This window comes from Schistocerca cancellata, chromosome 2, assembly GCF_023864275.1.
Source record: "Schistocerca cancellata isolate TAMUIC-IGC-003103 chromosome 2, iqSchCanc2.1, whole genome shotgun sequence".
In the NCBI taxonomy this organism is placed as follows: domain Eukaryota; kingdom Metazoa; phylum Arthropoda; class Insecta; order Orthoptera; family Acrididae; genus Schistocerca; species Schistocerca cancellata.
In genome coordinates, this window is record NC_064627.1 from 665,551,050 (window position 1) to 665,623,138 (window position 72,089).

Below are 72,089 nucleotides of genomic sequence, written 5' to 3' on the forward strand. Positions count from 1 at the left end.
TGAATAGAATTGAGGAGAAGAGGAGTTTGTGGCACAATTTGACTAGAAGAAGGGACCGGTTGGTAGGACATGTTCTGAGGCATCAAGGGATCACAAATTTAGTATTGGAGGGCAGCGTGGAGGGTAAAAATCGTAGAGGGAGACCAAGAGATGAATACACTAAGCAGATTCAGAAGGATGTAGGTTGCAGTAAGTACTGGGAGATGAAGAAGCTTGCACAGGATAGAGTAGCATGGAGAGCTGCATCAAACCAGTCTCAGGACTGAAGACAACAATAACAACAACAACATGCCTCCTTATGAACGCTAATTTCTTGTATCTTATCTTCGTGGTTCTTTTGTGAAATGTATGCTGGCGGCAGTATATTCCTTCTGCGGTCATCTTCAAATGTCAGTTCTCAGTAGTATTCCTCGAAAAGAACATCGTCGTCCCTCCATGGATTCCCATTTGAGCTACTTGGTGAGTGTAACCCGACCGCTGGAAAAAAATTACTCAGTGTGCAAAGTGACTTAATGATCAGTTCAGTTAATTAGCCTATCAATTTGACACCAATGACGTGCCGCCGGGCGGGTGAATGCGGTTTGAGTACCAAAGATATGATTCAGGAGTTGGAGTGGTATTCAGACGTTTTTTCGTTGTAGCGAGATCTTCTCACGAAATTTCAATCTCACAGCTACACAGGAAGAGATGACCATTCTAATAGAAAGAGCTATGTCACAGAATTTATAATGTGATACGTAGTATAAACCTGATTCAACTTCTCTGTGCTGCTACCTTAAGAGACTTCATACTTGATGCAGCATTTCATTACTTCAAGAGAGTTCGAAAGTGAAGACGCGTCCTGCGACAGAGGTACAGCGTGCTCTTAGCACTCTGTCATGAGCAAAAAATGAGTTTAATATTCTGGTGCTGTGATGCAGGCTGTAACAGATATTAAGCTGACTAAATCATATTTTTTTTACCTGATGAAAGAATACTTAGAGGAAATACAGCCTATGCCATACTGTTACAGGAATTTCACAACAAGTTACGATAATTCAGCGATGTGAAAACCTGAGTACGCCCCGATTCTTTCTGTCTTCGAAAATAACTCGTACAAAAGCGAGAAATCTACATTTCTCATGAGAAGTTCGAGATGTATGGTGAACAACACCCCTGTCTCGGATTGGGTAAAGCGCATTTTTTAAACTGGGGAGAGTCTTTGTTGGAGTGGAATTGCAATTAGAACTGTACGTCCAAGCCACGCCTGCTTGTCTGCCAGTGCACCGTGGATGACAGCACGCATGGGCACAATACTCTGGTCGACTGGAAGTCATGGCTTTGTTACAAAGAATGTACTGACTTGACGGTTCTTGCCCATAGCTGTGGGGAGAAGTCCTGGCGGCGGCGTTCTCTTCATGACTGACTAGCGAAGTAACCAGTATAGTGGGTGATTGGTGATAGAAGCAGTTGTGTGTGTTCCGTGAGAAGATTGCCCTGGATGATCATTCTATCCATGTAAATTAATCAGTTGACTGCTAGGTGACAGCCTCTCCGACCTATGAGCATTAGGTAGGACTGGATGTGGATGCCAGGGATGGGCATGCAGCTGCTGGCATGGCCAATACGTGTGCATGTCTGTTCCAGCCGGCGCCCGCGCAATGATCCGATGTCTCTGCCGGTGGCGTGGTGCAGCTCCCGACAGTCTGCAGACGGTGTGCTCATCGCGATCGTGTGTGTGTGTGATCGGTAGGATTTTTTCACCAGACATCATTAGTGGAAACGTTACAGTGGAGGAGGGGGCTTGTGTTCTCAAATGTCGATACCTACAAGACCTCAGGTATATTTAGCACTACGATCTATTTGTGGTGGAAATTTAATTGCTTTACAGTAGAGTCTCGATAGCTCGAGTCTCGATAGCTCGAGTCTCGATAGTTCGAGTTTCCAATAATCCGAGCCACTTTAAAAAAAAAAAAAAAAAAAAAAAAAAAAAAAAAAAAAAAGGGTTGCAACGATCTGCTTTTTTTTATTGACATGATAAATAATGAAAACATCATTGCAAAGGATAGATAGGGAGAGTACAGCTCAGTGACAAAGCAGACAACAATACAATCAACACCGACGGTTAGCTCGCTGCCCTGTTGCACGAACATCTGTTGTCAGTATGGCACGAAATACCCCGACTGCTGCCGGCTGCAACCGATCAAAACTGGGGAGTTCATACGCTGCTGTAGTTCCCAGTACCTGTACTGCACAGTGTTGTGTGTCGTTTTGTTTGTTGACTGTGTGTTCCGTTGTACACCTTACAAAGATGAGTGCTGTAACAAAAAAGGGGAAATTTGTGCCTTTGCATCTAAAATTAGAAGCACTAAGACGAAGTTACTGTTGGTGACTAGCGAAGAAACCGACTTACATTGGAGCAGTTTTCTTCACAGAAATGCCCACACGAATCTCTCTGTCGAAGAATTATACAGAAGTCAGACTTCGAAAAAACAAGTGAGGCATTGTTCATGTGGTTTACCCAACAGAGACAGAAGGGTGCTGATTTCTGGCCCAATCTTGCAAGAAAAAGCTTTGTTTTTCAGAAACCAGCTGTAGGAAGGAGATGACAATTTCGCCGCTAGTGTGGGCTGGCCTGACAAGTGGAAGAAGAGGTACGGAGTGCGTTAACTAGACGTATGTGGAGAATAACTCTCTGGTGACGCTCAGGCCGTTTCAAAATTTATCGTCGAGTTTCAAAAAATCATAACTGACGAAAATTTGTCGAATGAACAAATATATAACTGTGACGAAACTCGGCTAAATTTTAAAATGTTACCAGCGAGAACACTTGCTTCTTGGGAAGAAAAAAGTGCTCCTGGGCACAAAAAAAGCAAAGAGCGGCTCACAGTTATGTGCAGCTTCAAATGCAACTGGAAACCACAAACTAAAACTAGTTGTGATTGGGAAGTCTGCCAAGCTAAGAGCATTCAACAATGTATCCATATCAGCTCTTCCGGTTGTCTATACACATAACAATAACGCCTGGATGAATCAGGAAATCTTCAAGAACGGGTTTTTTTAACTCATTCGTACCTGACTGCAAGAATTTTTTAAAAGGAAGGGGACTACCATGCAAAGCAATTTTGCTCATAGATAATGCGTCCTCACATCCAAGTGCAGGAGAACTGCAGTGCGACGGTATCCGCGCCTTGTTTTTCCCACCAAACGTTACCTGTCTCATTCAGCTCATGCATCAGGGCGTTCTGCAATGTCTAAAAAAAAAAGTATCGATGGCGATTGCTACAGTCAATCCTGCATTTCGAAGACAACGAAAGCATTGTAGGAGCTTTGAAGAAAGGGACTTTGAAGGACGTCGTGTACTGGATTAGCGAATCTTGGAGCGAAATAAATTCAGACACAATTTCTAAGTCATGGAGGAAAATTCTACAGGAAAGTATGCCAGACACAGAAATTGAAGATTTAGTAGATGAGGACGATCAATCATTGTGTAATTTAATCAGAAGATTGCCAGGGTGTGAAGAGGCAGAAAAAGTGGAAGTAGGCGAGTGGTTAAATTCGGACGAACAGTTGGAAGTGACAGACTCTTCTATAATTGACATGGTTAACATTGCATCGCAGTGTGAGAGTGACGAGGCAGAAGCTGCACCGATGATGAGTCACACCGATGGCTACGCTGCTCTCGAGGCCGCCATATGCTACGTGGAACAACAGCCTGAGGCGACACCAACTGACCTACTGCTCCTGAGACTGTTGCATGACAGTGCCGCGAGGAAACGTTGCAGCTTCGCCAAACAAAAGACACTTCACTGTTACTTGTCTAAATAAATAATTATTGTTATTCTGCCAATGCAAATGCATGTGTAAATACTTTTATTTTAATAAAGTTCATATTTTGACCTGTATTACTTACAATATCATAATATTTCTTTTTGCCATTCAAATTTCGATAGTCCGAGTTTTCGATAGTTCGAGGTGGTTCCGGTCCCGTTCACCTCGAACTATCGAGACTCTACTGTATTTGCAAATTATTGCATTTGTTTCTTAAACCTTGAAAATATGTTTTGTTACAAAGAAGAATCATCATAGGGACGTGGTGAGTGTTTTAAGCGATGTATATGGTTCTTGGGAATTGTTAAACAATTAATTTGACAGGGTAGTGCAAATGAACTATTTCCCTCTATTGTTGATACCGAAACTGTATCAGTTCTCCCTTTGTCCCCACCATTAGTCATAGTCATTAGGAGCAAAGTATTCTGAGGAGAGATGAAAACCTCTGTCTGTGTGTCTGAAGACGTTGGTTCACACACAAATAGGAAGTAGCCAGTTGAAAAGGGGGGGGGGGGGAGAAAGAGAGAGATCATGTGTTTCGATAGGAATTTCCCAGGTATCAATAGAGGTATTTGCCGCCACCTGATGCTTTGTCCAACAGGAAGTAGCCAGACGATTAAGGGGGAGGTGAGGAGGGGATTGGAGGAAGGACAGGGGGAGGGGTTGCCTCTTCCAGCGTCCTCTATTACTGGTGTTATGAACTAATTCAGTAGGTGCACAGGAGGACGAGCACATGGAGTATTTGATTCAACTGAACTGGTATGAAAGGTGTGTGTTTGGGAACAAATAAGGGAGTGAGTCTGGCATTAAAGGGGAGCCAACACCTGATACCTTGTTTGGGGATCAAGTAGCAGATGACCAGGGGCTGCTACAGATCAAGGCCCTGCATTCCTGCAGTCACTGCCCGAGGTTCAATGAGTAGCCAGCTGTAACTTTATCATCACCCAGTACTCTGGAGATGGCGCCGTGAGGAAGCAAGTGTACGCAATGGGAAAGCCTTTTCTTGGCCAGATATGTTTACCGCACTCTGTAACAGTGTAATTAAATGTGGTGAGTGTTTCACGTTGAAAGTATCCCTTGTGTGGACGAAAAAAAGTGATCTATTTATTCATTTAACTACTCTTTTCAAAGTGCTTTACAACACCTGCATCTTCTAAACTTAAAGAAAGAGCAGCTTTTTCAGTCAAATAAAAAGATCCAAACCCTGAAAATTGATTTTTATAAATAAACAATATATTATTAATATTTATTATTATGTCCTCTCCAATGTAATTGAATTTCCTGCCTTGGGATCCTTCCACACCATCAACTCTGTGACTTTTCCCACCAATTTTTTCTGGGAAGGTTGAGGAGGGAGGGAGTGGGGGCCAGTGGAGGGGTGGGTGGGGGGACATCCTCTGGTGGTGGCATTCTGCACTAGCTCAGTCGATTCCTGCATGTCAAGGTGAGCACACATACGAAAATTTTCCAACAAGACAACACCTCGATTCGCATCAGTGTAATTACGTAATTACGGCATGTAGTTGCTGGATAAGATAATACTTACACCTTCCAATCCAATAGCTCATCACAGACTGAGCTTTTCCCACCAATATCTATATGGTGTGTGTAGGGGGACAGGAAGGGGAGGGGAGAGTTGGAGGATTTCCCAGAGGTGTAGGGGGTGATTAATTGATCGATTTCATTAATTAGTCAACTAATTTGATATTAAAAGTGTGCTTGTATCGACGAGGGGGAGGGAGGAGGGTTTGGGATTTCCCAGAGTGTTTGGGGAGGAGGCAGGGGAGATGAATTATCCCCAGGGGTTCATAAATCAACCACCAGGGGATCATAAACCATTTAACATGACAATAGCTGAGGGTCATAAATCAATCAAATTTTCCCGTGAATGTATGCTTGCCCTTGAATGTATGCAACCTGCACCAACAAACTTTGCTCGTTCTCTCTTTTTCCTATTACTAACGCTCTGTGGCAGCATGCTGTGGAATTCCTGCTTCACAACGTTCAACTTCGCTGGCGTTAAACATCTAAGCTAAGTTTGAATTCGTGGGTCCCCGGCAGAGGTTCTAGTCCTCCCTCGGGCATGGGTTTGTGTGTTTGTCCTTAGGATAATTTAGAATTTAGGTTAAGTAGTGTGCAAGATTAGGGACTGATTACCTTAGCAGTTAAGTCCCATAAGATTTCACACACATTTGAACATTTCTTTTGAATTGGTGGGCCCAGTGTGGTCAAAATGTGATTCACTGTTGTGTGTTTGTTCTGCAGGATAGTAGGCGATTGCTGCGTGATTTCAGGAAATTCTTTTAGTTGTCTTGTATATGGCGTATTTCATGTGTCTGTACATACCATCATTGGGGTGATACAACACACCTTCCCTGGAGTTTTGTGGTCGAATCGATCAGCTGCTGGCATCGTCGTCACGTACCAAATCGAAAAGAATAAAAAATTGGTTCCTACGATAGGCTGCAATATATTAGGCACTGTGAACTGCCACTCAAATGAGGTTAAGCAACAAGTTACCTGACCGTATGTGTTAATCAAAGTCGTTAGCGACAAAAAGATGACAATCGTCGCAGCTCCTGCATGGTAAACGAGTTACAGGGTATGCTGACACTTCGGCCCCCATGTCGACTAGGTATTGTAGCTTCGTGTTGCGATCTGTGACAAAAAGTCGAAATGTACTACCAGCAGAAGTAGCTGTCGCTGCTACGGTTTCCGCTTCATGTTTCCACTTGCGCAGTGGTGTTCATTTTCACACGTCGTTGCCGAACTTCTTATGATAACAGCAGATACTTGGTGCCAATGGTGAGCAGTAGCGATTCGTGCAAACCGGCGGTACAGTAGCTGACAGGTGTGCGTTGTTTCCAATGCGGCTGCTTCCGTGTTAAGTTCCGCTAATTGCGACTAGCGATGCTAGTGTTACTGCAGGCACATTCTCTGGTCGCAGTGTCAGTGTTCATATGTTCGGTGCGGGATACATCTCGACGATCGTGTGCGCTGTGTGCGCTAGTGCGTTGAGATCACCCACGCACACTGTCAGAATTTTTTGAGTGCCCGAGTGTAATCTGGACAACCAAATATCGAGCAAAACGTCATCATCGCTCACCGTATTGCTTGCCGTGTGCGCAAACCGCGTAATAATTGAGACGGGGTCGATCGCCGAGATCCTCAGTCTGCAAAAGCTTCGCTAGTCGCTTCGCCTCTTATTGTGACGGGCGTGTCACCAGCGTGTTCTTGATTGGCGCATGCCGTTCGGTGTCCGACGGTGCGGCTGTAATATCCAGTACTTCTGCGGCTACATCCTCTGTAAGCGCTGCGATCACATAACATATCCCCTCTCACCTGCTGAGATCTGCGGAACGACGAACTGCCTTTCAAGCTAGGCGAACCCCAACACAGGATTATGTTGCCAAAACGGTGGTGGTTTAATCGTAGCCCTATTAATTGTCCTTCTTGCAGCTCGTTCTGTGGTGACTGGCGAATCGTCCACTTCAGTACGAGAATTAGCACGGCGCAGCTAGCTCACGTTGCGATGCGGCCGGGGATGTTGAAACCAGCCCGATTGTGACAGTCTTTTTTTTGGGTCAAGCAAAGTTTCATCTGGCCTGGAGTGCATTTTTCAAGCGATGCATAGCGTGTCAGAGGAACAAGGCCAGTCAGCTTGTCAAGGTCAACCGGTTGAAAATGTGCACGCCGCTATCGTAGGCCGGCTCACAGTCTCAGAAGGCTACATTTGTCGTCTCACGCTTGCGTACCCGTTCACCAGGTGGTTCAAAATGGTTCAAATGGCTCTGAGCACTATAGGACTTAACATCTGAGGTCATCAGTCCCCTAGAACTTAGAACTACTTAAACCTAACTAACCTAAGAGGTCACACACATCCATGCCCGAGGCAGGATTCGAACCTGCCACCGTAGCGGTCGCGCGGTTCCAGACTGAAGCGCCTAGAACCGCTCGGCCACAGTGGCTGGCTCACCAGGTGACCTGAAGCATTCTACATGAAAGATATCACAGCTTAAACCGTAGCGCAAACAATTTTCCATGGTTGGATCGCCCGACTCTGCATACGACTGCGAATAAGCATTGACACAGAACACTAGTTACGTTATTAGGCACGAGTTGTGTACATACCACAGCCTAACATGCTGCATCAAACGGCACAGTCGAGAGTCTGCGTCGACACCTAAAAGCAGCTGCGCGGTGGCATGCGACGCAATTGGATGGAGGCACTACGTATTGTGCTCCTCGGTCTAGGGACATCATTCAAAAGTGAGCTGAAGTATATGGTAACAGAATTATTATACGGGCAAATGTTACATCTGCCAGGGGAATTCTTGCACAGCCTGCCAGATGATACAGTCACTGCATCCGACTTTGCTGCTAAATTACGGGAGCATATTCGCCAGCTTAGACCAACAGTTCTCAGAAGTCAGTTTGGAAAACACTCGTTTGTGCTCGCAGATGTTGACAACTCCACACACGATTTCTTATGCAATGATACAGTACGCAAGCCGTTACAGTCACCATACGATGGATCGTATCTGGTGATTAGCAGAGGCAACAACGCATTCCGAATCAGAATCAGTTGTCTTCCTACCACTGTCGCTCTGGACCGAATCAAGCCTGCGTTTTTCGACGCGTTGGACACTGCAAACACCGCAAGGTCCACACAAGCAGGAAATTTTCCAGTACACTACAGTCACCACGCGACACTCCGGACGCCAGGCACCTTGACAAAGAAAACGATGTCAGAGATTGGTACCCACACGCCGTTGGAACCGCCGGTTCATGTAGCTCAACGCCAAGTTTAAAAAAGGCAATGATGACGCGTGCTAGACGACACATGAGGTTTAATCTACGATATTGTTAGCAATTGGGGTGGGGGGGGGGGAGGTGATAGTCACGTTGTGTCCCATTCTGTTTCCGCAAGCGTGACTGCACAGTGATACATAAACATTTCACGCAACTGCAGTTCCGATGTATTACCCTAGTTTCTCTTTGACTTGAGGGTTCTATAGTGCACGTCATTTACGACGGCAGCCGAGTTTAGGTTCGTTCTGCGCATCTGACGTCACAAAACACAGTCAGCAAATGAAGAGAGAACGACGTTGCCAGAGCTCTACTGCAGTGCAGAGCACTGACGAGTGTCTTCGGTTTCAGAAACGTTCAGTCATAAATAAAGTAATCGAACAAAGGCAATGTCTTAATAGCAGACTTTCTTTTATAGAAAGTTTGGAAAAAGCATTCTTTATACCAATTGCGTCATATTCTATTAATTAATTAAACCAAACAAGCAATAAGCCTCCTAATTCAGACGATAGCAAGGAAAGGCGTTTGTATTATTCTCACGAACCGCTTTTTCGCAATAAAGAACAGTGGTAATTGAAACTTTTGGCAGATTAAAACTGTGTGCTGGCCTTCCGCGGGCAAGTGCTCTAACGACTGAGCTACCCAAGCACGACTCACGCCCCGTCCTCACAGCCTTAACTCCTCCAGTACCTCGTCTCCTACCTTTCTTTATTTAAAAACAATATCAAAGACTCGTACTTCATGAATTTTATTCGTTTGAATGTAGTTTTTTGAAATTTCTAGTGCTTTGTCCCTTCATTACAATCATAATAGGTTTCGGTTTTTCTAATTTTGTCTTCCAATATTGCTTTTGAAAGCAATTAAAAACAATAAAAAGGCGCACATACAATATTCATGTTATATGTTTTGTTTGTATATCTTCTCTTGCGTAGTCGCTGTTTTACTATTCATATTGAGATATATTCTTTTGCGGCAGTATTAAAAGTATTATTTAGAGCAGAATTTCGGCTCGTATGTTGCTGAGCTACTTGATTGTCTGACACAATTCTTTGCTTCGCTGCTTTGGTAACATCATATTCAATGTTTTAGTCGACTGATCTATGTTTTGGCAAGTATTTTCTGCCCGTTGTGACAAACGCAAATTGTTTGCGCACTGCGCCTCGCTGACAATATATTTTAGTTTCTATGTTTTATTGCGTCCACAATTCAGTTTTGTGTACTTCGCCAACTTTGTTTTAATTAGAACGTTTTAGAAAACAGCGAAATGACTCTGGTATAAATAAAAGTTTTAGTACAGTCGCTAAAGGTGGAATATTTCTCAATTTATAAACACTGCTTGTGTTATAAAGGGTGTTCATTTTAACTGGGGCATTGAAATCTCTTGAAAACGACACACAGAGCCAAAATAAATCCTAATGAAAATTAGTTCCTCTCAGAAGGGGACATCCAACTATAACAAATTCGACCACAAATTCTTCGGATTTGGTATCATTAGATGTCCCCCTCGGAGACAAACAAATTTTAGTTATAAATTTGTTTGATCCGATGTGTAGATTTTCGGATAGTTCAATGTCTCCAATTACAATGAACACTCTATATAGTTGGAACCATGAACGACTGCTGTCGATTTAAGGCTCGTTCTATGCACCTGACGTCATGCATCCGCTGACAGCCAATAAGTGTTCAGCAGTTTTCTGAGCGGTCTGCTGTGAATTTCTTGGCGAGTGCGAGTGTTAAATGTGATTGTAGTTATTATTTGGTGAATTTTTATCGCATTTGTTGCAAGTTGTCATGGCTGATGATGGTGGTAAGCGACAAACTCTCCATAAACAGACAGTGACATAATTTACAGGATATATGCTTTTTTCAAGGGTGAAGCAGAAAACGGTGGACCTATCACTGACGTCGCCAGGTCTAAGGAACGCACTGCAGAAGCGACAGGCGTTAGCTTGAGAACCGTTCAGCGGATTGCCAAAGATGTCCTAAGACGAGAAGTGCTCAACATGTACATCACAGGCAAATTTCCTACTGTAAAAAAAAATCACTGTGAAAATGCGTGAAACCATAAATTTTAAAGGTAGCGTGACTTCAATGAATACACTCCTGGAAATTGAAATAAGAACACCGTGAATTCATTGTCCCAGGAAGGGGAAACTTTATTGACACATTCCTGGGGTCAGATACATCACATGATCACACTGACAGAACCACAGGCACATAGACACAGGCAACAGAGCATGCACAATGTCGGCACTAGTACAGTGTATATCCACCTTTCGCAGCAATGCAGGCTGCTATTCTCCCATGGAGATGATCGTAGAGATGCTGGATGTAGTCCTGTGGAACGGCTTGCCATGCCATTTCCACCTGGCGCCTCAGTTGGACCAGCGTTCGTGCTGGACGTGCAGACCGCGTGAGACGACGCTTCATCCAGTCCCAAACATGCTCAATGGGGGACAGATCCGGAGATCTTGCTGGCCATGGTAGTTGACTTACACCTTCTAGAGCACGTTGGGTGGCACGGGATACATGCGGACGTGCATTGTCCTGTTGGAACAGCAAGTTCCCTTGCCGGTCTAGGAATGGTAGAACGATGGGTTCGATGACGGTTTGGATGTACCGTGCACTATTCAGTGTCCCCTCGACGATCACCAGTGGTGTACGGCCAGTGTAGGAGATCGCTCCCCACACCATGATGCCGGTTGTTGGCCCTGTGTGCCTCGGTCGTATGCAGTCCTGATTGTGGCGCTCACCTGCACGGCGCCAAACACGCATACGACCATCATTGGCACCAGGGCAGAAGCGACTCTCATCTCTGAAGACGACACGTCTCCATTCGTCCCTCCATTCACGCCTGTCGCGACACCACTGGAGGCGGGCTGCACGATGTTGGGGCGTGAGCGGAAGACGGCCTAACGGTGTGCGGGACCGTAGCCCAGCTTCATGGAGACGGTTGCGAATGGTCCTCGCCGATACCCCAGGAGCAACAGTGTCTATAATTTGCTGGGAAGTGGCGGTGCGGTCCCCTACGGCACTACGTAGGATCCTACGGTCTTGGCGTGCATCCGTGCGTCGCTGCGGTCCGGTCCCAGGTCGACGGGCACGTGCACCTTCCGCCGACCACTGGCGACAACATCGATGTACTGTGGAGACCTCTCGCCCCACGTGTTGAGCAATTCGGCGGTACGTCCACCCGGCCTCCCGCATGCCCACTATACGCCCTCGCTCAAAGTCCGTCAACTGCACATACGGTTCACGTCCACGCTGTCGCGGCATGCTACCAGTGTTAAAGACTGCGATGGAGCTCCGTATGCCACGGCAAACTGGCTGACACTGGCGGCGGCGGTGCACAAATGCTGCGCAGCTAGCGCCATTCAACGGCCAACACCGCGGTTCCTGGTGTGTCCGCTGTGCCGTGCGTGTGATCATTGCTTGTACAGCCCTCTCGCAGTGTCCGGAGCAAGTATGGTGGGTCTGACACACCGGTGTCAATGTGTTCTTTTTTCCATTTCCAGGAGTGTAGAATACTTTAAAACATTGGATTCAAATATGTACATACAAATGACAGAAGAAAGTTTTTAATGGAACGTAGTGATATCGCTGCTTCAAGGGCATAGTTTTTAATACGTATTACTGAAGTAAGAAAATCCGGGAATAAGAACATTTTTTTCTTGGACGAAACATGGGTAAACCAGAATCACACAAGGAAAGCGTGTTGGTAAATGAGTGATGGTTCGGCTGGGTTTAAAGTACCACTTGGTAAAGTTGGACGAATAATTGTGCTTCACGCTGGTTCTGCTTCCGGATTAATTCCAGAAAGCAAATTAGCATTCCGGGCAAAAAAGAGCAATTTAGGGGGTTATCATTCCGAAATGAACTCAGAGACATTTAAATTGTGGTTTAGAAATCAGTTTCTCCCTTTGTTGCCTGCAAACTCGGTGATTGTAATGGACAATGCGAGTTATCACTCCATTGTTGTTGACAAGACACCCACAACAAGTACAAAAAAAGCCAATATCATGTTGTGGCTTGCAAGTAAAAATATACCACATACTGCCAACCAAACTCGTGCTGAAATGTTGAATCTTGTAGCGCTCCATAAGCCTCGCACAAAAGTTTATGAAATCGATTGTATTGCACAGGAACATGGACACATAGTTTTGCGTTTGCCACCGTATCATTGTCAATACAATCTGAGAGAGTTAATTTGGGCACAAGTGGAAGGGTATGTCGCAGAACGAAACGTGACATTTAAAATTGCCGATACAGAAAGGCTTTTGCACGGAGCACTTGACAGAATTACTCCTTCAGCATGGGTTGAATGTGTTCGGCATGCACAAAGGCTACAGGAGGAATGCGGGGAGAACGTCTCTGTAGCAGCGAAAGGGTTAATGCTAATGCGCCCGTGGTGGCTTTACTTCATAAACTGCGCGCTCCCCCATAAAAGTAAGTTTGCGAACTATACTATACTATGGCGCTGTTTCTCTTGGCGCGTGCGTCGTTTGCAACTGGCAACGCAGCAATCTCCGGCGTGTGGGCGGGCATGCGCGAGACGCCAAGATAAAAGAATCGAACTATAGATTATTCCATTCTTAACACCATCCTGACTCTTACGTTCTCATACTTGTAAGCTTCTCTATACGTGTTTTATGTGGAAATAAATGTTTAGGTCTATTTGAAGTCCATATATTAGTGAAAAAATAGCCGAATTGAGATATAAGTCTTACTATTAGACAGCATTAGTAAACAAAAGGAACCACTCTTCTTAACCACACTTCCAGAGTAAGTGCTCCTGTGCTTGTTCTGTATGAGTCCTGTTTAGAAAATATTCGTTCAGCTGGTGGTAGTATGGAGTAGGATTAGCAGTACGGCGTAGGAGTATTTTCCCCTATATCACTAGACGTCAATGAGTGCATCATAAATTGCTGTATGTTGGTCGCTCTGCTGCTGGACTTCCCAGTCGAAGGCACCAAATAACAATGATGTACTTGTTGAAGAATGCTGTTCATATCGTGATAAGGAAAATAATAAATCAGTTTGTCAGATCTCATCCTTTCTCTTTATGGACGTATGTAGGTCTACGTGAGTTCCAACATGCACATTTGCCTTTTTGTGTCACCTGGAGCCTAACTTTTTAAATTGTGGGGCTAATAACGCTTCCAGCACCATACGTTTTCCGTTTTCTACCAAAAAAATCTCCCTTGGACCTGTTGAACAAAGTTATGCTTCAACTTTCCAACTGGGTCACAAGATGCACTGCTGTGGAGACAAAAGACAATATGCCCCGCTTTAATTGATGGTATAATTTGGGGCTTGGAAACATGTGTCTCTGATGACATTTCCACTTTCAGTGGTTCAAATGGTGAGAAAAAAAGAAAGTATTCGCTGTACTATCTCTCATTCTGAAGCACTCAGCGATTCTGGGGCATTCGAGAAACAATCTACAGTAGCATCGACATACACACTCTTTATTCATATGTGCGGGTAAGCACTGCGTGTCTTGTGAACATTTAGAATCTATACCTTGATTGTGTAAATATTTTTTGAGTTACTATGGCGGCTGTTGTATTGCACAGTAGTTCATTTCACTGTAACTTGTTATTGTGTACAATAAATTTTAGAATTTCAATATAATACTATCAGCATATTACTCTGCTATCAGGTTATTGACGTGGGCTGTAGAATGTGGCGTGATATTCTAAAAAATACCAGATCATTGGCTAGCGATTGGCAATTTGGAACCACGTGATAGCTAAAACAGTGGTTACTGTAAATACCAATTAATTGTCTTCGATTGAGAAACTGATGGGAAAAGAATACTATAGTAAGTGACAGTTCGCAACGTGGACGTATCTAGAACAGCAACAATTGTGGTACTGCATCAATGGAGAACTAACGGATGTAACTAAAAGTTTACATGGCAAGAGCCAAAATTATAGTCCCCACCCATCTGTCGATATACATTCATTTGTGAGATACATCTACTGTTAAAGAAGTGTAAGACAAGATAAAGCAGTCTCTGCTGCAGTCTACTTAACTGACAGACCTCCGACTAAGGCACTAAAAAGTAAGGCTCTAGAAGAAGCTTAGACATACAAGAAGTCGGACCTGCGACATATCAAAATATTTGGAAGCAAGGCATATTTTCACACTCCGAGAACCAACCGGCGAAAATGGGACTAAAAGTATTGAATATATGTTGATAGGATACTGTGAATAATCAAAAGCATACAGTATTTTTTAACTTAATTGCCAGTGAATCCTGAAAACGAGGGACGTTATTTTCAAGAAGGTACTGCTCAACAGTACAAAGAACAAACTGAGTCACAGGAACCAAGTCTACTGTTTCTGCCACTGACAAAAAAGAAGTAAAATGAGATAATGACTGAACTAGAAGAAATTGAATCTGAACCTGAGACTATCACATCAACTAGTAGTTGAAGGAACATTAAAGTTGGAGTTATGAACGATGGTGGTCGAGTATAGGCTCGTTCTGAGCACCTACATCAGTAATAGGGCAAAGCTAGTGTCACTCCACTTTGCATATTTGCCAAATTTATTCAAGATCGCGGATCCAAGATGGCGGCCATAGATGTGGCAATGTTGCAGTGACAACATGGAGAGAGTTCAAATTATGGTGGGAAAACAGGTCAATTGGACTACCTCCAATAATCTAAGCAAATCCAGTGAATACCATTATGAATTCTGGCAACACGTGGCCAAGTTTGACAACAAAGAAACGAGTAAAATAAACCATTGAATCATGAAAAATTTGTATTGCTTGTATCCAGAACAAAACTATGCAACAAATGAATCATTAATGAACCTATCCGCTATTGACCTAAGAACAAGAACCGTTGGTTCATGCCCTCAATCACCTCGCGCCTAAGTCCACTAGTTAAAACACATTAATCTGAAAAATTTCTACAAATAAAATATTGCTGAACGTTTCCCGGTATTAATTCACACCCAAACATGCTTCATAATCAATGTTACCCCAAAAAACCCACATTATGAGTAACTTTTCTCACCATCAATGACGAGCGTCGCACCCCTGCATCTGTCTCGTTCCATCGGCGGCCCCAGAGTGTCCTAACATGGCGAGATCCAGGACCAACCGACAACCGTTCAAAAAAAAAAAAAAAAAAATGGTGGTGGGGGTAGGACCCCAGTGAGAACCAACCTCACAAACTCTGCCCTGGTCATCCCCACTATCTTTGGAATCACGAACTCTCTGCCGAATCTGCTCACGTTGTTATGTTGGTGCTAAACCACCCTACTGCTACCATCTTTGACTAACCCAGATTATTATATATTCCATGCATAATTACGTTTATCCATCCCCATAAATCACGGGATCAAAGGATGAGAGAGGAGGTGTGACACTAACAGAAGAAAAAATATACACGGAAGCATTCTTGAATCCAGAGGTTAATTAGCTAGACGGAACATTGAAAGGGCGCTCTTGGCGTAAAATGAATTATTAAACATGTCGAAATTAATCAGTCAGTTAAATGAAGCGTAAGCCTGTGACGTTTCATCACCCTCTACCAATGGATTCAAAAATGGCATATGGTCTGTCATTGTTTAGGAATGACAGTCCTAGACATTTTTGGTTTCTTCTGATATGGTGTGGAGGCGACCTCTAATCCCTACAAGACCTTAACTCATATCTTTATTAACTTAGTAACAGAAAGCCTTCATCAACAGAGTTACTTTTTGTGAATAAGTACAAAACAGTTTGCAACAAGTGCCTGAAAATTCATAGCATCTTACCACAGTTTTTGATATGAACAATTTACTAATATCATAATAAACTATACCACATCAAGACGTCCATGTCTTAGCAATCAATTATAAAAGGATTTCTCATACACACCTTAAAGACAACAAATATTACTTATCTAGCTATGGTGTAAGTGCAAAACTGAAAGATTCATGTAAATACCAAGTTATTCGTGAAATTGTACTTCTACAATGGAGACAAAAGTTTTTTCTACATAATGTCACAAACATCACGAAATAGAACACCTTTCAATGAAGTTATGTTCATTAAATTCTTACCAATAAGGACGTGTGCAAACAAACAGCAACAAATTGCAATAGAACTATTCTAATTCACATTAAGAAACATCAAGAAACGATCACAATTATAAGAACCCAAGTTATTTGATACTAAAATTAAATGTAACCTTATTACACAACGAAAGACAAAAGCCTCTAAACTATCTGGAACAACACCAACATTGTGCATGTCACAACTGAGTTCATAACCTAGATACACAAAGAAAATAACACTACACTTACCTGCAATGGTAAAAACATTGTGCATAGTACAGAGACAACAACAAAAGACACATACTTCAGCTACATAATAAAATGAAAGAAACACTAACCTAACATGTTGACAGATTTCAAATGAACACGATAAATACGATCAACAAAAAAACTTGAAGTGAACTATAATAAAGATAATTATCCAAACGCAACACTGCGTCACATAGCACTAAAACAAACGTACAAAATAGTGGCAAACATTAGAACAGAGAAAAATTGTTACAAAAATGGATGGACCTGAACAGAAACAAACACAAAATGCACTTTGCCCACTTTCATATTGTCACATGCCAATCGACAATGTACCACAGCCTAGGGGCGATAGGGAGGGCATTCTTCCAAAGATACTTGGAGGACAACCTGACTTCACATCCAAGTGCCGGTGACTCCGTACGCCATTGTTTATGTGATCATGTACCTCGCGAAACACGACGTAACAGCATGACCCACCCCTCTTACATCTGTTAATCAGCTCCGCCACCTGTGCCTATCACCAGCCAGATTATCTCTGTAAAAAACTCCTGAGTTAACCTTTGTCCATAAACTTTCAGTATTACCATGACCTGAGCTATGGATCACCGTTAAACTAGGCGAGTTCATCTTGCTCTACTTTTTCACTTGGTCATCACAATCCTATTGCCTGAGAGTTCATTTCTTCCTTTGTCGAACCATTCACAATGGCGCCTGTCTCAGTACTTCTTTACTTTATGCCTACTTAGCGACCCACAGAACAGATAATTGTTCATAGGTACCTTAGTCTTGGCAGCAATCATATCTCGTAAACAGTTCCTTTCTCTCCTTCTTCACGAGAGAGAAGTTTGAAACACATCACCATTCATCAGTCCCATAATATCCCGACGACAGCTATAATGACGACAGCATGGGCTATCGGAGACCAGGGTGACAGTCATTCGGTCGTCATTCCCCGCTGCATGTAGGTGCTTCAGCGCCGTAGTCCGATGCTTGCCGTGGGGGTGTGACTGATGACACAGCTGTTGAGTGGCACGCTGTGGCTAAGGAGATGGCCAGCCCGCTGAGCTGGGGCGAGTGACGTCAGCAGAGGCTCCCACTGTGATGCCTGCTGTGGGGGCATGTCTGATGACACAGCTGTCGGCTAGCGAGGCGTGGCCCCTGAGACTGCCGTAGGCTCAGCTGGGGTGAGTGACGTCAGCAGAGGCTCCCACTGTGATGCCTGCTGTGGGGCATGTCTGACGACACAGTTGTCGGCTGGTGCGGCGTGGCCCGTGAGGCTGGCAGTCTGCTCAGCTGGGGCGAGTGACGTCAACTGAGGTCCCCCTCCCCCCTCACCACAACTTTCCCTTTCACGAGAGGAGGGCTCGTAGCTGCCCTTAGCTGATCGCTTCGCCGTCTCCGTCCCGCCAGGTGGTGGGGAGAGTGCGACAGAGACAGGACCAGGAGGGAGCAAGACACGTGCTAGCTGCAGGTAGGTAGTCCCGTTATGTCTCTCCCTCTCCACGCAGCCCCAGCCACTCTCCGTCCCTCTTGACCACTCGAAGCGACATGCACACAGACAAACACATTTTTGGAAATAAGATTTTACAACGTACAACTTTCTCATTGTTCATCACAACTTATCCATAGGGTTTTATTTACAGTCTAATTAGAAGTATTCCTATTACAAAAATTATATCGACTCTGATTTTATAGAATTGAAGGTGACAAAAACAATAATATCCAGATAAAAAAAATCAAACTGTTACGAGCTACAATTGCAGTACTGTGGATCACCTCATAAGTTTAGAATAAAATTTGAGGTGCCAGTTAGAGCCTAAACAGATATTAAATTTAAACCTATTTACAACAATTTAACGTACACTGACTTACCTCACAGCTTTTACAATGAAATTGAGGTGCCAGTTAGACTTAAGTTATCGAGTCCTATTTTTTAAACACACGTTCGCCTGTTCAGGGTTGATGACTGAGTCATCAACTGATGAAAGTACTAAAGTTTCATAGGGATGGAATGGGATTGTGGTTGTCCCTCATCCTACACCGCAACCGCAAATCACTACATTGATACCGTTTCCACAACTTTGTTTACAATCATGAAAGAAATTAGGCTGCTTGGTTAAATTATTCCACTAACTACTTCAAGTCCTTACACCAAAATTTACAAGGAGAGTAACGCTCTACCAATGAATTCAAACTACAAAACATGAAAATCCGTTCTAACCCCTCAGAACACAACACACCAAAATAGTACAACATTACATCCATTGCTAGTGGCAACATAACTGTCAGTCATTAAATACTTCTCCTTTTTCCCTTTTTTCCTCTTTTTTTTCGAACTGCGTCTAGATCATTCTTTCACTGCTTCTTGCCATTGGATCTGCAAAAACGACTTCCTTCCATCTTACCAAACATTGCCATCTCTTTACTTGTACCAAATTGGTACCACCTACAAAATGACACGAGAACCTGCTAACAAAATAAATTCACTTACATCAATATGTACACCACATGGTTTCGAATTTCAGGACACACCAAAGAATCTATATTAATAAAACATTACAGGTAACATCATCTTAAGTACTCCCTGTTCATCTTGGAATGACGTACAAATCTCCACTGCCTCCTCACTGCTTTTCATCGACTGAGTCACATATCCATTTGCATTCATGGCTTCTCCTAGTTCTTGTGGGTACTACCTCTGATACGCACACTCTCTCACTCTGGAAACTTCAAGAATTAAACGCCAGGCCCAATGGCCCACAAATCAGCGCTCTTTCTGGCGCCATATCCTTACCTCCTGAAACACATCAAATTATTAGACGCAAATTACGAACAAATGCGCAATATTCGCGCTAACTCCTACACCAAACTTAAACTTCATTCTTGTACATATAAACCAGAAACCTTCGAATACGACATTGTGTCGTCCCCACAAATCTAAAGGATCAATCCCGACTGTCAACAACAACATAAACAGTCTACATGAAAATTCTTAACATAAACATATTCAGTACGTCATCCATGAAAAACAAGGGGTTCCTTCCACCAGGATATTTATTCACTCTTCTTAGATCTGAGGGTCTCTATCTCATAGCTGTTCTCATGAACCTTCCTCTTAATGCGGCTTGGTCAAGCATAAACATTAAAGAATTTGTTAGCTAGAAACTTGTGTTTCTTGGACAATCGATGTTCTTTTACAAGAACCTTGTCACCAGGTTACAACGTCAGACGCAGTACATTCCCTTTCTGCCTCCTTTGTCAGCTCAGAGCTTCCCTTTGAAGAAATCTGAGCGCAGCGTTAACAATCGCTCGATGTCTCTCCTTACCGATGGGTAGAAAATTTACCAGCTCTCTTATTATATCCGGAGATGCTCTATTCCATGGGGAATCTCGTTGATACGAGGTGCATTCAACTTCTAAGACCTCCGATTTTTTTTCTCCGGACTGGAAAGAGATAGAAACATGCACATTGTTTTAAAATGAGGCCACGTTCATTGTCAATACGTCCCAGAGATGGCAGAACCGTACGGCAAATGGAATTTTACCGCCAGCAGCGAGAATGAGAACTGTTTTAAATACTTAAAATGGCGACGTTTTCCTTACTTGAACAGCGTGCAATCATTCGTTTTCTGAATTTATGTGGTGTGAAACCATTTGAAATTCATCGACAGTTGAAGGAGACATGTGGTGATGGAGTTATGGATGTGTCGAAAGTGCGTTCGTGGGTGCGACAGTTTAATGAAGGCAGAACATCGTGTGACAACAAACCGAAACGACCTCGGGCTCGCACAAGCCGGTCTGACGACATGATCGAGAAAGTGGAGAGAATTGTTTTGGGGGATCGCCGAATGACTGTTGAACAGATTGCCTCCAGAGTTGGCATTTCTGTGGGTTCTGTGCACACAATCCTGCATGACGACCTGAAAATGCGAAAAGTGTCATCCATGTGGGTGCCATGAATGCTGACGGACGACCACATGGCTGCCCGTGTGGCATGTTGCCACGCGCAACGACAGCATGAATGGGACTTTCTTTTCGTCGGTTGTGACAATGGATGAGACGTGGATGCCATTTTTCAATCCAGAAACAAAGCGCCAGTCAGCTCAATGGAAGCACACAGATTCACCGCCACCAAAAAAATTTCGGGTAACCGCCAGTGCTGAAAAAATGATGGTGTCCATGTTCTGGGACAGCGAGGGCGTAATCCTTAACCCACTGCATTCCAAAGGGCACTACGGTAACAGGTGCATCCTACGAAAATGTTTTGAAGAACAAATTCCTTGCTGCACTGCAACAAAAACGTCCGGGAAGGGCTGCGCATGTGCTGTTTCACCAAGACAACGCACCCGCACATCGAGCTAACGTTACGCAACAGTTTCTTCGTGATAACAACTTTGAAGTGATTCCTCATGCTCCCTAGTCACCTGACCTGGCTCCTAGTGACTTTTGGCTTTTTCCAACAATGAAAGACACTCTCCGTGGCCGCACATTCACCAGCCTTGCTGCTATTGCCTCGGCGATTTTCCAGTGGTCAAAACAGACTCCTAAAGAAGCCTTCGCTGCTGCCATGGAATCATGGCGTCAGCGTTGTGAAAAATGTGTACGTCTGCAGGGCGATTACGTCGAGAAGTAACGCCAGTTTCATCGATTTCGGGTGAGTAGTTAATTAGGAAATAAATCGGAGGCCTTAGAACTTGAATGCACCTCGTAATATATTGGAAATCGCCCAGAAACATATCCCATGTTCTGTGCCATCGGTTACAGTAAATCCTACAAAGCTTGCCTAATTCTTTTATAACCCTCTCCGAAGTATTCGACGCCGGGTGGTACTTTGATATAAAGACGGTCTTAATCCCGTACCTTCTCATTGTGTCCTGCCACAACTTCAACCTATACTGTGGCCCATTATCTGCAATGACTTTCTCGACCACTCCAACGTGTCGCACAAAACCGTTTATGAACGCCGCCGTTACGGTTCTCGCTGTGGCCTTTTTCAATGGAACGAATCTTACATACTTCGAAACCAGCTCCACAGCAACGAACACATATTGAAATCCGTTCATATTTCGAGGCAACGGCCCGAACAGGTCTGTCGCTGCGAATTCTCGTAGGCGCTCGGGAACTATGGCGAATAGTGGGGCACAACAGGATACAGTAGAGGATTTGGCCCTCTGACATACTTTACAAGTACAGAGCACCCTCGCTACCCTCCGCTCCATACTAATAAAGTATACCGACTCTCCCAACTTCCACTCCACTTGCGCGCTCCAAAATGCCCATAACTCAAGTGGCTATACCAAATTAACTTGTTGACCAGCTCATCCGGTATGCACACTAACCACTGATACTGGTTCGGATTCTTACAATAGAACAAGACGCCGGCTCTTACCAGGTAAAAACGTCGAAGCCGATCTTCGGCCGGGTCACTCAACTTCACCTTGATCACCCGCCAATTCTCGTCCTTGTCTTGTTCCCTACCTATTGTAGACAAAGCATCGCCTACGTACCTTTCAGACGGTACACCTTTCATGTAAAACAGGTCGTATACATTTTCGTTAGGATCAGTGTCCTTCTGTACTGTGAGTCCAATCGGACTTCGAGATAGTGTATCTGCCACTATGTTCTGTGTGCCAGGCACGTAGTGGACCTCAAATTTAAATTCCTGCAGAAATAGCGCCCATCTAATCAATCGCTGGTGAGTAAGTTTTTCTGTCATCAGGAATTGTAGAGTCTTATGGTCTGTATATACCTTTGTGAGACGGCCAAACAAGTAACACCTGAATTTGTGAAACCCCCAGACCATCCAGAACGAAACTATGCAACAAATGAAACATTAATGAACCTATCCGCTGTTGACCTAAGAACAAGAACAGTTAGTTCATACCCTCAATTACCTCGCGCCTAAGCCCGCTAGTTGAAACACATTAATCTGAAAAATTTTTACAAATAAAATATCGCTGAACGTTTCCTGGTATTAATTCACACCCGAACATGCTTTATAATCAATGTTACCCCAAAAAACCTACATTATGAATAACTTTTCTCACCATCAATGACGAGCGCCGCACCCCTGTGTCCGTCTTGTTCAATCGGCGGCCCCAGAGTGTCCTAACATGGCGAGATCCAGGACCAACCGACAACTGTTCAAAAAAAAAAAATGGTGGTGGGGGTAGGACCCCAGTGAAAACCAACCTCACAAACTCTGCCCTGGTGATCCCCACTATCTTTGGAATCACGAACTCTCTGCTGAATCTGCTCATGTTGTTATGTTGGTGCTAAACTACCCTATTGCTACCATCTTTGACTAACCCAGATTATTACATATTCCATGCATAATTACGTTTATCCATCCACATAAATCACGGGACCAAAGGATGAGAGAGGAGGTGTGACACTAACAGGAGAAAAAATATACACGGAAGCATTCTTGAATCCATAGGTTAATTAGCTAGACGAAACATTGAAAGGACGCTCTTGGCGTAAAATGAATTATTAAACATGTCGATATTAATCAGTCAGTTAAATGAAGCGTAAACCTGTGACGTTTCAAGTCAGTTAAATGAAGCGCAAGAGGCAAGATGCTCACCCTGTAACCTCCCCCTCACTTACCGACCTTAATGACAGTGAAAAATGAAACCGCGTGTACCTAATGGGAATTTTGGAAAAGCAATCGGCACCGAAGTTAACCTGTCGGTAAAGAGGGAGGAAAGGGTTACATCTAAATGAAAGGAAAAGTGCTAATGAAACTGGTGGAAATTAATTTTGAAAAGGGGTAAAGTTAATAAAGAAAGTAAATGTGCAGCCGTTACGTTAACAATTAACTAGCGGTAATTAGGTATTTGAGATTTGGGGGAAATTACGGTCGCCAGTCCTAAGGACAATTACTATAGTAACTGAAAAAGAAAGGTTATTACACATATAATTAGCACTAGAAGTGTGGCAACTGAAGCTTGACACGTGTAGTGTGAAAACTGAAAATTTGTCAGAAGTAATAAATTTCGCTACACTCTGACTTAATTTAGCAAAAGAATTAATAAAACAGGAAAATCGAAAGTTAATTTAGTGACTGAAGTTAATAGTGAGCTTTATTTCTGAAGCACATCGAAATTCAGTAAAACACGGTTAGTCCTGGACTACCTCAACAATCATTTCAAAAGCTACTTGAATCTACGCAATTTAGAAATAAGAGATTTAACTTTGAACTTGAATTGAATGATTCTGAACAATTAACAATAGTAAAATTTAGTACGTACCAAGCTGAGCTGCAGTCACAGGTAAGCTAAAATACGGTAACAAAACTCGCACTCTTAATTTGTGCTAGTGTAATCTAAATATTGTAGCCAGCTATAAATACTTTAACCGAATTTTGAAATTAAAGCAGTGAAAACGAGTTAGCTATATTACTTTAATGCTGGCGTTTGAATTTCAACGACACTCGGGTTCATTTCGGAAAAGGAAGGGACTCTGCTTGGTAATGCAATTGGGACAATGAGCAACAAACGTTCATGCTAAGTTGCTGTAATTATAGTGACGAAAATGGAACAGTTTGAAAAGCTGAGGTCTGCCATACAGTTCTAAAACTTTACATGCGTCCAGTCTTCCTTGTCGGTTGATTGAAGGTTTGAAGCCGTCGGTCGAGGAGGTGGCGACAGTCACTCATTGTCGGCCGTCGCTGTTGCAGAAGCTGGATGTTGGCGCGCCTTCACGGTCACCAGACGAAACGGGCTCTTGATGTGCGTTAGTTAATGTTTCCCGTCCGCGACACCATGTCAGAAACTATCATCGCAAGTCGAGCGCAATTACATGCTGCCAAACCCCGAAAGCGTGGCAACTCGCGGGAGCGTCACACAACACACCTGCTCCACTCGCTACTCCCGCCACACTCTCCCTGCCCGCGCTCCACGCGGCAGAGTTCACACTACCAAAGATCCTAAACACTCTGGTTATTCACACGACCTATCGACGTAATCGTTCGATAGCAGTCTTCCCTAGGCAAGACCCAGCGTAAAAATACAAATAATATTTACGAAACAAACCAATTATACATCGACATAAATGTATAAATATATATATACAAACAGTAAAACAATTACAATATACAAAGAGACAGAAATGTCATATCTTGAGGTAACAAAGCAAGGAAAAAAATAGTACAATAGATGGAAATAGGAGGCTATGCATTTCCGGCGTTACACGTGCCCCACATTGTCTGAGGATGTTCGTGTAACGTAAACAGACTCAGAAAATGTCCCAAAAAAGAAACAGCAGAAATGCATACGCTCAAAACATCAAAAAAATTTATCATTCGTCTAATTAATCATAAACCAATTTTTATACAATAATAATTGAGTGGAGATACTCCTAATCTTATTCCACTCTGTCATCTTGCACAAAGTAAAACAGGTTGACAACATATCAAAATTCATAAAAAACATAGAAAATGGTTTAGCTATTCCAAAATCATTAAAATTCGTAACACTATAAGAAATGGAATACTATTTGCAAAATTAATCAGAGTACATGGTCATAAAAGACAGGTATATCAAAATACGCAAACTAATGATTAATTACATAGAATACACATTTTTATGTAACCTTTTCATAATTAATTTTCTCTTCATGTCCAATTAACGCTAAACAAGAAAATAATATACAGCAGATCGAAAAAAACATAAATATTGACAGCAGAATTCTTTCACATCAGCTGCCCGGGTAAGAAAAGCAACTCCACATTCCGTACTCGCGAGTACAAAGAATGCCGACAGCGGCACAAAAGCCGACAGCGACACAAGAGCCGACAGCTTCTCCGCCTCGCCAATATTGTTGCGCCCGCCTGTGCGGCACGCTTGATCTCACTCGCCTGTGTAACGGCATTTGCAGAACGTCCGTTTCACTGAATTCTTTCGGAAAAACTCACTCCCGAGTAATCTCAAGGAGTCCATAAACACTATTACAGTGGATAACTCAACACTGTCCATCATCACACGCATGTACTAGCCTGAAACTTAAAACAGCGTCTAAGTACATCGGCAATGACTAATAAAAACACACATTCATGAAATATTACAGAAAGTTACAAAATCATATTTACATTCCTTAATCTACTGTGACTCAGCTGAAAACTTAAACTAGCAGCTTGGATTTTTCAGATGATTACTAATCAGTTACTCTTAAATCATTTAGTCAAAATTAATTACTTATTAATTACAACTTCTTTAATGACCTCTAGGTCAGGCAAAAGCATCATAACATGGCACATCCTTAAATCTTACACTCTATATTTACATACTGTACAAATTACCCATTGTGTGGTATTAATCGATCCTAGGTTGGTACAATTTCAAGTCTACAATATTCCGTATACCTAATCGTTTTCCAGAGCTTGGATACTCTAAGCAATAAGCATTTGTGTGAGGTATACCAATGACTTTATATGGTCCATTATAAACAAACTTAAATTTAGAGATTTCATTGTCTATCTCGCTCGATTTCTCATGAGCTTTTACAAGTACTAAGTCTCCGATTGCAAACTTAGCAAAACGCGCTTTAGCGTCATGACGACGTATGCGAGCATCGGCTTTTAGCTTCATTACTTCTCGCAAACGATCTTTTTTCACACCAATACTAATGTCAATCCGTGGAGGGAATTTGATTATCTCTTCCACTAAACTTTTACTTCTGTCATCCAACAGGATTTCCTCTGGAGAAAATCCCGTCGATTCATGTCTCAAGGTGTTCATAATTCTCTCAAATACTGCTACGTATTTGCCCCATGCCCTATGATTGTGATGGCAATAGGTACGGCAAAGTCGGCCTAGCTCGCGCATATACCTCTCAGCGGGATTTCCAGCCGGACAGTAAGCTGAAATATGGATCACTTTGACCCCATTACTTTCCATACCTTCATTCCACAACTTAGAAGTAAATTGTGCCCCATTGTCTGATAGAATCGCCTTGGGCTTACCAATATGAACAAAATAATCGTTCACAAGCTTGCTATAGACCGCTTTGGCCGTAGCTTTCCTAATCGGGTATAGTTTGATGAACTTGGAAAAAGCTTCTAGCACTACTAAAATGTAGGCAAAGTTTCCTGATGACTTGGGCAAAGGTCCATACAAGTCCACGCACAGTAATTCAAAGGTGTCGTTAGGCCTTATACTTTGCATAGGACCACGACTCGTACAGTTGGTAACCTTCACCTTCTGACATAAATCGCAAGTTTTCACTCTATCAGTAACGCGTTTTAACATGTTGTTAAAATGCACTACTTCACTCAGCTTTTCCGTACATTTCTTAGGTCCACAGTGACCATACGCCAAATGGTAGTAGTCTATTATTTCCGTGACGTATTTGGTGGGCCAGCATACCCGCCAAATATTACTATCTTCACCCTTACGTATGTACAAGATATGATCGTATATCTTGTAATACTTTCTTAATTTCTCTCCTTCTGAACTCCTTTCGTCATATCGGGTTTTCACCATATTTAAACAACCGTCCTCGTTCTGATGACGACATAGATTCTTACAGATGTCCACTACTAATTTACGTCCCTCAACTTCTTTAAAATAGTATAATTTGACCACTCCATCTGACTCATCTTTCAATACATCTTGATTAGACTCGGGCAACCGCGACAGCGCATCCGCTACGCAATTGTCGGTCCCTTTTACGTAACAGATGTCATAGTTAAATTGCTGTAAATACAGCGACCACCTAGTCAGTCTTTCGTGAAGTAGTTTACAATCCTTCAGATAAGTGAGTGCCTTATGGTCTGTATGAATAATCACCTTACAGTCCCATAGGTAACCTTTGAACTTCTTGAATCCCCACACGATAGCGAGACACTCTTTCTCAGAAATCGTGTAGTTTCGCTCACTTTTTGATAAAGTTCGACTCGCGAACGCTATCGTCCGGTGTTCCTTGTCCTCTTCTTCACCAACTTCTTGGAACAGTTCTACCCCCACCCCGTAATTCGACGAATCCGTTCCCAGATGGAAGGGTAGCGATAAATCAGGATGAAATAGTATTTTAGATCTTAACAACTCGTCTTTTAATCTCTCGAAAGCGGCCTGACACCCGTCAGTCCACACAAACGGAACGTTTTTGCGTAAGAGGTTATTCAAATTTTCATCATTAAACACTTGTCCTTTTACAAATTTGCGGTAAAATCCTGTTAACCCTAGAAAACTTTTTAACTGTTTCCTAGACTTGGGTGAGGACAATTCCTTATTGCCTCTAGTTTCTCTGGGTCCTTCGTAATACCAGCAGTGGTAATTACATGCCCTAAAAATTTCAGTTCCTGCTTCACAAATTCGCATTTCTTTAGCTTTAGAGTCATTCCGCCACGGCGCAATGCTCTAAAAACTTCATCTAACAGGTCACAATGGTCATGCCAAGTGGCATTGGCCAACAATAGGTCGTCAACATATACAGTTAATCTTGAACTCAAAGCCGGTCCTAGCACTTTATCTAGGGCCCTGATGAATACGGACACAGATATATTAAGTCCAAACGGCAGTACTCTATACTGATAACACCTGCCCGCAAACAAGAAGGCGGTGTATGGCCTAGATTCTTCTTCGAGTTCTATTTGCCAGTAACTAGCCGTCAGATCGAGGCTAGTCATGAACTTAACGTCATGAAAACGTTGCAAAATCTCCTCCATACTCTCTGGTCTGTCTGTTTCGCGTTGAACGACCCTATTCAACGTGCGTGCGTCAATCACAATACGCACACTACCATCCCGTTTTGCTACAATGACCAAACCGTTATTGTATGGACTCGCACTTCTTTCAATCACTCCCCATTTGATCATCTTATCTATCTCCCGTTGCACTGCTTCCTTTTTGGACAGCGGTATAGCATACGGTCTCACGAAGAATGGTTCGTGAGGAATTACATGCAACTTGCATTTATATCCTTCCACAAGTCCCGGTTTGTCTGAAAACACACTCTTATTCCTCATTATTACTTCATACAGACCTCGTCTTTGTTCGTGTGTTACGTTTGGCACACCGTCTACAATACTTTCCAATTCACTTTCTACACTATTGTCAATGCCGAGATTCCTCACATTACAGTAGTTCAAATTCATACCTACGTCAATAGCATCCGGCCAGTTAACAATGTGTATAGGCTGGTATTGCCTATGCACACCGTCTCCTGCCTCGTCAAAACTAACTACTATTGTTTTATCTTGTGACGTACATGTCAAAGTTTTGCTTTCGCAATTAATCACAGCACGGTACTTTAACAGCCAATCTAACCCGATAATTACTTCCGTAGTCAAGTCTGGCACGACGACTAACTCTTGTTCAAATCGTGCCCCACATATCTCGAAGTTGACAAAAATCTGTTTTGTGACCGGTTTACTGGCCTTCCCAGTAGCACCGATAATTTTCACTCCTGTTACTGGCATAACTACGATGCCAGGTCTGTCTTTCAGTAACTCAAATATTTTCCCAGATACAGCACTCAATTCTGCACCGGTGTCAATCAACACGTTTAGTTGTAGGTCGTGCATATTAACAGACACTACTATCTGTCTACACTTGTCCTCGACTGTATCTTTATTTTCCCACAGTAAATCCTCGTCTATATCCAGGTCATTCCAGAAAAAACCATCTGGCTTTGATCCTAAATCCGGCTTATCTGGCGGCCTTTTCAGCCTCTGTTCACATACAGTTTTAATTTCAACACGTTTGTCCTGAGGCTTAGTCTGTAGCTTCGCCTCCAATACCGAAACCTTTTCCTGTAACTCGTCAACTAGTGAGTGTTGCTTTGCTATCAATTCATTAATCGTCACCTTCGTTGATTCCACTTTGGTCAGATTAATCTCATCCGCCAATCTACCTGGAGGAATGTGTCCAGTAGTTTCTGCAATTACTTCCGCTAGATCTGCGCAACCCACACTGCTATCGTCTGACCGTATAATGTCAGCTCTAACCTCATACACGTTGTAATCTATGTGCTTTTCTACCAATCGTGTCCGGCTATCACTAAAATTTTCGCAATCTTTCTCCTTAATACTCTCGCAATGTTTAAACTGGAGGTTTGCGTCGGATGGGTCGGTTACTTCTACCACTGAAACTTTCGGTAAGGTCTGCCGGTTAGGGCCAGAACTTTCCGTTACTACTTCAACATCTAACTCCTGCGGGACGAAACACGACGAATCTTGCTCGTGCTCCCCCTTAACATCAACTATTTCTAGTAAAGTCTGCCGATTAGGGCCACAACTTTCTATCATTTCACAAACACTATCTTCCTGCGGGACGAGACGCCGAAAATCCTGCACGCGCTCCCCATAAACGCTTCTCCCATACAGACCCCTATAATCTCTTAGTTCGTCGTATAAGCGACCGAACTGCCTTAACCAGACCTCATCCCTCTCTGCATCCCCTCGCTCGATGACGGACGTGTTATCCGACATCTGATCTTCTCTCAACAATTGCGAATCATTCTTAAAATCAATCTCCAGTTCCGCTGTGGGTATTACAGCTGCCACTTTATAATCGATTTCCGGAACACTACTTAAATTGTTCTCACTGACAGTGAATGTACTACCTACTGCCGTGTATACAGCTGATCTACTAATTGTGGGCGCACTCCTTTCTCCTAACACTGGCACACACTCCCGCCGTTGATTATTCCACACGAAATTTTCATAATGACGATACCTGGGTTTTCTCCTGTTATTGGGCCGCCAAAATTTCTCCACGCCCGCTCGGCCCCTCACCGGCGCGGCTAATGGTTTCCCTGTCTCGTCCCAGCAGATACGCTCCCCGGATGCTGCTGAGGCGGCTGATCACAAGCTCTGGCGTTATTACTAATCTGTGAAGCCCGTATCACGTTAGTATGATACTGGTTTCTGTCATTCCTGTTATTATTTGCATTGCACCGATTGTTATTACGGTCCGAACCATTATTGTTATTGCTGCGGTATGCATTATTCCCATGGTTATCGTTGTTATGGTTGGGGTGGTACCCGTTGTTGTTACCACGGCCTCTACCACTGTCGCGATTATTGCGCCAATTGTCCTCGTCCTCAACTCTTTGCAGGAAATCATTGATTGTCCTGTAATTGCTTCCTATGTAGCGTTTTGTATCATCTGGAAGCTTCTTGTAGAGTTCCCAGACTATTTCGGATTCCGTGCGGCGATCACGCAAATATTCCAACTTGCGGATCCAGCCCTCACAAAACTCCCTCATCGAACCGCGCGAATTCGCATCGAAAGGCCTCGATACGACAAATTCGCGCCAGACACTTTGCTGTTTTTGCTCTGACCAGTATTCAGCCAGAAACAAATTTTTAAACTCGTCAAAAGTCAGGTTCGTAATGTTGAGGTTTAAGCCCCAACGCTTGGCATCACCAGCCAGCACATCAATAACCGCATTAATTTTTCTCTCATTAGTCCATGATCTGGGTAAAACTCTTTCACAATTTTTAATGAAATCCGTCGCGTGTATACCGCCTTTTTTCAAGGGGTCGAACCGCTCCTCTTTCGTCAACAATTCTCTGTTTTTCGTCAAGTTTCTTTTCTAATTCCGACACTCTCGTAATTACTTGGCAAGTGGTTGTCGCAAGCGTTTCCACTTCCCTCTTTTTCTCTTCGCAGGTATTAGCCTGCTCCCTCACTTTAGTGTCTACTTCGGACACTAAAGCCTTTAAAGTTTCCACCTTCTGTTGATCCTCTTTTTTCACTAATTGAATTTGTTCCGTCACCTTATTCTCGATGATCGGAGCAACTGCTTCTCCTACACTTTTCTCGATTCTGCTAATTTCGGAATCAAAACGAGTATTTATGCTCCCAATTTCTGCCTGAACGCCTATCATTTCCTGTTTAAGATTACCGATTTCGGTATTAATTACAACAATATCTTCTTTGATTTTATCAACTTTTGTATTAACAACTCCAACATTGTTGTTAACAACATTAATAGCTTTGTTCTGATTGTCTAGCTTTCGTTCAATTTTTTCAGACTGAGCTTCTTGCTTGGCAGACTGAGCTTCTTGCTTGGCAGACAGAGCTATAATTTCTGCCGATTGACTCTTGATTTCATTAATCAAAACATTCAATAAATCAGTTAAATTCCCGGAGACTAACGGTTTTACTTCCGTAGCTGGTTCCTCTATATATGTTCCCCCGTATTCATCATCAAGGGGTACAGATTAGATTTTCGCTTCCGATTCCGAAACATTTTCTAAAGTTTGGAATTCCATTTCTGCTCTTTGTTGCGTTTCGGCGGTCGCGTCTTTCATGCTAGCCGCCTGCCCCTGAACAATGGGAACCGCCGTGCGCGTTTCCCACTGTTCGACCGATTGTTCCGTATCAAGTCTACCAAATTTTGGTAATTGTTGCCTTCACTCATTTTAATAATTTTCAATATAAATGACAAATCTCAAATATAATTAGGATTACTCCCACTACTTATTCTCGCTGACGTAATGGCCTGTACGTAACCAGTACTTTGTTACGAGATTTGCACAATGCAAAATTCGTGTCCAGAACAACCTCAAATCCGAAGATTGTCCTGTCACCAGGTCGTCACGTGTAACCTCCCCCTCACTTACCGACCTTAATGACAGTGAAAAATGAAACCGCGTGTACCTAATGGGAATTTTGGAAAAGCAATCGGCACCGAAGTTAACCTGTCGGTAAAGAGGGAGGAAAGGGTTACATCTAAATGAAAGGAAAAGTGCTAATGAAACTGGTGGAAATTAATTTTGAAAAGGGGTAAAGTTAATAAAGAAAGTAAATGTGCAGCCGTTACGTTAACAATTAACTAGCGGTAATTAGGTATTTGAGATTTGGGGGAAATTACGGTCGCCAGTCCTAAGGACAATTACTATAGTAACTGAAAAAGAAAGGTTATTACACATATAATTAGCACTAGAAGTGTGGCAACTGAAGCTTGACACGTGTAGTGTGAAAACTGAAAATTTGTCAGAAGTAATAAATTTCGCTACACTCTGACTTAATTTAGCAAAAGAATTAATAAAACAGGAAAATCGAAAGTTAATTTAGTGACTGAAGTTAATAGTGAGCTTTATTTCTGAAGCACATCGAAATTCAGTAAAACACGGTTAGTCCTGGACTACCTCAACAATCATTTCAAAAGCTACTTGAATCTACGCAATTTAGAAATAAGAGATTTAACTTTGAACTTGAATTGAATGATTCTGAACAATTAACAATAGTAAAATTTAGTACGTACCAAGCTGAGCTGCAGTCACAGGTAAGCTAAAATACGGTAACAAAACTCGCACTCTTAATTTGTGCTAGTGTAATCTAAATATTGTAGCCAGCTATAAATACTTTAACCGAATTTTGAAATTAAAGCAGTGAAAACGAGTTAGCTATATTACTTTAATGCTGGCGTTTGAATTTCAACGACACTCGGGTTCATTTCGGAAAAGGAAGGGACTCTGCTTGGTAATGCAATTGGGACAATGAGCAACAAACGTTCATGCTAAGTTGCTGTAATTATAGTGACGAAAATGGAACAGTTTGAAAAGCTGAGGTCTGCCATACAGTTCTAAAACTTTACGTGCGTCCAGTCTTCCTTGTCGGTTGATTGAAGGTTTGAAGCCGTCGGTCGAGGAGGTGGCGACAGTCACTCATTGTCGGCCGTCGCTGTTGCAGAAGCTGGATGTTGGCGCGCCTTCACGGTCACCAGACGAAACGGGCTCTTGATGTGCGTTAGTTAATGTTTCCCGTCCGCGACACCATGTCAGAAACTATCATCGCAAGTCGAGCGCAATTACATGCTGCCAAACCCCGAAAGCGCGGCAACTTGCGGGAGCGTCACACAACACACCTGCTCCACTCGCTACTCCCGCCACACTCTCCCTGCCCGCGCTCCACGCAGCAGAGTTCACACTACCAAAGATCCTAAACACTCTGGTTATTCACACGACCTATCGACGTAATCGTTCGATAGCAGTCTTCCCTAGGCAAGACCCAGCGTAAAAATACAAATAATATTTACGAAACAAACCAATTATACATCGACATAAATGTATAAATATATATATATACAAACAGTAAAACAATTACAATATACAAAGAGACAGAAATGTCATATCTTGAGGTAACAAAGCAAGGAAAAAAAATAGTACAATAGATGGAAATAGGAGGCTATGCATTTCCGGCGTTACAACCCCAGAGAGGGAACACACCAGCTTATGGCACGGTCAGGGAGGACACAGGCTTATGACATCGTCACATGGTAGCTGCTAAGCACTTCCTTTCAGGTTGGAAACTCCCACTGCCTTCATCCTCCCCATCCCTGACACATGGATACCTTTCATTGTTGAACACAAGCTGCTTCGGGAGTTATTATATCTGGTGTTGTGGAATATTGTCACATAAATAAACTGTAGATATTAAAGGATTTAAAACCCACTTTCATAAAGATGGACGCACAGTAGTTTGCTCCAATTTTGCGATGTATACCGTCAAACTTGGACAGAGACTCTAAAAACAAGTCGCAGCACACTTGTGAAACCGTCCCAGAGACTCTTCGCGCACTTTTGTGGGAAATACACTTGTCTTCGAACACAAGCACCTTCAGAGCTACTAAATTCAATTGAATATGTCTATAGACACACTTGCAAAAAGATCGCTGCAGACTCGAACACAGACTCTAAAAACAGATCTCTGTACATTTGTGAAACCTTCCTGAGACATTTCGCCCGCTTTTGTGGGAAACAGATCCCGAAACAGATATCAGCTGCAATATCTGATTTTACACACCGAAACGATGATATTTGGAAGTCGAAACAAATATCTCTGTAACTCTAAACAAGATGCTCACCACTTTTCCAGTTATAGCTGTGTCTTTGAAGGCGCTGCCGGAGAGAGAGAAATGTTTCTGAGTCCTACAGCTGCTGTGGTGTTCATCACTTTTCTGAAACGGTGAGGGCCTTAATTTATATTTGCTGCTGTTGGAGTCAGGAACGTTATTTTTTCCTCACTTCTTGAAACACACGCTGGTGACTAAGCACAGATGGAAAAATCATAACAATTACCCAAACAAAATTCGAAGCACAGTCCTACAGATGAGAAAAATGGCTGGAGTCTCCTGTGGATTTTCGGTGTCATACAGCTGCTGGTCTGGAGATGCTCTAAAGCCACAACAGTGGATGAGGAACGGCATCCCGCCAGATATCGATGGTCTGCTCGAACTTGTCTCTGAACACTAGAACAAAGAACACATCACATTACTCTTAAAACTTTCCATAGATACCTTTCCCCCATCTTGTTTGAACCAGTCTTTGGAGGCTCCTACACCCCACACAAAGGATGTCTTGTGAACAAATGGAGCATTATGATTGGCTCTTACTGAATTTATCTGCCAAACTGCTGCTGGTGTGGGAGCGCTATCCGCCATTTTCTGAGGATGAGGCTTTCAGTGAGAAAACTATTCTGCACAGATCGAAAAAAAAAAAAATCATACAGCAGTCATATTGCACTGACAGTTAAATCCTGCAAAAGTGGTGTACAGGTTATGAAGTACAAAAAGACACTTCCTCAATTACTCTGCTCTGCTATTGTCGGTCCGCAGCTCGTGGTTGTGCGGTAGCCTTCTCGCTTCCCGCGCCAGGGTTCCCGGGTTCGATTCCCGGCGGGGTCAGGCATTTTCTCTGCCTCGTGATGACTGGGTGTTGTGTGATGTCCTTAGGTTAGTTAGGTTTAAGTAGTTCTAAGTTCTAGGGGACTGATGACCATAACTGTTAAGTCCCATAGTGCTCAGAGCCATTTGAACCATTTTGCTATTGTCGAGGAAAGTTTGAATTTTTCAAACTAATCTCCATCCGGGCTGTGTCACCACAGACCATATCGGTGTAATACTAAACACAATTTTCATCCTTCACCATACAAAAGCATTACTTCTGCATCCTGCATATAGCTGTCGACCACCAGACCGTGAAGGAAGACAGCATAAGCACATGCACCATTTACAGTCCTCTCAGCACTAGATATTTGCTGCGAGGTTGCTCGGTCATTCACCACTGCCAACGATAACGGGCAGAGTCAACTACCCCTGCACTCACTGCCCTGATGCGCGATGAGAGCACCCTCAGCGGACTGCAAGCACTCTCTGAACTATTGTACAAAGCCTGGGCAAGACCACTTGGCACAAAGGCATTAGTGTTTCTGGTCCTGACCTGCTTGCTTGCTTGTTTTTTACACCCATCTCCATACTCTGAGTTTACAAGAACACATGTTTTTTGACATGGTTTTCCAGAATATCATACTGTTTACGCAATAGTTTTCGGTATCAACCACATAGCTGTATCGCTTGCACAGAATATTCCAAAGATAAAGATTGGAAATTATTTCTCTAGAAAAACGGCATTTTAGCGAGGTGCAGCGAGGTGGAACGTGCTGAAAACCACTGAGTAACTAGAAACTTATCTCGTCTGCCAAGGTCTTTACGTGAAAACTCGAAAAAATAGAGGAAACTGTTATTTCCACTTACGAATACCTATGTTCATAATATAGCAGATTCCAAATCAACCTTCTCCTTAGTCAATTAAGGTGTTTCTTACGTCTCGAGTACCAGTAAACGTCTCTTCTACCCGTCCTTCAGCATCTAGATGCACAAAACACACGCCACAATCGATGTTCTCTCAACCAAATGTCGATGGGATATATGTAGAAGCAGTCAACCGGCCAATTTACATGGGAGGTAATAACTGTCCAGCAGAAACACTCCCCCATTTGGTATCTTCTCATATTTCGACGGAGGCTGCCCAACACATACTGAGTATTAGTTCGCTATTCACGCGCCTAGAGGCGACAGGCTTAGGTCAGCTACATTCCTGTAACCCCAGACAGGAACTCCAGTCGGGGCACCCCCCCCCCCCCCCCCCCCCGCGGCAAGCAGTGAACGTCAATCGTTCCAGAGACAAACCACTGCTGCCGCGCGGCCTGCAAACCAGACAGAATCGTCCTACGAAACTAGTCACACGCGTCTTATCACTGTACTTACAATTGGATATTAACGATTGTAGTCTCAATCTGACGACATTCGACAATGAGAAAAGTATTGGAAATACCCTCTCCTGACGACGGCGACTCTGGAAATATCAAAATCTGTAGCACTCTTATGACTGGACATAATTTCCCACGTAAAAAAGATCTTTCATTCCCCTTATGGCTATCGCGGTTTTCAGATGTATAGTGCTATGGTTTGTAGTTGAAATGCAGTCTGCGATTTGGAATCAAGTCTTTCCATTCAATCACATACCTGCATTGGATCCTATGGAGATGTCTTTTAATGATTACAGCCAGTAGTGAATCATATTTCTGGCACTCTCATGTCTTGAAACGATTCAACCTTTTCGAACCTATCTGCTACAGTAAAATTCCAATGTCGTTTTAGACAGTCCCTATGCTTCTTGTAACTGTTCCTCAGACTCTGCCCTGCCATACCTGCAGTACTGTGCGTGTGATCGTTCTGATTTAATTTGGAACTGAACAGAATTCGGAGAGTGCTAATCTACCGCCGTCTGCAACACGTGCAGAAAGAGGGTGAGCTGAGTTAATGCAACAGAACCAGGTTTTGACCACTTGGTGTAAGTGGAGTCATGTTGTCATAGCTTCACCAATCCTGTACAGTGTGTAAGGTCAGTGCTGAACGAAGTCTGCTCCTGTATTATAAAAGACAGTACAAGCAGTTATGGGAAGTGAGAGAAGGATGAGGATTTTGCTACTGCATTGTGTTGCGTCTCCAAACTTCATACTGGTACTGCAGTCCAAAGGAGATCTGCATCTCTCATGGTGCATCCACGCCTGTCACCCAAACATTCTCTCTATCATGTACTAACTAATAGAGGATAAAAACTACAAACTATAAAAGCTCCTCTAACCTCGTCCAACAGAGATCTATATATATATATATTCATGCTCATAAATTAAGGATAATTGCAGAATGTGGTGCCACACAACGTGGCACTACACAAAACTGGCGCTAATAATAGCATAGGCACATAGGTAACACACACGACACAGATCTGTAAGTCTATGGTATTAGTGACAAGTTGAGAAAACCGCCCCAAAACACATGTGCTACAAAACGCCACTATTTCCTCCGCATGTACCCCGACATCAATATGGGATATGATCACCATGCACATGTACCCAGGCCGCAAAATGGGTTGGCATACTCTGGATCAGGTGGTCGAGCAGCTGCTGGGGTATAGCCTCCCATTCTTGCACCAGTGCCTGTCGGAGCTCCTGAAGTGTCGTAGAGGTTTGAAAACGTGTAGTGACACGTCTACTGAGAGCATCCCAGACGTGCTCGTTGGGCTTAGGTCTGGAGAACAGGCAGGCCACTCCATTCGCCTGATATCTTCTGTTGCAAGGTACTCCTCCATGATGGCAGCTCGGTGGGGCCGTGCGTTATCATCCATCAGGAGGAAGATGGGACCCACTGCACCCCTGAAAAGGAGGACATCCCGATACACCTGACCTGTTACAGTTACTCTGTCAAAGACATGCAGGGGTGTACGTGCACCAATCATAATCCCACTCCACACCATCAAATCACGACCTCCATACAGGTCCCTTTCAAAGACATTAAGGGGTTGGTATCTGGTTCCTGGTTCATGTCAGATGAAAACCTGGCGAGAATCACTGTTCAGGCTATACCTGGACTCGCCTGTGAACATAACCTGGGACCACTGTTCCAACGACCATCTACTGTGTTCTTTACACCAGGCTTTATGGGCTCTCCTGTGACTAGGGGTCAGTGGAATGCACCTTGCAGGTCTCTGCGCGAATAAACCATGTCTGTTCAATCGTCTGTAGACTGGAGACAACTGTTCCAGTGGCTGCGGTAAGGTCCCGAGTAAGGCTACCTGAAGTACTTCTTTGCCGTCTGCAGGCACTGATGGTGAGATATCGGTCTTCTTGTGGTGTTGTACACTGTGGACGTCCCGTCTTGTAGCGCCTGGACACGTTTCCTGTACGCTGGAATCGTTGCCATAATCTTGAGATCACACTTCTACATCTACATCTACATTTATACTCCGCAAGCCACCCAACGGTGTGTGGCGGAGGGCACTTTACGTGCCACTGTCATTACCTCCCTTTCCTGTTCCAGTCGCGTATGGTTCGCGGGAAGAACGACTGTCTGAAAGCCTCTGTGCGCGCTCTAATCTCTCTAATTTTACATTCGTGATCACCTCGGGAGGTATAAGTAGGGGGAAGCAATATATTCGATACCTCATCCAGAAACGCACCCTCTCGAAACCTGGCGAGCAAGCTACACCGCGATGCAGAGCGCCTCTCTTGCAGAGTCTGCCACTTGAGTTTGTTAAACATCTCCGTAACGCTATCACGGTTACCAAATAACCCTGTGACGAAACGCGCCGCTCTTCTTTGGATCTTCTCTATCTCCTCCGTCAACCCGATCTGGTGTGGATCCCACACTGATGAGCAATACTCAAGTATAGGTCGAACGAGTGTTTTGTAAGCCACCTCCTTTGTTGATGGACTACATTTTCTAAGGACTCTCCCAATGAATCTCAACCTGGTACCCGCCTTACCAACAATTAATTTTATATGATCATTCCACTTCAAATCGTTCCGCACGCATACTCCCAGATATTTTACAGAAGTAACTGCTACCAGTGTTTGTTCCGCTATCATATAATCATACAATAAAGGATCCTTCTTTCTATGTATTCTCAATACATTACATTTGTCTATGTTAAGGGTCAGTTGCCACTCCCTGCACCAAGTGCCTATCCGCTGCAGATCTTCCTGCATTTCGCTACAATTTTCTAATGCTGCAACTTCTCTGTATACTACAGCATCATCCGCGAAAAGCCGCATGGAACTTCCGACACTATCTACTAGGTCATTTATATATATTGTGAAAAGCAATGGTCCCATAACACTCCCCTGTGGCACGCCAGAGGTTACTTTAACGTCTGTAGACGTCTCTCCATTGATAACAACATGCTGTGTTCTGTTTGCTAAAAACTCTTCAATCCATCCACACAGCTGGTCTGATATTCCGTAGGCTCTTACTTTGTTTATCAGGCGACAGTGCGGAACTGTATCGAACGCCTTCCGGAAGTCAAGAAAAATAGCATCTACCTGGGAGCCTGTATCTAATATTTTCTGGGTCTCATGAACAAATAGAGCGAGTTGGGTCTCACACGATCGCTGTTTCCGGAATCCATGTTGATTCCTACAGAGTAGATTCTGAGTTTCCAAAAACGACATGATACTCGAGCAAAAAACATGTTCTAAAATTCTACAACAGATCGACGTCAGAGATATAGGTCTACAGTTTTGCGCATCTGCTCGACGACCCTTCTTGAAGACTGGGACTACCTGTGCTCTTTTCCAATCATTTGGAACCTTCCGTTCCTCTAGAGACTTGCGGTACACAGCTGTTAGAAGGGGGGCAAGTTCTTTCGCGTACTCTGTGTAGAATCGAATTGGTATCCCGTCAGGTCCAGTGGACTTTCCTCTGTTGAGTGATTCCACTTGCTTTTCTATTCCTTGGACACTTATTTCGATGTCAGCCATTTTTTCGTTTGTGCGAGGATTTAGAGAAGGAACTGCAGTGCGGTCTTCCTCTGTGAAACAGCTTTGGAAAAAGGTGTTTAGTATTTCAGCTTTACGCTTGTCATCCTCTGTTTCAATGCCATCATCATCCCGGAGTGTCTGGACATGCTGTTTCGAGCCACTTACTGATTTAACGTAAGACCAGAACTTCCTAGGATTTTCTGTCAAGTCGGTACCTAGTATTTTACTTTCGAATTCACTAAACGCTTCACGCATAGCCCTCCTTACGCTAACTTTGACATCGTTTAGCTTCTGTTTGTCTGAGAGGTTTTGGCTGCGTTTAAATTTGGAGTGAAGCTCTCTTTGCTTTCGCAGTAATTTCCTAACTTTGTTGTTGTACCACGGTGGGTTTTTCCCGTCCCTCACAGTTTTACTCGGCACGTACCTGTCTAAAACGCATTTTACGATTGCCTTGAACTTTTTCCATAAACACTCAACATTGTCAGTGTCGGAACAGAAATTTTCGTTTTGATCTGTTAGGTAGCCTGAAATCTGCCTTCTATTACTCTTGCTAAACAGATAAACCTTCCTCCCTTTTTTTATATTCCTATTAACTTCCATATTCAGGGATGCTGCAACGGCCTTATGATCACTGATTCCCTGTTCTGCACTTACAGAGTCGAAAAGTTCGGGTCTGTTTGTTATCAGTAGGTCCAAGATGTTATCTCCACGAGTCGGTTCTCTGTTTAATTGCTCGAGGTAATTTTCGGATAGTGCACTCAGTATAATGTCACTCGATGCTCTGTCCCTACCACCCGTCCTAAACATCTGAGTGTTCCAGTCTATATCTGGTAAATTGAAATCTCCACCTAAGACTATAACATGCTGAGAAAATTTATGTGAAATGTATTCCAAATTTTCTCTCAGCTGTTCTGCCACTAATGCTGCTGAGTCGGGGGGTCGGTAAAAGGAGCCAATTATTAACCTAGCTCGGTTGCTGAGTGTAACCTCCACCCATAATAATTCACAGGAACTATCCACTTCTACTTCACTACAGGATAAACTACTACTAACAGCAACGAACACTCCACCACCGGTTGCATGCAATCTATCCTTTCTAAACACCGTCTGTACGTTTGTAAAAATTTCGGCAGAATTTATCTCTGGCTTCAGCCAGCTTTCTGTACCTATAACGATTTCAGCTTCGGTGCTTTCTATCAGCGCTTGAAGTTCCGGTACTTTACCAACGCAGCTTCGACAGTTTACAATTACAATACCGATTGCTGCTTGGTCCCCGCAAGTCCTGACTTTGCCCCGCACCCGTTGAGGCTGTTGCCCTTTCTGTACTTGCCCGAGGCCATCTAACCTAAAAAACCGCCCAGCCCACGCCACACAACTCCTGCTACCCGTGTAGCCGCTTGTTGCGTGTAGTGGACTCCTGACCTATCCAGCGGAACCCGAAACCCCACCACCCTATGGCGCAAGTCGAGGAATATGCAGCCCACACGGTCGCAGAACCGTCTCAGCCTCTGATTCAGACCCTCCACTCGGCTCTGTACCAAAGGTCCGCAGTCAGTCCTGTCGACGATGCTGCAGATGGTGAGCTCTGCTTTCATCCCGCTAGCGAGACTGGCAGTCTTCACCAAATCAGATAGCCGCTGGAAGCCAGAGAGGATTTCCTCCGATCCATAGCGACACACATCATTGGTGCCGACATGAGCGACCACCTGCAGATGGGTGCACCCTGTACCCTTCATGGCATCTGGAAGGACCCTTTCCACATCTGGAATGACTCCCCCCGGTATGCACACGGAGTGCACTTTGGTTTTCTTCCCCTCCCTTGCTGCCATATCCCTAAGGGGCCCCATTACGCGCCTGACGTTGGAGCTCCCAACTACCAGTAAGCCCACCCTCTGCGACCGCCCGGATCTTGCAGACTGAGGGGCAACCTCTGGAACAGGACAAGCAGCCATGTCAGGCCGAAGATCAGTATCAGCCTGAGACAGAGCCTGAAACCGGTTCGTCAGACAAACTGGAGAGGCCTTCCGCTCAGCCCTCCGGAATGTCTTTCGCCCCCTGCCACACCTTGAGACGACCTCCCACTTTGTCGAACACGGAGGGCCTGTGCTACGACCTGCTGTGTTTGACCAGTATCCAGTCGCCCTAGTATTCTACCCCTCATAACGTCATCAATGTGTGTTCTTTGAGCCATTTTCAACACACAGTCACCATTAGCACGTCTGAAAACGTCTGCACACTTAGTAGCTGCTCCGTACTCTGACATGCACCAACACACCTCTGCGTATGCGGAGTACTGCCAGCACCACCGTGCGACGACCGGAGGTCAAATGCACCGCACGGTTAAATCCCAAGGTGATTTAAACCCACAAACCGCCCACCAGCGCGTTGTTTCATCTTGTATCAGCATTCTCCTTAATTTATGAGCACGAGTGTATATATCGAAAACAAATACTGTCTATGTGCTGGCATCGAGCATATGTACCGACGTCCACTAAATATACAGTACTGATCCACTCACTCGCCTGCATATACCACTTTTAAGTGTCATCATGTTTTTACTCTAGGGGGAGGACCATATTCCATAGACTATGCTGTCAGTCGCAAGACAAGATCCCTATGTCCCTGTGTCATTGGTTGAAACTTTTTTTTTTTTTTTTTTGCTGTAACACGTGCAAGCATCATATGACAATGCTTTGTACACCGCCATACATTTTTTTCTGCCACGACTTTTAGGTCTTTGCCAGGTTCTAAATTGACATTAACACATTTCGAACCATTGGCTCTCACAGAAAACTAGAAATGGATCAGTGTAAATTATGTTGTTGCTGCTGTGCCCAAAAAACACGCTCTCCATGATTTTAAATAAAAGACAGTCACAACTTATAGAACTGGAAGAATTTTGCGGCATTGTGGAGCGTTTCCTAACATCTGTCTGAAGGTGATTGATGACCTCTACATTTAAACTTATCTTTCACCTAGTCAGGGTAGCTGACGCCTCAATGTTCTGTTTCGATTAATTCTTCGTATTGCAGTCATGTACATGATCACTGTTTCATTGCTAGCCATGCCCAGAAGGTGTTGCCCCTTCACCAAAACTCTTTCTCCACCTCAAACAAGCGATATCAGTCAATCATTGTGTGGTAATCAACAGCGTACCAGTGGACGAATGGAAAAGACACCTTTGATTTATTATAATAATAAGCATCAAAGTTGATAGTGCCATCTATTTTAGCAATTTTAATGTAATTTCAACACCAACCAATGACGTGACAGTATGCTTCCCAATTTCTGTATCATCACTATACCGCCCCACCACTACTTTGTGAGGACAGCATGCATGGTTGTGAATGTAGATGGATGACTGTGCAGTACGTCCATTCATTGTTAATTCTGGAACATATGCACCAAAGCATACCAGACAGCGATCTACATATTTCTAGCACTTCGGTCATAGTGCGTAATTTACGATCTTTCCCTATGCGGATGGAGGTCACAGAGCATTCTAGTATTCTTAGGATAAAATTAGAGATTGGCGGATCTCCTCAGATTGTGCTTGACCATCTCTCCCTGCAGCTCTGTCACCAGTTTAATCTGCAGCTGACCAGATGTAGATCACTACATTCCATATCTTGTTACTGAATAGAGCGAGCTGAGTCTGTAACTTCTGTTCCCCACCAATTTGGCTTATGGTATCCATCCAAGTGCACAGGATTTCTCCAGATGCGTGCATCTCAAGGAGGCTAGCATCGCTTATCAGTGTATAGTAGTAGATATGAAAGTGTTGTAATGAAATAGCAAACGATTACGAAGAGTTCAAGTGGAGTGGCGGAGTGGCCATGTACGTAAAAAACTGTATTCCATTTGAGTCCATATACATATTACGGCACTCCACTGAACAGATATTTGAATGTTGTGCAGGGGCAGCTGAATTTAGTGAAAGTAAACTTCCAATTTTTGTTGTTTATAGGTCCCCTAACTTCAGAGCATTTCTGCTTAAGCTAGAGAGTGTTCTTGATTCACTTTATAGGAAGTACCAACAATTAGTTATATGTGATGACTTCAATATTAATTTTGTATATAATTGTGCAAGAAAAAGTGTGTTGGTTGATCTCCTAAATTCATATGGTCTGATGCAGACTGTGTGTTTTCCAACTAGGTCACAGACAAACAGTAGCACAACGAAGACAATATTTTCATTCATTCTTGACTACTAGATGAGCATTCTGTTAGTAAAAGGGTAAATGGCCTTTCAGACCATGATGCACAAATTTTAACACTAAAAGGCTTTGTACTCAAACAAATGTCACATATAATTACAAACTACGTAGGAAAGTTAATCCAATGGCAATAGAGAGTTTTTTAAACCTCGTTAAGGAACAAGAGTGGCGGGATGTTTATAGTGCCAATAACATAGATGACAAATATGATGCTTTCCTTAACACATTTCTCATGCTCTTTGAGAGCTGCTTTCCATTAGAACGTTCTGAGGGGGGTACTAGCAGTAAAAGGCAGCATGGGTGGCTGACTAGTGGGATAACGATATGATGTAGAACAAAGCGTGAATTATATCAAAATGTTAGACACAGTCACAATCTGGCTATAGTAGCCCATTACAAACAGTATTGTAAGGTGCTAAAATTTTTTTAGAAAATCAAAGCATGTGTGGTATGCAAATAGAGTAGCTAATTCGCAGGATAAAATTAAAGCCATATGGTCAATCGTGCTGGAATTGTTTGCTCAGCAGCACAAGGTCAGATTGTAGTATAAATATTTCTGTTACTGATAAATCAGATATATGTACAGTGTCCGCCTGCTTAGCTGGCTGGTAACGTGCTCACCTCCCATGCAAGTGGGCCCTTGTTCGAATCCTGGCCGGGTAGGAGATTTTTCTCTGCTCAGGGACTGGGTATTGTGTTATCATCATTTCATACTCAAGACCGGCGCGCAAGTCACCTACTGTGGCGTAGACCGAAATCATACTTGCACCTGGCGGCCGAACTTCCCCAGATGGGGCCTCCTGGTCAACGATGTCATACGCTCATTTCGTTTATGTACAGTATTTAACATTCATTTTCTAAGCATTGCTGGCGAATTAAATAAACTTTAGTTTTTACAGGCAATCATATAAAACTCTCTTGGCAAATGCCTTTCCTAGATTGATGTATGAAACACTCCTCTGTGATACAGACAAGGGGGAGATTGAATCAATAATTGAATCACTGAAGACTAAGGACTCCCATGGATGTGATGGAGTGTCTAGCAGAATGTTAAAGTGCTGTGCTGCACATGTTAGCCCTGTATTTAGCCATATTTGTAATTTTTCCTTTAGGAATGGTCAGTTTCCTGAATGATTAAAGTACTCAGTAGTAGTTCATAAAAAGGGAGAAAGGGATAATGTAGACAATTTAGATCTATTTCTATGCCATCAGTGTTTGCTAAAGTTATTGAAAAGACTTGTATGTAAGCATAATGGATCATTTTATATCACATGATTTGCTATCAAATCTACAGTTCGGCTTTAGAAGTGGTATATTCTCTTTTCTCTGTTAGGTACGGATGGGTTAAACAAAAGGTTTCGAACGCTAGGCATATATTTTGATTTAACTAAGGCGTTTGATAGTGTTGTTCACGAAATATTGCTCCAGACGTTGTACCATTACGGAATACAGGGAGTAGCTCACAATTGGTTTATCTCTTACTTTAACAACAAACAGCAAAAGGTCATTATTCACAGTGTTGAGAATGGCTGTGATGTGCAGTGCGAGTGGGAACAGTCAAATTGGGGGAGGGGTGTGACACAGGGATCAGTGTTGGGGTCACTCCTGTTCCTCCCTCTAGTATTACGGGTAAATCAAAAATATTTCTGCTTGCTGATGACACTAGCTTGGTAGTAAAGGATGTTGTGTGCAACATTGCCTCAGTTTCAAATAGTGCAGTTGTTGTGTCCCTTTTGCAATATTCGCCATTATCGAGGTGAAACATAAATAAAAATGACTGTATGTGACTCAAAATGAACTGAGGACATCGATTTATCTGCGAAAGGTAATAACACTAACTGTAAAACTATACAATATAAATAGATAGATGCAGAAAATACATTATTTTTATTGTTTGAGATTATAATGTGTAAGTAATAAAAAGAAGTATTATTATCTTTGTAACAGTATAAAACACAATGCAATGCTCATTCTTCTGTCTAGTCTGTTTTGTTCTGTTCGTTCTGGTGTTAGCTGAAATAAGGTACGCAAGCTATTGTGCTGCGCTAGCATTTATTTCTGTCGTAACGTAATTGAAAATATTTAATGGTGTAAACTGTGTCCTAGTAAGAATACATTCGTATAAAGTGATCTCCGTGTGTTGTTTCAAGAACCTGCGCCACATTTATCTTATGAAAAGAATATTTTATGAAAATTATTTAGCATGTTTCCAGCTGCTGCGGAGCGAGTAACAGTGATCTCTGACTGTTAACAATTAGCCGCCATTACGCGGTACATTTAAAAATATTTTTTCACAGCACAATGTCTGATAGCCGGAGCGGAAGAAATTATGTAAAAATATTCAATGAGATTAACTGAAGGAATCCAGTGAAATAATTTTATTAAAACTTGTCAATTTTCTGTGATAGTAATAATTTCAGATCAGTGAACTGGAGCTGAGTAATACGAGGTACATTCAAGTTCTAAGGCCTCCGATTTTTTTTTCTAATTAACTACTCACCCGAAATCGATGAAACTGGCGTTACTTCTCGCTGTAATCGCCCTGCAGACGTACACATTTTTCACAACGCTGACGCCATGATTCCATGGCAGCAGCGAAGGCTTCTTTAGGAGTCTGTTTTGACCACTGGAAAATCGCTGAGGCAATAGCAGCACGGCTGGTGAATGTGCGGCCACAGAGAGTGTCTTTCATTGTTGGAAAAAGCCAAAAGTCACTAGGAGCCAGGTCAGGTGACTAGGGAGCATGAGGAATCACTTCAAAGTTGTTATCACGAAGAAACTGTTGCGTAACGTTAGCTCGATGTGCGGGTGCGTTGTCTTGGTGAAACAGCACATGCGCAGCCCTTCCCGGACGTTTTTGTTGCAGTGCAGCAAGGAATTTGTTCTTCAAAACATTTTCGTAGGATGCACCTGTTACCGTAGTGCCATTTGGAACGCAATGGGTAAGGATTACGCCCTCGCTGTCCCAGAACATGGACACCATCATTTTTTCAGCACTGGCGGTTACCCGATATTTTTTTGGTGACGGTGAATCTGTGTGCTTCCATTGAGCTGATTGGCGCTTTGTTTCTGGATTGAAAAATGGCATCCACGTCTCATCCATTGTCACAACCGACGAAAAGAAAGTCCCATTCATGCTGTCATTGCGCGTCAACATTGCTTGGCAACATGCCACACGGGCAGCCATGTGGTCGTCCGTCAGCATTCGTGGCACCCACCTGGATGACACTTTTCGCATTTTCAGGTCGTAATGCAGGATTGTGTGCACAGAACCCACAGAAATGCCAACTCTGGAGGCAATCTGTTCAAAGGTCATTCGGCGATCCCCCAAAACAATTCTCTCCACTTTCTCGATCATGTCGTCAGACCTGCTTGTGCGAGCCAGAGGTCGTTTCGGTTTGTTGTCACACGATGTTCTGCCTTCATTAAACTGTCGCACCCACGAACGCACTTTCGACACATCCATAACTCCATCACCACATGTCTCCTTCAACTGTCGATGAATTTCAATTCGTTTCACACCACGTAAATTCAGAAAACGAATGATTGCACGCTGTTCAAGTAAGGAAAACGTCGCTATTTTAAGTATTTAAAACAGTTTTCATTCTCGCCGCTGGCGGTAAAATTCCATCTGCCGTACGGTGCTGCCATCTCTGGGACATATTGACAATGAACGCGGCCTCATTTTAAAACAATGTGCATGTTTCTATCTCTTTCCAGTCCGGAGAAAAAAAATCGGAGGCCTTAGAACTTGAATGCACCTCGTACTACGCTATTGCATTTACAGTAATTTGTAGGGAGCCTGGCACTCGATAAAACCAGATATAATACGTAATTGGCAACTTACGAAATCCATTATTTTGCTTATTCTATCTCTTTTGTATATTTTTGAAAGCTTAACGTAAAAACTAACTTCACTAAAAATCAGTAACAGATCACGATAAACCAAAGGACAAACAAATTTACTGGGAGAGTGTTTCCTCTAAGATAAATAGTTACGTTTTTTTAAGAGACACAATAAATGGCGGCCAACGTGGGGCCCGAATGGATAATTCTTTTTTTTTTTTAGGGTTTGTATGTAATTGTTAACATGTATTGTATGTATTCTAATGTCTATCAAATTCCATTTCATGTATAAACTTGAACGAGGAAAGCGGAGAAGAACTGTATAGACCCTGAGAGGACAAGATAGCAAAAAGAAGAGAAAAGAAAAAAGAAATCAAGGTAAGGACCACTATGCATAAAAGCTTGCTACATAGGCCCGTATCATCAAAGTATAGTATCATAGATGGTACATGGTGTACAGTGGTGTAGATATTAATATTGTGTGATTTTGGAAACAATAAGCAGTTTGACTTTTGAACTTAGTCCGCATTTGTAGTTTGGAACAATTTTTGTAGTTAGCACAGTGAAAGTTATCGTCATTATGGGAAAAGTTGGACGTGTGTTAGATTTGCAACCAGTTAATGTGTCCTATGTTACAAATAATGTGAAATTATTGAGCGATATGGATAGTGACTCTGACTTACTAAATATTGATAGTGATCGGGGGGGGGGGGGGGGGGAGAAAATGTAAACAATGTAGTTTCTAGTGATATGCCAGGAAGTAGCCAGCAGGTGAAAACAGTAAAACCGATAGGTACTACTAGTAGGGCTAGTGATAATGTTCCAATGATTAGAACAACTACCATACCGGTATGCTCCACCAATACGGGATCCATTTGCTGAATTTTTACGGAAATTAGAGGAAAAGTACGAACAGCTAGTCAATCAGATAAGGGAACAAAACGAAGAAAGAGAGAGATTGAGGGAAGAGAGAAATGAACAGCTAGTCAATCAGACAAAGGAACAAAACAAAGAAAGAGAAAATGTCTTATTAGAAAGTATGGGTACAATGTTCGGAAAGATACATTCAGAAATGACAGAAATAAAGAAAGCCCATGCCGAACTGCCGAACATTGTAAGCAACATAGCACAAGATGTGCAAACGCTTCATACGGCACACACTGTCATCCGGAACGAAGTAGAACAGCTTGCGAACTGAATGGACAATTTAGAAATGACACAAAAAGAAACCATAGAAACGCATTTAAATGATCAAGCCCAGAAAGTAGAAAAAGAGTTCCATGGCTCGCTCACTGAAAAAGAAAGCCAGATCACAGAACGTGTAGAAAGCAAAATACAGTGTGCTCTGCAAAAAGTAACTAAGGAGCAGCTGTATGTAAACAATTCACAGTAGACACGCTACCAGTCGCAGGTGAAAAAAGCGAAGCAGATACAAATTGACGGTACCGCTGCAGCAGCAAGAAATGACACACACAATTGCTGAATTCGGGCGTGCTCATTTGCAAATGTTTAAAAACAACTGTGGCACGCTCGTTAGGAACGTGTACGGTAATGAGAACATTATGTGCAGTTCATACCAACAAAAGGCGATTCGGAAAGAGAAAACATACAATTTACACGAAGCATTCCTATTCATAACCCCGTGGGGGCAGCTTCTACTTCCACAAGCAATAACATTGATGAAAGCTTAATAAAACACAGACAATTCCAAGTATTTAATGCGGAAAAGAAGACAGTGCATCCGGTAATCTTCATAAAAGGATTCCGAAATATATTACCGAGTGCCTGGAATGAACGCCAAAAAATTCAGTTCATAATCGCACACATACAAGGCGACGCTGCCTTATGGGCAAATGAAGTCATAGAAAATTTCCATAGCCTGGCACAATTTGAAAAATCTTTTCTAGACAGATACTGGTCTAAGGCTATTCAAGAACGCCTGAGGACTGAAGTATACAGCCCGCAAATGTACTATCACAAACAGGATACACTCCGTAAATATTTTGAAAAATATATCAACAAAACTAGATATTGAGATGACCCTATATCAGCTCGTGATGTGATTAGAATCTTAAAATTACGATTGCCCGGTTGTATACGAGACAAATTAATAAATGTACCCAAAAATGACCTGGAACGGTACTTGTCTGTGCTGGACGATATCGATCTCTTCCAGGAAGAAAATAGGATAAATAAAGACCGGGAGAACAGTAATGGTTCACCACGCAAGTTTAAAAATGGCAACAACAATTCCAATTTTGGAAGCCACGGAAATGGAAAGGAAGATCAATCCGCAGAACAAAACAGGAAGAACGGAAACTGTCAACGATCTTACAATCAAAAACGTAGGTGGGAAGATAGAGGACATCCCGGCTACAGTAACAGTAATAATAATTACAATAACAAACGTCGAAATGAAGGTCAATGGCCGCAACAAAGCAGTAGTGCCAACAACCGCACTTATCCGGTGCAGTGGATGCAAACTTCTATGCCACCTCCTAACGGTAACCAGTACCAGTGTGACAATAGGAATTCTATGCAGAATACTAACGCAATACCACAAACATGGACAGACTCGAATAGCAGCGTTAGGATAGTAGAAATGCCCACTGACGGAAACCACCATAGTGCAAGACAGTCAAACGAACAACGGCCACAATAAGCTCCCGATTGATGGTCGGCGAAAAAACAGGTGGCACACCTAGAAACAATACACAAGATAATGTATTATTACTGAGGTACCAAGATGGAAACAGTACACAACATGAATTACTTATGGAATCAAACCAATGTAACAAAAAAGAAATAACTGAAGTACAAACCATCATAAAAGCTAGAATTAATGAATTGCCAGTAGAAATATACATAGATACAGGTGCCACTACTGTGACCTGTGAGCTGTGACCTGTTCAAAACCTTGAGCCAAAATCGCGATTTACCGACATTTCCTATACAAAACTGCTGTGTCATTGGAGCCATGGGAGGACAAGCACAAAACGTTCAGTATCAGGTGCTGGTAGATTTATGCCTACGGGAAGATAACGTAAAATGTATCTTTCTCGTAGTCAAAGGATTGAGAGTAACCTGCATCCTGGGGGGAGGTTTCCTGAGCTAGAAGAAAGCAAAAATTGATTTCTTCAGCGGGAAGATCTCCCTACTGAATGAAAATAAGCAGATTGTACTGGATTTAATACGAACAGTAAGTACACCCGGTAAAGATTACCCGAGCGTACGAGTAAAAAGCGAAGAGATGCCCATATTTCAATTAAGCAGCAATTTAAGGGGCCAGGGAGAATATTATTCGGCCGTAGCTCACAACGAAACGCTTCGCTGGACCGAGACCCTTAACATCAAAGCACAAGAATCATGTTATCTAACTGAATCCCAACGAAAGCAGCTCGCACAGTTATTGAATAACTACAGTGATGTTTTCTCTGAAAAACCTGGAATCATCAAAGGGTATATGTATAATATAGATGTGTTTCCCTATGCGACATTCTGCCAAGCATCATATTCAGTACCGTGGCCGAAAAGGGAGGCAGTTAACAAAGAAATACAAAAAAATGCTGCAATGGGGTATAATAGAAACATCCCTTTCGCCGTACAGCAGTCCGCTGGTAGTTGTAGCCAAGCCAGATGGAAAAACCAGACTTGTCCTAGACGCCAGGAACATTAATAAAATTATAGTACCCGTTAGGACGAGACCGGTGAATTTAGAAGAACAAATCAGAAATTCTATGGAGTCAAATATCTCACCTCGATAGATATGCGAAGTAGTTACTGGCAAATCCGGCTAACCAAGGAATCTAGAAAATTCACCTCCTTCATTTTCAATGGAAGGAGTTATCAATTCAAAGTGTTTTGGACTCAACGTAAGCGTAGGCGTATTCATTACGGCATTGGACCAAGCGCTAGGCGCAGACTTATTAGAAAAAGTTACTCTTTACGTGGATGACCTTCTAGTGGCCACAAGCACATGAGAAGAACATATAGAAATCCTGGAAAGAGAGTTAAATAAGCTCGCAGAAGCAGGAAAAACTGCAAATCTTGAAAAATAAAAATTTGGGAGGGATCAGATTAAATTCCTTGGACACATCATATCACATTCCGGAATAATGCCTGATACCAAGAAGATACAAGAGATCAAAGAATTCCCACAGCCCACAAACAAAAAACAGTTAAAATCATTTATCGGACTAGTCTCCTTTTTCCGATGTTTTGTGCCGAATCAGCTGCTCAACAACGAAGCCTTGCTCACCTTATTGCGAAAAAATGTCACATGGAACTGGTCCGCAGAGTGTCAGCAAGCTTATGAAGAGATCAAAGGAGCCTTAGTGAATGCACAAATGCTCTACCATCCGGATATGACCCGGGATTTTTGTATAGCCACCGACTCTTCATCCTATGGTTTAGGAGCATGTCTGTTTCAAGTAGAAGAAACCAATGGGAACAGGGAAATAAGAGTTATAGCTTTTGCCAGCCGAGTGCTTACTCAATGTGAAAGAGCGTATTCGGTGACCGAAATGGAAGCACTCATTGTTGTATGGGCTCTGCAAAAATTTCATTATTATGTTTATGGCAAGTCAATTAAATTGTTCTGTGATCACCACGCCATAAGCTTCCTATTAACCTGCAAACTATTACATGCCAGACTAGCCCGTTGGGCATTAGTACTACAGGAATACAATTAAAAGATTATGTACATAAAAGGGAAAGATAATGTCATTGCGGACGCTTTATCACGTCTAACAGTAGGCATGTCACAGTTAGATGAAATAATCGAGCGGGCGTCAGAATATAAAGTTTTATTTATGACGTCGCAACCATACCGTCGCGAATGTTTGCACCTGTGCAAGAATGTAGGACAGCTGCAAGACGAAGATCATACCTGGATTAAAGTGAAACGATCAGTAATATTAGAGCAAGCTAACAGCGAAAATTCGCGGTACAAAGTGGAGAACAACATATTGTACCACAGAAATGACACCGCCTCAGAAAACTGGTGCGCGTGTATCCCGTACAAATACATACAAAATTTTATCTGGTACACGCATTACGCATGGGGACATGTAGGAATACAGAAGTGTGTAGCAATAATACAAAGATATTGTTACATCCCGAATAGTAAACGTGTGGTCCAAAAGATATTACGAACGTGTGACATTTGTCAAAAAGCTAAAGCTAACAATAGAAGCAACAAAACAGAACTGCATCCAATTATTCCGATACATCCACTTCAAATTGTGTCAATGGACACTGCTGGACCACTACCTACGGTTCGCGGTGGAATGAAATATATATTAGGTGTTTACGATATCTTTACTAAGTATGTGGGCCGGCCGGTGTGGCCGTGCGGTTAAAGGCACTTCAGTCTGGAACCGCGTGACCGTTACGGTCGCAGGTTCGAATCCTGCCTCGGGCATGGATGTGTGTGCTGTCCTTAGGTTAGTTAGGTTTAATTAGTTCTAAGTTCTAGGCGACTGATGACCTCAGAAGTTAAGTGGCATAGTGCTCAGAGCCATTTGAACCATTTTTTACTAAGTATGTGAAATTGTTTCCAATGAAAACCACTACTGCCAAACAGATGATACAACGCAAATCAAAATAATTCATACCGACAACAGGAAAACCACTAAACGTTCTAACAGACAATGCTAGATATTTCACTGGTCAGCTGTGGAAGGAGTTTCTACGTGACCAAAACATAAAGCATATATTAGTTGCACATTTCCACCCGGAAGCAAGTCCCGTAGAGAGAATTTTTCGGGAACTCAACAGATTTATCCGAACATATACTCATCAGCAACATACAAAGTGGCCGGAATTGTTACCCTTCTTTGAAAATATACACAACAATCTACCTCGAGTAGCTACCGGATACACGCCCAATGAGTTATTATTTAGTACTGCAGAACTAAATGAATGGATCACGCCGCAACCAAAATTGCCGCGAACAGATAAAAGGCAAGAGGATAAAATAAAGGACGCCATCAGCAACATGACGAGCTGCGCTAGTCAACGAAAGAGTCGATATGACAAATCAATAAAACGGACAGTCCGATATCAGATAAACGACTTAGTTTTGATAAGAAACCATCCTAAGTCGTCACTCATAACAAAGAAGAACAAGAAGTGGCAAATGCTGTATAATAGACCTTTTAAAATTATACAAATACTGCACGGTTGTAGCAACCTTATAGCTCATGTGATGAGCTGGAAGATCAAAGGATTGTATAGGACTTAAAGAAGTTTGTGGTACCTGACAATAGGACATGAATGGTTTACCGTAGTTTTGTGTAATATGTAGGTTTGGCACACACTTCAATATATATATTTTTATGTAGTTGTAAGAATTTGTTAGTTTGTGCTTAGTATGTAAGATGTTTTGTCTTTATGTCAAGGAATGATTTACACATCAGCCTTCAAAAATGAGTAAAAAGAAGCTAAAGGACCACTAGTCCAATCATAGAATTTGGTTAGAAACATAATCAGTAATTGTAAGATGTTTTTCAGTGGTTATTAGAGTTAGTAACTATAAATTTTGTTATGCTGTGTGATAAATGTTTATTTAAAGAATGCACTAAATATTCTAATCTGTCACATGAAAAATGAATAGAAAAGGTGTATGCAAAAGACTGTGCACATACCATGTGACATCTATGATGCTGTGCTTTGACCATAAAAGAGAAAGTATAAGCATCTAGCCACAATATTTGAGATTAAATGAGAGCTCCACTTTAGAGCCTGTTTTTGACAGTTGCAAACCTTTTATAGGACACGCAATTACGCTAACAGCTTATGGAGCAAGCACATGCGCAGCGCTCCTAATCCCCAAATGAATATACCCTATGACAAAATTATTAAAGCTCAAATATAAAAGTATTGCAAGTCAGGCCAGAATCCGTTGCATGTATGATGTAACACTTAATTGTATACAATAACAGAACTAAAGGGCTTTTGATCTGTAAAATTTCATTGTAACATATTGTGTAAACGAACAGACATCTGTGTCACTATGTGATATATATAAAAAAAACGTTAATCATGTAATACAATTGTATCAAAGACATGCTGTAAGCAATACTAACAGGAACTATAATAGTGTGTTGGTATTCGCGGAGGAAGTGTAAATTTTGAGAACTGTATTAGTGATCAACTTGGACAGTGAACACTTATGTGCCGTACAACTGAAAAAAAAAACGCGAGATACAAACATTAACAAAACATATCTGTGTGCAGTGACCGAAAACACAAAACTGTGATCAGTGTGTGTTCGAAACTGTAAAGACAACATTTTTAGTTTGGACGCTACCCCCTGTGCGCCAACAATTAATATGACGTCACGGACCACGTAGTAGGACGTTACTGCAATGGCAACTAAGGTGGAACGCCGTCAAACAAAAATTGTGAAACATAAATATTCAGCCGGCCGCGGTGGCCGAGCGGTTCTAAGCGCTTCAGTCCGGAACCGCGCTACTGCTACGGTCGCAGTATCGAATCCTGCCTCGGCCATGGATGTGTGTGATGTCCTTAGGTTAGTTAGGTTTAAGTAGTTCTAAGTTCTAGGGGACTGATGACCTCAGATGTTAAGTCCCATAGTGCTCAGAGCCATTTGAACCATAAATTTTCCATACGAAGTGATGACAACAGGGATGTGCAGTGCTTACTTCAGCATCATACCTCCTGCATCATTCAGCACCAGTTCGTGCAAACGAATACGAAAATACCAAGTAACTGAGCCTGTGCCTCGATGATGCAATAATGTTCACTAATCAATTCTTACCCACAGCCATAACATCTTACAATATTCGTTCGGTAACGTATGTGCATTTGTTTCATGATTTGCACGAGTCAACATTCTCTCCCGTGCTGAAAACTCGAACGAGCGGTTCGCAACAATGCAGACGCACCATGCAGACAAAATAACGTCGATCCGTACTCCGCATCCTGACCACCGGCTCCGGACAAGAAAGACGACAACAGTTTCCAGCCGACGCTCCATGGTAACAGGCACGAGGCATCGCGGTAGCGACGTACAGCGTCATCCACACCACACGACGAGAAATTCGCCGACAAAAATAGTAAAAAAACTCAAAATATTACCAACACAATAAAAAAAATTGGATGAACACTTTCATATAAAAACTATGTGTTTGTTTCTTTTATCAGAAAATTTTATATTTGATGTAAATACTTGTAATACCAAAACATGTAGAACCAACTTATTTAAGTAACGCAAAGGGTCAAATCTATCAGCTCTGCCTAGGTTTTTCTGGGGTTTCCCTGCGGCCCTCGCCCAAATGGAAGAGTTTGTTATATTGTAACTGTCCCCAGCCATGTTATGTAAAAAGACTCAAAATGAATGTGTACCCATCACCTAATACACGGTAAAGTGAACTGAAACTGACCAACGAACGAAAGAAAAGTGACACTCGTGGTCTACAAGGACCAAACATTAAGTAGTGTGTTCCTTGTAGCCCAGGGGGCCATGTAGTGTCCCTTTTGCAATATTCATCATTATCGAGGTGAAAAATAAATAAAAATGACTGTATGTGACTCAAAATGAACTGCGAACATCGATTTATCTGCGAAAGGTAATAACACTAACTGTAAAAATATACAATATAGATCGATAGATGCAGAAAAGACATTATTTTTATTGTATGAGATCATAATGTGTAAGTAATTAAAAGAAGTATTATTATCTTTGTAACAGTATAAAACACAATGCAATGCTCATTCTTCTGTCTAGTCTGTTTTGTTCTGTTCGTTCTGGTGTTAGCTGGAATAAGGTACGCAAGCTATTGTGCTGCGCTAGCATTTATTTCTGTCGTAACGTAATTGCAAATATTTAATGGTGTAAACTGTGTCCTAGTAAGAATACATTCGTATAAAGTGATCTCCGTGTGTTGTTTCAAGAAGCTGCGCCACATTTATCTTATGAAAAGAATATTTAATGAAAATTATTTAGCATGTTTCCAGCTTCTGCGGAGCGAGTAACAGTGATCTCTGACTGTTAACAATTAGCCGCCATTACGCGGTACTTTTAAAAATATTTTTTCACAGCACAATGTCTGATAGCCGGAGCGGAAGAAATTATGTAAAAATATTCAATGAGATTAATTGAAGGAATCCAGTGAAATAATTTTATTAAAACTTGTCTATTTTCTGTGATATAATTTCAGATCAGTGAACTGGAGCTGAGTAATACTACGCTATTGCATTTACAGTAATTTGTAGGGAGCCTGGCGCTCGATAAAACCAGATATAATACGTAATTGGCAACCTACGAAATTCATTATTTTGCTTATTATATCTCTTTTGTATTTTTTTGAAAGCTGAACGTAAAAACTAACTTCACTAAAAATCAGTAACAGATCACGATAAATCAAAGAACAAACAAATTTACTAGGAGAGTGTTTCCTCTAAAATAAATAGTTACATTATTTTTTAAGAGATACAATACAGTTCATGACATATGTTCATGGCTTGTAGAAAATAAACTAACGCTAAATCACAGTAAGACTCAGTTTTTACAGTTTCTAACTCACAATTCAACAAAACCTGACGTTTTAATTTCACAGAATGGGCATACGATTAGTGAAAATGAACGGATCAAATTTCTAGGTCTTCAGATAGATAGTAAACTGTCATGGAGAGCCCACGTCTAGGATCTTGTTCAAAGATTTAATGCTGCCAGTTTTACTGTTCGAACGCTTTCTGAAGAAAGTGATCGTTCGACATGAAAATTAGTCTACTTTGCTTATTTTCATTCGCTTATGTCATATAGTATAGTATGTCTGGTTATTTTGACTTTGTCCTCTCAATATATATATTCTTTACTATCGTTTCTTGTTGCTGTCGTTTCTTGTTAACAAGATCAGCTTATTCCCAAGAATAAGCAGCTTGCACTCAGTTAATACTTGGCAGAAGTCGAACCTGCATTTGGATCAGACTCCCTTAACTCTTGTGCAGAAAGGTGTTCAGTATACTACTGTATCCATTTTCAATAAACTACCACAAGAATTCAAAAATCTTAACAGTAACATCCTTTCAAATCGAAACTGAAGAGTTTCCTCATGGATCACTCCTATTCCGTTGAGGAGTTCCTTGAGGAATTTAGTTGGTTCTATTGTAATATTGTAGATTGCGTTAACTTACACTTATGGCTGCAATTTTTTTGGGTTCTTATACACTTTACTTTTATCTGTTATTACTTTTATGTTGTAATAATTTCATGTACTGACACGTTCCATGACCTTGGAGATTTGCTCCTCAATTTGGTCCCACGGAACTTAACGTGTAAATAACTATATGAAGAAGAACAGGCGGTTTTTTATGCTTGATGGAGCTCCAGACAGAGTGAATTTGCAGCATTTTACATAAATCTAGTGCGCTGTCAGTTCTAAAGCAGTGTTCTAGTGTCTGGGATCAGTATCAAGAAGGTATTGCTAAAAGAGAACATAAACACATGAACTCCTAAAGCTACAAGGTTCGCACTTAAAACACTCTATATGTTTGAGCGTTGCGGTTTCCGACCTGTTAGTCATGTGGAATGCAACACTGTTAATGTTCCAATGTAAGAAATACATTTCCAGTGCATGAGATACATTCTACTTGCAGGTTCAAAAATGGATCTGAGCACTATGGTACTTAACATCTGAGGTCATCAGTCCCCTAGAACTTAGAACTACTTAAACCTAACTAACCTAAGGACATCACACACAACCATGCCCAAGGCAGGATTCGAACCTGCGGCCGTAGCGGTCGCGCGGTTCCAGACTGAAGCGCCTAGAACCGCTCGGCCACACTGGCAAGCCTACTTGCAGGTTTCTCTACAATAAACTACAGTGACAAACCGTAAAATGAAAAAACTAGTATTAGTACAAAACCTGTTCTATGCCCATCTGCATTGTTGCCACATGTATCCAAGACGGCAGCTATGACATAATCCAAGATGACGGTGTGTAGACTCGGCAACTGCACATGGCTGTCATCACGTAATCCAAGATGGCGGCTTTTAGTAGGAAAGTTCCAAGCCCCCTCCCCCAGAAAAATGGCGGGAAGTTAAAATTCCAACAGGATAACGCATCACACCGCGGTTATCTCTACTAACCTAAGAAAAATAGCGGGAAGGTAGGTCACTTGGTCTACCTCCACTAACCTAAGTTACCTGACTGCCACTTCTTCCTATCAACTGGCGCCAAGTTTGAATTTTGGTGGTAAAGAAATGTCAATTGGGGTATCAATACTAAGCTAAGAAAATGGTGCGAAAGAAAGGACACTTGGACTAACCTCAGTCACCCGACCGCCACCTCCTCCTAAGGATTGGTGGGAAAAGGACTCAACCATTGCTGGACGTAAGTCTTTATTTAAACAGTTTCATGCAATACAGCCATCTGATGTGTTCACCATTAGGTCTGGACTCCAACTGACTTAGTACACAGTACCACCACCCAAGGGCGTTCTCATATATGACGTAATCCAAGATGGCGACAAACAGTGTGTTCACCATGAGGTCTAGTACATATTGACACCACCAGAGAGTGCTACTGTGGACTTGGAATGAATTTTTGCGAGTGCCACACCCACCTGGACTTGGAAGAAAATAGTTTAAGTCTCCACCATGATCCTCAACCGACCGCCATGTCCTCTTACCAACCCGTGTTGTCTGGCTAACGTAAACTAACGTGCACTAACGTGTACTAATGTGTACAGGGCATGATGTCATCTAGGATGCTGTGACGTCAGTTGCTGATGCAAGTGCCATACCCCCCCCCTCCCCACGCTGGAAGTTTGAATTTTGGCAGAAGAAAAATGGCGAGAAGTTCATATTCCAACATGATAATGCATCACACCACAGTTATCTCTACTAACCTAAGAAAAGTCGCGGGAAAATATGTCACTTGGGCTACCCCCAGTAACCTACATCACCCAACGACCACCTCAATCTAGGAACTGGCGTAGTTTCAATTTTGGTGGTAAAGAAAGGTCACTTGGGGTTCCTCCACCAACCTAAGAAAATTGAGGGAAACAAAACTCACCTCCTCTAACCTAAGTCACCTGACCGCCAACTCTTCCTAGGGATTGGTGGGAAATATGACTCAGCCTGTGCTAGGCTGCTGGAGAGAGGAAGGAGTGTGCTTTATTTATTTTGGTAGAATTTATATATGGATGGAGTATATTCATCACACTGGCACAAAACACTTGCCCTGATGTGCTTGGAGGCACAATACACAGTCTGCAGGCATGCAAACTACTTGTAAATAAAGCAACAGACACGCTTGCTGATTGTAGACTGTCGAAGTAATGCATTCAGCAGCCTACACACATGCAAACTACCACACCAAAATAATTTCAGTACAGACCTGTAAACTCCTCCTCAATAGTGCAGCACAGTGATGTACAGACCCGAAATCAAAAACTGTTCAAATAATGCATAGCACAGCCTTAGGATCTGATCACAAAATAATGCAACAGTCACGCAATCAACGCGCACAAGCACCCTCAGCCACCCTCTGTCCACTAGACTGCACAGGAGGTTAATGGCAGCCCCCCAGAAGTGACGTGGCCGTCAGCTGTCAAATCACACACAGACACCCGTTAAGGTCACGCACGCATGAGGCAGTGGTGCCCCTTTCATACTTGACACCTGAGAAATTCCTCGTGTAATATGTGATTACATAGGCACCATTGATGACGCAACCAGACGTGTGTGCAGTCACAGCCGTGAGCTTCTGCCGGATGCAGGTGAAATTGTCTCTATTTTCAAGTATACAATCACTGTTATAGTGATATTCCAGAACTCCAAGTCGCACTCAAGCAGCCCCCATATGCAAGACACCTCTGGGCAGCATGTGTCTTTACCGTTGATGACATAGTAGCTACAAAGCATTGCAAATGCATCTAACAACATTCTCAATCTTATACTCATGTCACATAACTATGCAAAAGGCACGCAGGATTAGCCGAGTAGTCTAAGGCGCTGCAGTCATGGACTGTGCGGCTGGTCAGGGTGGAGGTTCGAGTCCTCCCTCGCGCATGTGTGTGTTTGTCCTTACGATAATTGCGGTTAAGTAGTGTGTAAGTTGAGGGACTGATGACCTTAGCAGTTAAGTCCCATACGATTTCACACACATTTGACAATGTAAAAGATGAGAACCAAGTCGAACTCACGGAAACTGTATAGTGTCCCAGAAATATTTATTGCTCGCATTCTTGATGTCTCAGCTTGTATGAACTTAAATTATTGCTCTCTACAGAAACTGTACCGAAAACAAAGCAGAATAACGTAGAATGAAGTCTTCCTTGCGGACCTAGCATGGTACCCGCTCCATCACATGTTACCCTTCCTGCTCTCAACACACACAAACGTTACCTCTACTATCTAGAGACTGCTATATCCCAGCACAAAGTATGTGAATGAATCAAGCATTATGATTGGCTCTTATCGAATTTACTCACCAAATTACTGATGCTGCTGGTACCAAAGCACCATCCACCTTTCGTTTCTTTCTGCTGTCGGGACTTTCAGTGGTAAAATTACTTTGCACAGTTCACTAAATTCCACTCACAGATAAACCTGCAAAATTGTCTACAGATCATCAAATACATATGAGACTCAAAAGAATATTGGAAGCCACGAACATATTTACCAGTCTAATGACAATTAAATATTATTACGATTGCCGCAGTAGTCAGACACCGTTTGATGTACAAGTAATTTCTGCTCTTGACGGTTGTGCTTCTGGAACGAATCTCAATATCTATGGTGCACTTAATTTTCCATGTAAAAATCTCTCTCATACCCTCACGGTTATCGATGTGCTGAATCTATACATCCCTCACAATAGGACATAAAGTCATCATCTCTAGTCATGCCACAGCATAAAGCATAGTAACTTTACAATGCAATATTTACACAGTTTACACAACATAAGCCACAGTAACTTTGCAATACGATATATACACGTTATACACAAATAGTGCAGTTATCTTTGATATCTGCACAGCACCCGAAAGAATTATGGTAGGCCTACACTCACACTGGCTATGTTTCATGATGCTCCTCATTCCTAGGGAAGCACAATCAACCTTTTCTTTCTTTCTACAGGCGCTACATTCAGTGGCAATAAACTATTTTACACTGATCACCATATTGCACCGACAACTAAACCTGGCAAAGTGCCATACATATTGTCAATTACACTGCTCTCCCACGGACTATAGGAGCTTGAATATTAGAGTGTGAAACCGATATCCAACCCAGCAATATATCACTGTGTACCATTTAAATGTAGTAAACATACAAAAGGGTGTTAGAAAACAGAGTTTCAAACAACTAAACAGGACCAGAGGGAGCATCTCATGCGATTTAGTATAGTCTGTGGGATATGATCATTCGCCTAGAGTATAGGTGATCACACTTTAAAGTGGCCTCTGCAGTGCCTGTATATTTAATAGGATCGTGCCACACAGGCGGTAGTAGCAGCAGAGTTTGAGGGGTAAATTCGGTGAGGGAATGGGTATACCGTTAGGAATGCTTGGAGGGATGCACGCTGCACTATTCTGGGGAAGCATTGCGAAATCTCCCTCTCTGTGCTGGAGCCGCATTGCAGCTATGCATCATCGCGCGAGCAGTGGTGCCTAGGTGAGTTCTATATCGGATGAAATTAGTGGATATCGGATGAAGTTAGTGGAAGAATAACGATGATAGTATGTTAGTGTGATAGATTTCAATGGATGCAGATCTGTAGTACTTGTATGTGGCTTGGGGATGCACCACAATGTGCGCATTCCCATTGAATGTTCAAAGCATGATCCTGTCACACTAACTCAGGTCGCTCTGTTTCTACATGGGTTGCAGAAGGTTATGGGTATGGTTTTTCTCCGACTCCTGCTCAGTTCTGACTTAAAATGAAACGATGACATGCGCAATGCTGTAGAAATTGGCGCAGCTGCAAGATGCGTAGGGACTGGCTATAACCAGGTTCGAGGAAGGTGACTCGTTGTGAGATATGAGAGTGCCAGAAATATGGTTCACTTGTGGGTGTGATCCCATGCAGGTATGTGCTTGAATGGAAAGACCTTATTCGAAATCATGGACATCATTTCTAGCAGATAGCATAACACTAGAGATCTGAGAAGGTAGTGTACAATTTCTTATGACCTCAATCAGCACATCATCTACTACTACTGTTTGTGTTCCTTCTCAATCAGTCATCGCCTATAACTCAGTGGATATATCGCAGAACCTCTGATATGGTATCGAGACAGAATGCGCGACAAATAATATAGAATTTTTTAACTGTGGTAGTGTGAGGGAGGCCCAAATACTGCTTACATACCACGTTCCTTAGCCGAATCTCTCTCAAAATGCGTTAATTTTATCACAAGGTCGCATCGTGGTCTGATAATACACATTCCTATGATCACCGTCATGGTATTCATCCAGAAAAAACCACCCCATTCAGAGGTAATATTGTGCCTCAATTTGAAAGCGGGTGTAGTGTTTAACACTGATACTTGCGTGCAGCTGTAGAACCAAGACCGCTTGTGACGGTAGCATACAGTAGTTGTTGCGATCGGTTTTTTTTAACATCTGATGAATTGTATTTCTAAGACATAGTGGTAGCGCAAGAAAGAAAAACCTGTGAGACATGCCCACCAATCGTTGATTTGCGGTCATTATTATTTTGCATCATGTGGAATCATTTATTGGTCAAGTATATGTGTTATTATACTTCGTAGTAGTGGGGGGTGCGTGATATGTTCGCATTTGAGCACCACGCTTATAATGTATGTGTCTGTGTTTCCCGTTTAATGGCAGGAGTCGTCCGAATGCAGACGTCTGTTGGAGTGTAGGAATGCATCTGAGTTAACTTTGCCGTCATCTTCATGACCGAATAGCGAACTAATACGTGGGCGGCTTTCGTGATCAAGTGGAAATTTGAGAAGAATCTGTATGGAGGTGCGTTACCACTGGTCCGTTATTCTCTCCCATGTAAATTGTTCAGTTGACTGCTTCTGCACATTTCACACCTTTATTTAGTTGGGAGAAGATCGATTGTGGTGTGTGCATCTAGCATGTGGAAGACACGTTTGCCTTTTCTCTAGACATGGGAAAGACCTTAGTTGGCTCGTAAATTATAGGGATGATTTGGAATCTGTTACATCACTAACATCGGTATTCAAGAGTGAAATATCAGTTTCCTCTATTTGTTTCTAGTTACTCAGTGGTTTAGAGCATGCTGCACCTTGCTAAGGTTTAGGGCTTGTAGAGAAATAATTTCCATTCTATATCTTGGGAATTAAGTTGCGCTAGCGATCGGTAGGATGCTACCTAGTGCTTGATATAGAGAAGTAATGCGAAACTCGTATAATATTTTGGCGAACAATGTGAAAATACGTGTGTTCTTCTAATCCCCGAGTCTGAAGACGTGTGTATAAAAGTGAGCAAGCAAGGAAGTAGGTTTGGAGCAGAAACAGTTATGCGTTTGTGCCGAGGAGAAACGATCCCGATTTTGTAGAACAGTTCTGAGAGCGAATTTGGTCCACTGAGGATGCTCTGATGTAAAAGCGATGATTTTGTATGACGGAGGATATGAATTGTATGTTTACTACATTTAAATGTTTACGCAGTGATATATTGCTGGGCTGGATATCGGTTTCACGCTCTAATATTCAAGCTCCTATAGTCATTCAGGGAGCAGTCTTTCCATATTTGACGATATGTATGGCACTTTGCCAGGTTTAGTTGTCGGTGCAATATGGTGATCAGTGTAAAATAGTTTATTGCCGCTGAATGTAGCGCCTGTAGAAAGAAAGAAAAGGTTGATGGTGCTTCCCTAGGACTGGGGAGCATCTTGAAACATAGCCGGTGTGAGTGTAGGCCTACCATAATTCTTTCGGGTGCTGTGCAGATATCAAAGATAACTGCACTGTTTGTGTAAAACGTGTATATAACGTATTGTAAAGTTACTGTGGCTTATGTTGTGTAAACTGTGTAAATATTGCATTGTAAAGTTACTATGCTTTATGCTGTGGCATGACTAGAGACGATGACTGTATGTCCTATCGTGAGGGATGTATAGATTCAGCACATCAATAACTGTGAGGGTATGTGAGAGATTTTTTATGTGGAAAATTATGTGCATTATAGGAACTGAGATTCGTTCCAGAAGCACAACAGTCAAGATCAGAAATTACGTGTACATTGATCGGTGCCAGACTGATGCGGCAATCATAATAATATTTTATTGTAGTTAGACTGGTAAATATGTTCCTGGTTTCCAATATTCTTTTGAGTCTCATATGTATTTGATGAACTGTGGACAACTTTGCAGGTTTAACTGTGAGTGCAGTTTAGCGATCTGTGCAAAATAATTTTACTGCTGAAAGTCCCGTCTGCAGATAGAAAGAAAAGGTGGATGGTGCTTTGATACCGGCAGCATCAGTAATTTGGTGGGTAAATTCGATAAGATCCAATCATAATGCTCGATTCATTCACATCCTTTGTGCTGGGATATAGGAGTCTCTATATAGTGGAGGGAACATTTGCATGTGTTGAAAGCAGGAAGGGTAACATGTGATGGAGTGGGTACCATGTTAGGTCCGCGAGGAAGACTGGGCATGTTAGTACACGTTAGTGCACGTTAGTACACATTAGCTCAACGACATTAGTTGGTAAAGGGACGTGTTGGTCAGTTGAGGATCGTGGTGGAGACATAAACTATTTACTTCCAAGTCCAGGTGGGCGTGGCACTCGTGAAAATTCTTTCCAAGTGCACAGTAGTGCTCTCTGGTGGTGTCAATATGTACTAGGCCTCGTGGTGAACGAACACATTGTTTGCCACCAACTTGGATAATGTTACTTGCTTCATCACCTGACGTCATGGCTACCATTTTGGACGACAGCACCCTCTGGTGGTGATGCTGTGCACTAGGTCAGTTTGAGTCTGGACCTCGTGGTGAACACACTGTTTCTCGCCATCTTGGATTACATCACAGATGAGAGTGCCCTCTGATGGTGGTACTGTGTACTGACTCAATTGGAGTCAGGACCTTTCGGTGAACACACCGGATGGCTGTTCCGCATGAAATTGTTTGAATAAAGACTTATGTCCTGCACTGGTCTAGTCCTTTTGCCACCAATCCTTAGGATGAGGTGGTGGTCTGGTGACTGAGTTTAGTTCAAGTGTTCTTTCTTTCGCACCATTTTCTTAGCTTAGTTGAGATACTTCAATTGACCCTTTTTTACAACCAAAATTCAAATTTGGCGCCAGTTCATAGGAAGAAATGGCAATCGGGTGACTTAGGATAGTGGGGGTAGCCCAAATGACCTATCTCCCCGCGATTTTTCTTAGGTTAGTAGAGATAACCACAGTATGATGCATTATCCTGTTGGAATTTTAGCTTCCTGCCATTTTTATGAGGGAGGGGGGTGTGGCACCTTCCCGCCAAAATCCGCCATCTTGGATGACGTCATGGTATCCGTCCTGAATGACGTCATCCACTGTTTCCAAGTCTACGCACCGCCTTCTTGGATGACATCATCGCCGAAATCTTGGATACATCTGGCAACAACACAGAGTGGTGTAGAATAGGCTTTGTCCCAAAACTAACTACTTCCTTAAAACATCGATTCCTTGTGATACATGCACAACATAACTTTTAAGAGGATTCTCGCGCAATTTGTCTGCTACTGATGTGTGGATTAGTCGCGTCAGCAGCTAAAACACCTACTTGGGGCATCAACATTTGTTGCAGGTCATGGTTGACGTTCACATGTGGCTGAAGACTTCCTGTTTCCTTAAATAACGTAACTATCCGGCGAATGGTCTGGACACTTGGATGATGTCATCCAGGATACCGAGCAGCATACATAGCACACGCCCGTTGGGCATTTTGATCACAATAGGGATACATCAACATGATATCGACCTTTCCCGCAATTGGTAAACGGTCCATTTTAACACGGGTAATGTATCACGAAGCAAATACCGTCCGCACTGGCGGAATGTTACGTGATACCACGTACTTATATGTTGTGACTATTACAGTGCCATCTATCACAAAGCGAAAAAAGTAGTACAACTAAAACATTCATATTTCTTTACGTACTACACGAATATGTAATAAAAAATGGTGGTTCCTATTATAAAAAACGCAGTTTGACCTATGGCAGCTCCATCTAGCAGGCTAACCATAGCGCCATCTGGTTACTCCCTTCAAGCTAGATGAGTTTTATTCTTTGTAATTTTTTCGTTTGATGCTTATTTCGTGAGATATTTGGCCCAGTCACTATCAATGGACCACCCTGTATACTTAGCTTGTATTTATCATTAATCTCTTATTAGTACATAGTTCCTCATAGTTTCTGTGTGTGTATGTTTTGTTATTATTAGATCATTATGGTTCAGGTGATAAAGGGGAAATGAATCGTTGCATCTTCCCAAATTCAGGCGAGGGCAAAATGCCACAGTGGGTGGTGGAGATGGAGAGAGACCTTCGTCGTCATGAGAAGATGAGGGAAATGTCAAGGAGCCAGAGTGAAACAGGTAAATTATATATTCACTCTGGGTACAAATAATCAGTATCCTTTCGTTCCATGCAGCAGTAGCAACAGCTGGCGATGTCTAGAAACTTTAATTTTGTTTCTTATTATTCTACAGTGGCTGAGTCAGGGGAACAATTCCTGCAATATGCCATGGCACGAGTACCGGGGGCGGCGAGGACTATAACGCGTAAATGAGATCCTGTGAGGCGTGCTTCGCCTATAAAGTCGCCGCGCAGGAAGTGGCCGCCGCCGCCGCCGCCCCCGCCACCGCCACCACCACCGCCGCTGCCCCCGGCCCCGACCCTGCCCTGGCCGCGGCCGCCACAACATCGCTCTGGTGTCTATGGGCCGCCCTCCCTCAGGCTAGCGGGTTAGCAACCAGCAGCCTGATACTGCAGCGTCTTCTCCTCCTCCGTCATGTCCCTGCCCATCACGTGAGGTACGCACACACACACCCCTGTCCACCTCACCAACTACATCGACTAGTTGTAGTTATAGTATCAGTAATAGAGAAGTTCCTGTGGCTTGTGGCAGCTCCCTCTACTGTCCTTTTAGTGAAGGACATCAGGTCCGTGATATCATACCACAGTCAGAGTACTCAGTGATTGTAGATGCTTTTGATGATCGAATCTAATTCAAGGGGGGAGATGCATATCACTCCAGCTGCATTTCCCGATGAGGAAAAGTTTCAGCTTGTGACTAGCAAGGGCTTTTCCCATATGAGTATGACATAATTGCATTCTCCAGCAACCTTACAGGCGGTGCCATAATGGATGCAGAGTATGAGCATGCCGTGAATGTCTGGTGGGAATTCAATATTTCCATTTTAGGAGAGTACGCATGGCTTTACATGGACACAGATGTCCTCTTGCTTGTGGACGTTTTCGAGAAATTCCGGTGTCTATGCATGATCACATTTTCTCTGGATCCCGCCTTTTATTACACGGCACCTGAGTTGTCTTGGAAACAAAGTAAAGCATTGAATTATTGGCCAATGCTGACGTGCTTCTTTTCTTTGAGCGAGGGATCTGTGGGTGACTTTGCCAATGTGTCCAGAGACACATGAAGGCAAATAACCCAAACATAAGTGACAGGTTCAACACATCCCTTGATTCGAGTTACATAATGTACCTGGACGTAAATAACTTATAAGGACATACCATGCAGCAATCATTGCTGGTTGGTGAGTTTCGATGGGTGCCCAAAGACGAATGCAAGGGATAAGGTGGATAAATCATGGAAGGTATGGCAGCTGATTCTGATGTAGGGTATGTGGTTGAGGCAGGACTCACATACCCTATTAGTTTGTATGATGCTCATGCCGATTTGCTGCTGTGTCCAGAGCAACTAGTTCTACGAGGAGGCTCCACACCAAAACTGATGACAACACTGGGGGATAAGCGGAGATACAACATTCATTATTGTAATCTCCAGCAGTGTCTCAGCTTTGGTATGGAGCTGGTTACAATCACCCGGGCTATCTCCTTCAAGCAGTCGCACTGGTTGAAGGAGTATATTGATTTGAATACGAGACACAGTTTCCACAACGTGTGAGTTTGAGAAAGATTTTTATAAATTAATGAATAATTCAATTTCTGGTAAAACTATGGAGAATTTGAGGGAACAACGTGAAATTTTGATTAGAACCGAAAGGGATGGGCGTTATGGCGTAAGAAAATGCATTGCCAAACCAAATTTTAAGTGGATCACCATAATCAATAAGAACTTTGTTGCTATGAAGACTGCAGTAGAGTTTATGAAACCTGTTTATGTGGGGATGTGCATACTAGAATGGTTCAAATGGCTCCAAGCACCATGGGACTTAACATCTGAGGTCATCAGTCCCCTAGACTTAGAACTACTTAAACCTAACTAACTAAAGGACATCACACACGTCCATGCCCGAGGCAGGATTCGATCCTGCAACTGTAGCAGCAGTGCAGTTCTGGAGTCAAGTACCTAGAACCGCTCGCCCACAACGGACGGCTGTGCACACTAGACCTATCCAAACTCCACATTTAGCGCTTTCATTATGAGTTGGCGAAAACTCATTTAACAGATCCTAAATTACGTTATATGGATATAGATAGCTTCATCTATTGGGTGATGAACTGCGATCCATATGAAGTAAATAGGTGCCATGGTAATGAATTCGACACGTCCTCATACATGGCTGATAATCCTTATGGTATTATTACACAAAACAAGTAGGTTATTGGTCATATGAAGGACAAGGCGAACAGATTGCCGATTGCGGTCAGCTTCACTCAAGTATGTTTGATTTTTTTCCGCCACTTCTCTTCCAAAATGCAATTTTGGTACAAGCAACTGCAGTTGTTGTTGTCTGCCACCTTGGACGTTGACAAAAAATATGATGACATTATAATATCTCTTTTTAGCGTAACATCAAAGATATGGTAATGTAATTCCGGTCTAAGTGGAATGATAACAACTGCTCATCTCCTTTGTCTAGCATAAATGCTCTCCTGGCCTTCTTGGTGTATTTATTAAGTTCAGTAACCAGTGTCGCTATGATGACATCGTAATCACTAATCCCTGTCTCTATACTGACACTGGAAATAAGGTCAGGTCTGTAGGTACAATGTCTAAAATATTTCCATTGGGTGTGGTTTGCACTACAGAGCGTAGACTTTCCTTAAATTATTCTACAACTGTTATGGCAAAACCAGGTGGCCAGTAAAGATATCCGATAATTAACTTGAATTAACCTGGGCCTGCTACTCGTGTGTTGATAACTTCACAGACAGAATGAATCTCGTCCTTGATAGACACAATACTTTTGCTGACAGCAATGCACATTCCGTGCCCCCCCCCCCCCCCCTTTAGGTGTGTAATCTGTCTTTTCAATATACATCCGATGCCTACTAAATATTTCAAAGCTTTCTACTTCGGATTTCAGCCAGCTCTTGATTCCGAGAATAAATAGAGCTCAACAACTTTCCTGAAGGGCAATAAGTTCACGACTTCGATACGAATATTTCGACAATTTACTGTTACAACTTTGACAGCCGAAGAGTCTCTATTTTGTACACGATCTGATTTCGTTATCTGCGTTTTGACTGGCGAATGTTTATTAGAGGACGTCAAAGTAACCCCTAGTCGAGAAAACCTCTATGTGCACTCCACTAGTGCTCTGCTACCTGAGTAGAAGCTTTCTTTGTGTAGTGCATCCCTCGACCTGTCAAGGGGAGTCCTACTACTCTGCACCCTACGAAGCAGATCCAGAAATTTGGAGCCATGTTCATCACAGAATCAACAGAGCCTCTGGTTGAGATCTTCCACTAGGCTCCAAATCAAATGATCTCTGCTGAATAGGGATATGACACTGCAAATTGTCAGCTCTGCTTGCACCCCAAGGGCGATATCATCAGTCTTCACCACTTCTACCAGCCACCTGTAGGAACTGAGGATCCCTCAGAGCCCAAGCAACAGGTATCATTGGTGGTGACATGAACAACAACTTGCAGTTTACTGCACCCTGCACTCTCGATAGTCACAGAAAGAGTCTCCTCCAGTCTTGTATGAGGTCCACTGGGAGACACACTAAGTGCACATTGGAATTCTTTCCAGTCCTGGATGCTATTTCCCTAGGGGCCTCTGTAATGCACCTAACATTGGAGCTCCCAGTAACTAATGAACCCATCACCCTATGTGTCTGCTTGGACACCACTGCTGAAGGAGCGCCCACCTGATCATTCACAGAGTGAATGGACGAGGTCAGACAGCGAGCCCTCCTAATGAGTCTCTGCCTAAAGTGATGCAACCATGTAACAACCTGCCATTCACCCTTCACTGAGTGTGAATCTTCCATGTCCGGTATGCTTGAAGGTGCCACAACAGCAGAGCGTGTGGGCAAAACAAGTGACAACTGAAGTGTTCCACTCAGCATGCCAGTTTCCCTGCTGCTACCACAACCTGAGGCAGCAGACTGCAGACGACTAACCACAGCCATAAGCATCTACA